This window comes from Oncorhynchus kisutch, linkage group LG22 (genome assembly GCF_002021735.2).
Source record: "Oncorhynchus kisutch isolate 150728-3 linkage group LG22, Okis_V2, whole genome shotgun sequence".
Classification (NCBI taxonomy): Eukaryota; Metazoa; Chordata; class Actinopteri; order Salmoniformes; family Salmonidae; genus Oncorhynchus; species Oncorhynchus kisutch.
The window spans coordinates 8919928-8992016 of record NC_034195.2 but is presented as its reverse complement, the minus strand read 5'-3'; the positions used below and the strand labels follow the sequence as shown (position 1 = coordinate 8992016).

General features: G+C 40.3%; 1 long non-coding RNA gene across 1 annotated transcript; it reads right to left on the bottom strand.

Annotated features, from left to right (window-relative positions):
- Positions 1-49858: 49858 nt before the first annotated feature.
- LOC109866893 (uncharacterized) lies at positions 49859-53827 on the bottom strand. The gene is made up of 6 exons (XR_002251752.2): positions 53213-53827; positions 52545-52660; positions 52348-52387; positions 51097-51193; positions 50573-50641; positions 49859-50089 (listed from the first exon to the last, which is right to left on the bottom strand). It is a non-coding gene; the product is annotated as an uncharacterized LOC109866893 (long non-coding RNA).
- Between the last annotated feature and the right edge of the window lie 18262 nt (positions 53828-72089).

Below are 72089 nucleotides of genomic sequence, written 5' to 3'. Positions count from 1 at the left end.
TTCAACGGTTCAGAAATATGAAGCAGAGACGTAACACATGCGCAGGACATGATTCGGTAGATTAGCTCTACATTATCCAAAACATGACAAATGTGTGTTTACATGTGCTGCACCAATAAGCACATCACAAGAGAGCAACTGTGTTACTATTCCTGGTCTTGGCTCTGCATTTGGTAGAATGTGTGGTCGGGCATGTGTCCTCCACAACCTCCTGTTGAGGAATGAGGGTACTGAAGACTATGAGACTGCTGCTCAGGTCCCTCAGGATGGCAATGATGAAGAGGCTGAGGTCAATGTACCTGCACAGAGAAAGAGGAATGATCTTGCTTTATAGATTTTTTGGGACAGATTTATATATGTTGATTTGTATGCACTTTCAGATTACAGGCCCAAAATATATTGTGGACAATTACTTAGACTTTATTGTATTTATTTTTGGCCAAAATATTTGTAGTTGACAGAAGAATGTACACATTAAAATAAACATTTGTTGTGCAGAATAAATGTCAGGTTTCAATATAGAAAAATAAATAGTCGACAAAAAATGAAATCATTGCTGTAATTTAAATGTTGAAACAACATATTTAAAAATGTCATTTATGTTCATTAAAATGTTGCCTTCTGAACCTCCATAAGTGAGGTTAGTTGTGTCCTCTATTTTTTATAACAACTTCACTAATGCTTCCCTGAATATTTCACTGCTATGCTAGCTTTATACATTTACCACATTGCATTTATTTTCACCTGTAAATTAATAATAACATGAGCCATTTAGCAGACACTTTTATCCAAAGCGACTGACAGCTATGTTTGCATACATTTTTACGAATGGATGGTCCTGGGAATCAAACCCATTATCCTGGCTTTGTAAGTGCCATGCTTTTCCAAGTAAGTTACAGAGGACCAATAAACTGTGTGCACCGGTTCCACACTTGGATTGTTGGCCAACAGATCCTCCAAAGGTCCATAGTACTCCCAAGGGATGACCCCGCTCCCTGTCTTCAATTCGTTTTTTATATTCTTGAATCGAAGACAGCGTCAGACACAATGTATGTTTTTGTACCTGTTTGAAATATGTTTAACTTTTCCAAACTACATTTTAATCAAGCACTGTATTTCCCATCACAGGCATCTGCTGAGTGAAAGTGTCATTTTGAAGCCATTTCTATGGCTACTTTCCTCCACACTTCATTTATTTTTTGGGGGACTGGAGATTGTAACTACTCTGTGGATTATCCCACCAGGGATATTAGGAGGAGTTTGGTCTCATGGGTCCATTTTGTTTCTAAAACACACGTCAACATGTTAGTTACAGAGAATAAATCCACAATAGATTTAACATGGAAACCTCACTTTCATTACTTAACTGTGCAATCTGTCTGCCTTCTCTGGGTTGAAGAGGAGTTATGGTAAGAACCCACAGTGTGGGATGACTGTGTTGGCAGTATAGGGTGTGGGTCTCTCAAAGGCAGCTCCTGGTAACTGTGTCTGTTCTATGAGAGTTGCTAGTTTGAGAAACAAACGCCTCACAAGTCCTCAACTGGCAGCTTCATTAAACAGTATCCGCAAAACACCAGTCTCAACGTCAACAGTGAAAAGGCGACTCTGGGATGCTGGCCTTCTAATTTAAACAGTTAATTGATTTGATAAAATAAGTCATCACATTAATGGTAGTCACATCACGACAAAAGCTAATTACCTTCAAAGACAGAAAAAAGATCCACTCATTCGCTCTGAATTAGGGCTGAGTGATTAACTGAAATGTCAATTCAATTATTTGAATTACATTTCATAGTTGTTTTTTTCTGTGAGCTCAATGCACACATTGCACAGTTTCTCGAGTCATAAATCAGATCAAGCCCAAACTGTGCTATGTAGTATGGAGTTGTAGTTTCCAAAGGTTTAGTGCAGAAAACGTGGTAATTTACTACAATGAACATAATCCATTGCCTGCCTACATGTCCATCCTGCTCATTTATTTTACACCTGCTACATTAGGTCAGACATCATAGGCAGTAGTGATCATAACCAGAAGTTCCTGTGGGCTGATGGGTTAGGAAAAATGTAATATGGTGTGAAATTTACATTGACATAAGTATTCAGACCCTTTACTCAGTACTTTGTTGAAGCACCTTTGGCAGTGATTACAGCCTCGAGTCTTCTTGGGTATGATGCGACAAGCTTGGCACACCTGTATTTAGGGAGTTTCTCCCATTCTTCTCCGCAGATCCTCTCAAGCACTGTCAGGTTGGATGGGGAGCGTTGCTGCACAACTATTTTCAGGTCTCTCCAGAGATGATCGATCGGGTTCATGTCCGGGCACTGGCTGGGCCACTCAAGGACATTCAGAGACTTGTCCCAAAGCCACTCCTGAGTTGTCTTGACAGTGCATTTAGGGTCGTTGTCCTGTTGGAAGGTGAACATTCAACCCAGACAGAGGTCCTGAGTGCTCTGGAGCATGTTTTCATCCAGGTTCTCTCTGTACTTTGCTCTGTTCATCTTTCCCTCGATCCTGACTAGACTCCCAGTCCCTGCCACTGAAAAACATCCCCAAAGCATGATGCTGCAACCATCATGCTTCACTGTAGGGATGGTGCCAGGTTTCCTCCAGACGTGACACTTGGCATTCAGGCCAAAGAGTTCAATCTTGGTTTCATCAGACCAGAGAATCATCTTTCTCAATTTTCTTTCTGAGGTCTTGGCTGATTTTTTAAAATGTTCCATTGATTGTCAAGCAAAGAGGCACTGAGTTTAAAGGTAGGCCTTGAAATACATCCACAGGTACACCTCCAATTGACTCAAACAATGTCAATTAGCCTATCAGAAGCTTCTAAAGCCATGAATTTTCCAAGCTGTTTAATTAACCTCTGTAGGGTATGTGGGACGCTAGCGTTCCACCTGGCCAAAATCCAGTAAGACTGCAGAGCGCCAAATTCAAATACAGAAATACTCATTATAAAAATTCAGAAAATATACAACTATTAAACATATAACTAGGGGGCAGTATTTTCATTTTTGGATAAAAAACTGGATATTTTGTCACGACAAGATGCTCGACTATGCATATAATTGACAGCTTTGGATAGAAAACACTCAGACGTTTCCAAAACTGCCAAGATATTGTCTGTGAGTGCAACAGAACTGATGTTACAGGCGAAACCCAGATAAAAATCCAACCAGTAAGTGCCCCATTTTTTGAAAGCCCTGCATGCCAATGACTCCTTATATGGCTGTGAATGAGCTACGAAATGAGCTTACGCTTTCTACGTATTCCCCAAGGTGTCTACAGTATTGTGACGTCTTTTTACGCATTTATGTTGAAGAATAGCGTAAGGGACCACATTGAGCAAGTGGTCACATGATGGCTCCCGCAGGAAATCTTGCGTAAAGTACTGAAGTAGCCATTTTTGCAATCGCTTCTTATGAGAAACCAATTGGTTTTATCGAATAGATATGTGAAAAACACCTTGAGGATTGATTCTAAACAACATTTGCCATGTTTCTGTTGATATTATGGAGCTAATTTGGAAAAAAAGTTTGGCATTGTAGTGACTGCATTTTTCCGGTCGATTTCTCAGCCAAACGTGAAGAACAAACGGAGCTATTTCGCCTACAAAAATAATATTTTTGGAAAAAAGGAACATTTGCTATCTAACTGGGAGTCTCCTGAGTGAAAACATCCGAAGTTCTTCAAAGGTAAATTATTTAATTTGATTGCTTTTCTTATTTTCGTGAAAATGTTGCCTGCTGGTAGCAGAGCCTAGCATAGCATTATGCCATGATAAACTTACACAAATGCTTGTATAGCGTTAGCTGTAAAGCATATTTTGAAAATCTGAGATGACAGTGTGATTAACAAAAGGCTAAGCTGTGTCTCAATATATTTCATTTGTGATTTTCATGAATAGGAACATTTTCTAGGAAGATTTATGTCCGCTGCGTTATGCTAATTAGTTTGAGGCTATGATTACGCTCCCGCATGCGGGATGGGTAGTATCAAGAAGTTAACCTCTCTGAACTACCGCTACCGGATCCGGTAGCGTAACTACACCCTCAGGCAAGTTTTAAGTTCCTCGGCATACACATCACAGACAAACTGAATTGGTCCACTCACACAGACAGCATCGTGAGGAAGGCGCAGCAGCGCCTCTTCAACCTCAGGAGGCTGAAGAAATTCGGCTTGTCACCAAAAGCACTCACAAACTTCTACAGATGCACAATCGAGAGCATCCTGGCGGGCTGTATCACCGCCTGGTATGGCAACTGCACCGCCCTCAACCGTAAGGCTCTCCAGAGGGTAGTGAGGTCTGCACAACGCATCACCGGGGGCAAACTACCTGCCCTCCAGGACACCTACACCACCCGATGCTACAGGAAGGCCATAAAGATCATCAAGGACATCAACCACCCGAGCCACTGCCTGTTCACCCCGCTGTCATCCAGAAGGCGAGGTCAGTACAGGTGCATCAAAGCTGGGACCGAGAGACTGAAAAACAGCTTCTATCTCAAGGCCATCACACTGTTAAACAGCCACCACTAACATTGAGTGGCTACTGCCAACACACTGTCAATGCCACTGACTCTACTCCAGCCACTTTAATCATGGGAATTGATGGGAAATGATGTAAATATATCACTAGCCACTTTAAACAATGCTACCTTATATAATGTTACTTACCCTACATTATTCATCTCATATGCATACGTAGATACTGTACTCTATATCATCGACTGCATCCTTATGTAATTCATGTATCACTAGCCACTTTAACTATGCCACTTGGTTTACATACTCATCTCATATGTATATACTGTACTCGATATCATCTACTGTATCTTGCCTATGCTGCTCTGTACCATCACTCATTCATATATCTTTATGTACATATTCTTTATCCCCTTACACTGTATAAGACAGTAGTTTTTTTTGGAATTGTTAGTTAGATCACTTGTTCGTTATTACTGCATTGTCGGAACTAGAAGCACAAGCATTTCGCTACACTCGCATTAACATCTGCTAACCATGTGTATGTGACAAATAAATTTGATTTGATTTATTTGATTTGAGGCTCATTACCATAACGCAACGTTAACGATTTCTCAAAATCGCAAATGAAATGAAATAAATATGCCTGCTCTCAAGCTTAGCCTTTTCTTAACAACACTGTCATCTCAGATCTCCTTTTCAAAATATGCTTTTGAACCATAGAAAATCAATCATTTGTGTAAGAGTGATAATGCTGCCGTAGCATTTAGCGTAGCATTTAGCACATAACATTTTCACAAAAACCAGCAAAGTAATCAAATAAAATAATTTACCTTTGAAGAACTTCAGATGTTTCAATGAGGAGACTCTCAGTTACATAGCAGATGTCCAGTTTTTCCTGAAAGATTCTTTGTGTAGGACAAATCGCTCCGTTTTGTTACTACACATTTGGCTACCGAAACGAACCGAAAATTCAGTCACCAAAACGTCGAACTTTTTTCCGAATTAACTCCATAATATCGACCGAAACATGGCAAACGTTGTTTGAATCAATCCTCAAGGTGTTTTTTCACATATCTCTTCATTGATATGCCGTTCGTGGAAGCATGGTTTTTCTCTGAATTCCATGGAAAAATACCAGCACCTGAGTTTTGCGCATCAATTTCCACGCAGGACACCGTGCGGGACACTTGGAAAATGTAGTCTCTTATGGTCAATCTTCCAATGATATGCCTGCAAATACGTCACAATGCTCCAGACCCCTTGGGGAAACGATAGAAAGGGCAGGCTCATTCCTGTCCCATTCACAGCCATATAAGGAGATGATGCAAATCGGTGCCTCAGAAATCCTGTTCATTTCCTGGTTGCAGAAACATCTTGGTTTCGCCTGTAGCATGAGTTCTGGGGCACTCACAGTGAAAATCTTTGCAGTTCTGGAAACGTCAGAGTGTCTTCTTTCCAAAGCTACCAATTCCATGCATAGTCGAGCATCTTTTTGTGTCTATATATTGCGCTTAAAACGGGAACGTCTTTTTATCCAAAAATGAAATAGCGCCCCCGTAGGCTTAAGAGGTTAAAGATGAACTTCTTGTGAATCCAACCACAGTGTCAGATTTAAAAAATGCTTTACGATTATTTGAGAACATCGCCCAGCAGACAAATCATTACAAACAGTAACAAGCCAAGAGAGTTACACAAGTCAGAAATAGATATAAAATTAAACACTTACCTTTGATGATCTTCATATGGTTGCACTCAGAATACATTCATTTATTCAATAAATGTTCCTTTTGCTCGATAATGTCTCTCTTTATATCCAAAAACCTCTGTTTTGTTTGCACGTTTTCTTCAGTAATCCACAGGCTCAAACGCAGCCACAACAGGCAGACAAAAAATTCAAATTGTATCCGTAACGTTCATAGAAACATGTCAAACGATGTTTATATTCAATTCTCAGGTTGTTTTTAGCCTAAATAATCGATAATGTTTCAACCGGACAATGACGTCGTCAATATAAAAGGTAAACAAGAAAGGCACTCTCTCGGTCGTGCTCATGAAAAAGCTCAGTGACACGGCAGGGTCCACTCATTCAGAACATGAGGAAAAATGTCCACAAATACCACAAGAAAACTTTAATAACTTGAGAGAATGTTATTTTAAAACGTATACATTCCGTTCTCAGCATCAACAAAACTCGCTCTACCTTGTTAAGTCTATTCAGGTGTGTTGGCCACTCCCACTAAATGGCCAAACCTGATCTTAATGAGTGTTTGTTTCCTTTAAAAAGGGGCCTGTTTGAAATCCATCCTTGTAGCACAGTGGAGTAATTCGATGGATAGAGAACAGAAGATCATAGTTATGAATCTTACTAATGCTGTGTAACATTTGAAAATAAATGTGTTCGCATTATTAATGCCTCAGCAAATACACTTCCATGTGTCCTTTGAGTAAAAAAAAGTGTCACGACTTCCGCCGAAGTCAGTCCCTCTCCTTGTTCGGGCAGTGTTCGGTGGTCGATGTCACCGACCTTCTAGCCATCATTGATCCATTTTTCATTTTCCATTGGTTTTGTCTTGTCTTCATACACACCTGGTTCCAATCCCATCAATTACATGTGTATTTAACCCTCTATTTCCCCTCATGTCCTTGTCTGCGAGGTGTTTATTGTTAATTCTGGTGTGCGACGGGTTTTTACTTTGGTTTTCGGAGGTTTTGATGTTTATTTAACAGCTCCGTTATTACTGTTGGGAAAATTATGATTAAATGACTCAACAAATCATTTTAAATGGAACTGTAACTAAGTCAAACTTATACTCTGTTTTATTATATCTGATTAACAATATGAGTTCATAAGAAGGGATTGTGTGACACGGACAAGGAGTAATTAAAGTTAATGAACACGATTCCAACTAGGAAGAAACGAATGGGTTGGGGACTGTGTAAACAAATAAGGTCGTTAACCTAACGTTGAACCTTAGCTCTGGGGTTTTTAGATAAGGCAGTGAGTGCATTCCTAGGTTTTCTGTTAATCAGAACTGTCAGTTCAGGGGTGATCGATAATGTTGAGGGGTCAAAAGTTATCTGGGAGTGTGTTAGTAAGTTAGAATGAACTTTTCACCTCACTTTGTCCTGGTCGAGAGGAGGGGATTCTGTTAAAGCAATGAAATGACGTCATGATCTGTATATAAACTGTTGCTCGTGATTAAGTGGGAGCGCGCTCCGAGAATAAATTCTATGACCTATTATTGAAAGACTGGTCTGCGTCTATTTTATGCAAACAAGAAATCTTAGAAATTCTCATAAAATAGATTAAGAGCTTTCAATTGATGAAAGCACACTGGCATAATTAAATTACACGAACAATTACCAAGTTCATTCTCCTGCGCCTGACTTCCCTGCCACTAGCACGCACCACATTACAAAAAGTTACCCAAAATAAGCTAGTGGTTGTCACGCCTTGGTCATAGTATTTTGTGTTTTCGTTATGTATTTGGTCAGGCCGGGGTGTGACATGGGTTTGTGTGTTGTGTTTCGTATTGGGGTTTTATAGGATTTGGGATTGCTATGATTAGGGGTGTGTCTAGTTGAGCTTGGCTGCCTGAGGCGGTTCTCAATCTGGAGTCAGGTGATTCTCGTTGCCTCTGATTGGGAACCGTATTTAGGTAGCCTGAGTTTCGCTTTGTGTTTCGTGGGTGATTGTTCCTGTCTCTGTGTAGTGTTCAACAGATAGGCTGTAATTAGGTTTCACGTTCCGTTTGTTGTTTTTGTATTTATTATAGTTATTTCATGTATCGTCACTTTTCTTCATTAAAGACATGAGTAACCACCATGCTGCATTTCGGTCCGACTTTCTTTCAACAAACGAAGAACGCCGTTACAGTGGTGTTATTAAAAGTCTTATTGGAACATTCAGTGAATGTTAAGGAAGTTATAAAAAAAAAAAACTCCAAATAACCTTTTCGATAATAACCATAGCAAAACTTTCAGAATATTTAGCGAATGTTCTCAGAATGTTATTTAATTACCTTCAAATAACCTATAATTTCCATTCTCAGAAGGTTAATAAAACCTCTCAGGAAGATTTAAGGAACTCAAGTAAAATGTTCTCAGAACCTCTCTGCAACCTAAAAACAAACAGTTCCCAGAACAGTTGGGAATGTTTGCATTTGTTCACAGAATGTTTAAAAAATGTCCCGTTCTACCAGCCCGGAACCAATCTAATTTGTCATCCTGTCATCCAACAAATATAAATGCCTGAAGTTTGCTAAACAGCATTGGCAATTGGATTGGAACTGGTGCTATGGTCAGATTAAATGAAAATAAAGCTCTTAGGCCATGCAGACCAGTGGTGGATTTTGTGTATAAAAAAACAATGCATATGCAGAAAAGAACCTCATACCTACCGTAAAATATGGTGGTGAATCTTTTAAGTTATGCGGGCTAATTTGTTTTCACTGTTCCTGGGGCGCTGTTAAAGTCAATGGCATCATTGTCTTTACACAGTGCCAAAAACCTGGTTGCCTGAAACTTGGCCCTCAACTGGATCTTCCATCAATACAATAACCACAAGCACATATACAAATCCACAAAGAAAAGGTTAATTGACCGTAAAATCAAGTCTCAGAGTCCGGACTTGAACCCCTTTGAAAACATGTTGTTTGAATTGAAGAGGGCATAAGCGCAGACGAAGGATAAAGGACCTGGAAAAATTCTGGACTAAGATAAAATATTTAATATTAATATTCCGTGCTTAATTTAGGGGCACTTTTAGTGTTTCTAATGCAAGCAACTGCACAATTATAGCTTAAATCATTAGGGAAAATACCAACAGTCGAGTATTTATGTAGATTTTTTATTCCATGTGAAAACTCTGTGTTGTTGTTTGTGTCGCACTGCTTTGCTTTTATCTTGTCCAGGTTACAGTTGTAAATAAGAACTTGATCTCAACAGGCCTACCTGGTTAAATAACGGTCAAATAATTTCTTAGCCAGAATAAGTTACAGATGTCTTTTGGATTAGGTAGCCTAGTGGTTAGAGTGTTGGACTAGTAACTAGAAGGTTGCAAGTTCAAATCCCCGAGCTGACAAGGTACAAATCTGTTGTTCTGACCCTGAACAGGCAGTTAACCCACTGTTCCTAGGCCGTCATTGAAAATAAGAATTTGTTCTTAACTGACTTGCCTAGTTAAATAAAGGTCAAATAAAAAAATAAAAATAGGTCTTGTGACTGCATTTATCAATTTAGTCCTCTTATGGCCACAGAGTTTGGAGATAACCAGTCCCAGTTTAAATCGCTCATTAGCAGCATTTCATGTTTCCCCCAACATCTGAGTAGTTCAGCCAGAGAATCTACATTTACAGATGGAGATCAATAACATCATATCAAATCTAAGTCCACAGCTTTCGATAAAACTCAAACGGACTTCAGTAAAGGCATTTCTGTCTTTAATATAAAGTGAATTCAGAAAGTATTCAGACCCCTTGACTTTTTCCAGATTTTGTTACGTTTCAGCCTTATTCTAAAATGGATATAATATTTTTTTCCTTATCAATCTACACACAATACCCCTTAATGACAGTTTTTTTTAAATTTTTGCAAATGTTTAAAAAAAAAATCTGAAATATCATATATATATGATCTTTGCTATGAGACTCAAAATTGATCTCAGGTGCATCCTGTTTCCATTCACCATTGTTTAGATGTTTCTACAACTTGATTGAAGTCCTCCTGTGGTAAATTAAATTGACTGGTCATGATTTGGAAAGAATCACACCTGTCTATGTAAGGTCCCACAATTGACAGTGCATGTCAGAGCAAAAAACAAGCTATGAGGTCGAAGTAATTGTCCGTAGAGCTCCAAGACAGGATTGTGTCAAGGCACAGATCTAGGGAAGGGTACCAAAAAATGTCTGCAGCATTGAAGGTTCCCATGAACACAGTGGCCTCATCATTCTTAAATGGAAGAAGTATGGAACCACTAAGACTCTTCCTAGAGCTGGCCGCCCAGCCAAACTGAATAATCGGGGAGAAGGGCCTTGGTCAGGGGGGGTGACCAATAACCTGAGAGTCACTCTGACAGAGCTCCAGAGTTCCTCTGTGGAGATCGGAAAAACTTGTAGAAGGACAACCATCTCTGCAGCACTCCACCAATCAGACCTTTACGGTAGAGCGGCCAGATGGAAGCCACTTCTAAGTAAAAGATACATGACAGCCCACTTGGAGTTTACCAAAAGGCAAACAAAGGACTCTCAAGACCAAGACTAACAATATTCTCTGGTCTGATGAAACCAAGATTGAACTCTTTGGCCTGAATGCCAAGTGTCATGTCTGGAGGAAACCTGACACCATCCCTACGGTGAAGCATGGTTGTGGAAACAACATGCTGTGGGGATGTTTTTCAGAGGCAAAGACTGGGAGACTAGTCAGGATTGAAGGAAAGATAAACAGAGCCAAGTACAGAGAGAACCTAGATGAAAACCTGCTCCAGAGCGCTCAGGACCTCAGACTGGGGCGAAGGTTCACCTTCCAACAGGACAACGACCCTAAGCACACAGCCAAGACAAGGCAGGAGTGGCTTCGATACAAGTCTCTGAATGTGCTCGTTTAGCCCAGCCAGAGCTCGGACTTGAAGCTGATCGAACATCTCTGGAGAGACTTGAAAATATCTGTGCAGTGATGCTCCCCCATCCAACCTGACAGAGCTTGAGAGGATCTGCAGAGAAGAATGGGAGAAACTCCCCAAATACACTTGTGCAAAACTTGTAGAGTCATAACCAAGAAGAGTTGAGGCTGCAATCGCTGCCAAAGGTGCTTCAACAAAGTACTGAGGAAAGGGTCTGAATACTTGTGTAAATGTACTATTTTTATTTTTAATAAATGTACAAATATTTCTAAACCTGTTTTTGCCTTGTCATTATGGGGTATTGTGTGCAGATTGATGAGGGAAAAAACTATTTAATCAATTTTAGAATAAGGCTGTAGCATAACAAAATGTTTAAAAAGTCAAGGTCTGAATTCTTTCCGAATGCACTATTTTACATATAGTAACAAACTAATGAAAATGCTATTACAGTATGCTTGAAATAATTTTCATTTCAAATTCTAATGTTACTTAAGACCTTCATAAACAACTAAAGGACATAATGTCTATAAAAAGTATTTGTTAGACTGTTAGAATGTTGAATGTTGACGTGAACATGGAGTACCAGTACCGAATCGATGTGCAGGGGTACAGGGTAATTGAGGTAGATGTAAATATAGGTAGGAGTAAAGTGACTAGGAAACAAGATAGATAAAACACTTGCAGCAGCGTACAGAATGTGATGAGTCAAAAGAGTTAGTGTAAAGAGGTTCAACGCAAATAGTATGTGTGGAAATTTGGTTAACTACAGTATATCACAAAAGTGAGTACACCCCTCATTTTTGTAAATATTTTAGTATATCTTTTCATGTGACAACACTGAAGAAATGACACTTTGCTACAATGTAAAGTAGTGAGTGTACAGCTTGTTAAACAGTGTAAATTTGCTGTCCCCTCAAATTACCTAAACACACAGCCATTAATGCCTAAACCGCTGGCAACAAAAGTGAGTACACCCCTAAGTGAAAATGTCAAAATTGGGCCCAATTAGCCATTTTCCCTCCCCGGTGTCATGTGACTCATTCGTGTTACAAGGTCTCAGGTGTGAATGGGGAGCAGGTGTGTTAAATTTGGTATCATCGCTCTCACACTCCCTCATACTGACTGGTCACTGGAAGTTCAACATGGCACCTCATGGCAAAGAACTGTCTGAGGATCTGAAAAAAAGAATTGTTGCACTACATAAAGATGTCCTGGGCTATAAGAAGATTGCCAAGACCCTGAAACTGAGCTGCAGCACGGTGGCCAAGACCATACAGCGGTTTAATAGTCAAATAAAATGTTAAGTTTGTCTGTGAGCAGGCATTCCTGCACAACCTTCACAAATGCAACTGGGATAGGAATGTGCTTATTCCATATATCGAGGAGACATTGTCATATTTTCATTCCTTTTTTCCATGTTTCCTCTTCAAAAAACCAGCCCTTCTCAAAAAGGGGTAGAAACAATCCCTGGTTTACAGAGGAATTATCTGATTTATCCATAAACTAAATAAACAATGGGCCAAAACCAGAAAGGGTATCTCCCAGGCTGAATGGCAGTTATTCAGGTCACTAACAAAAATAGTGCACCTTGTTAATATGTTAATGCAAATCTAGCTTCAAATAAAAATCTACCAAAGCAAACCTCAATAACCTGACGAAATTATGGAAAACCATAAAGTCCATGAGTGCTAACACAAACTCCTCTGGTCTTCCACTGAAATTGACCTCAAATTCAATGGACATGACGGACAATAAAAAACTGGCTGGGCATTTGAACTCCAACCTAACATCTCAAATGAGGCTGTGAATTAAACTGCCAGACTACGGTTCATCTATTTCATTTTACAGAGATTGAGCTTTCAAATCTATTGATATCAAGAAAGCAGCCGGCCCAGATTAATTGAATCCTTTTTCTTTTAAATGGAGCAAATCATTGATGCCCCTCTCACTCATTTATTCAGTCTTATTGGCAAGTAATATGATTCCAAAAGTCTGGAAAGCAGCCCTTTACAAAAGGGTGGAGATCTGTCCCAGTTAGATAAGTACCGTCCCATATCTAAACTGTCTGCACTGGCAAAAGTTTTGGAAAAGTGGTGAACTCACAGTTGAAAAACTTTCTTCATAATAACTCAGTTTTATCTAAATTGCAGTTGGGTTTTTAAAGCCAAGCATAGTACCATTACTGTGGTAACTAAGGTTCTAGGTGATATTCTAGATGCTCAGGACAAGAAACATCACTGTGTTTTAATTGACTTAACGAAGGCCTTCGAAACTGCTGACCATGCCCTGCTGTTGTATAGACTAAAAAAGGTTGGTCCATGTGTTGAAGCATTGGACTGGTTCCAAAACTACCTTTCTGACACAACACAGTGTGTAGCACAGGAGGGTATGAAATCGGAGTTTTGAAGGCTTACAAAAGGAGTTCCCTAGGGCTCAGTTTTTGGTCCAATCCTTTTTACACTGTATATAAATAATATAGGGAAGACTGTTGACTCTTCAAATCTCCATATGTATGCTGATGACATAATTACTTATTCTAGCGCATCTAAAATTGAGATTACTTTTCAGGACTTACAGTTGGTTTTTGATGCTGTTCTAAAGCAACTTTTCAAATTGAAACTTGTGCTTAATGCAAGGAAAACTAAATGTATGGTTTTCTCTACTCTGAAAGTAGACAGATGGAGACACTGCAGATTTTAACTCAACAAGACCAGCAAATGTCACCTCATATAAGTATATTGGGATATTGGTTAGATGAAAAGCTGAATTTTAAACAGCACATTGATAACTTGACCAATAAACTTGAGATGACATTGGGTTTTTATTTTAAGAAGAAATCTTGTTTTTCAATATCAATCAGAAATAACTTTTTTAATCTGTGCTGGATCATGGTGATATTGTCTATATGCTGGCCTCAGCAAGTACTTTAACTCTGGATACAGGTGCTCATGGTGCTTTAACTTGTTATGGCTGCAATCCCGTTAACGGGATAATTGTCATTAACAACTGCTGAATTGCATAGCGCTACATTCAATGAATATTACAAAAATATTTATATACATGAAATCACAAGTGCAATATAGGAAAACACAGCTTAGCCTTTTGTTAATCCACCTGTCGTGTCAGATTTTGAAAATGTGCTTTACAGCGAAAGCAATCCAAGCGTTTGTAAGTTTATCGATCGCTCGACAAAACATGAAGTACACTTAGCATCAGGTAGCTTGGTCACGAAAATCAGAAAAAAAATCAAATTAATCGTTTACCTTTGATGATTTTTGGATGTTTTCACTCACGAGACTCCCAGTTACACAACAAATGTTTATTTTGTTCCATAAAGATTATTTTTATATCCAAAATACCTCCGTTTGTTTGGCGCGTTATGTTCAGAAATCCACAGGAAAGAGAGGTCACAACACAGACAATAGTTTCCATAATGTCCACAGAAACATGTCAAACGTTTTTTACAATCAACCCTCCGGTTGTTTTTAAAATATATAATCGATTATATATCAACCGCAAATGTCTATCAGTAGGAGAGGGAAAAGCAATGGCTGTCCAAACTCTGTTGCGTGAGCAAAACTCATGCGACCACTTGACGCAATGTTATTGTTCTCGCTAATTTTTCAAAATAAAAGCCTGAAACTATGTCTGAAGACTGTTGACACCTTGAAGAAGTGATAGGAAAAGGAATCTGGTTGATATCCATTTAAATGGAGGCTATGGAGCATGGAGTTTTCAAAATAGAAGCCACTTCCTGTTTTGATTTTCCTCAGGGTTTCGCCTGCAATAGCAGTTCTGTTATACTCACAGACAATATTTTGACAGTTTTGGAAACTTTTGTGTTTTCTACTACTAATAATAATATGAATATATTAGCAACTGAGACTGAGGAATTGGCCGTTTACAATGGGCACCTTTTCATCCAAGCTACTCAATACTGCCCCTGCAGCCAAAAGAGGTTTTAAGATACAGTGGCAAGAAAAATATGTCAACCCTTTGGAATTACCTGGAATTTGCATAGATTTGTCATAAAATGTGATCTGATCTTCATCTCAGTCACAACAATAGACAAACACAGTCTGCTTAAGCTAATAATACAACAAATTATACGTTTCCATGTCTTTATTGAACAGACTGTGTAAACATTCACAGTGCGGGGTGGGAAAAATATGTGAACCCTTGGATTTAATAACTGGTTGACCCTCCTTTTTGCAGCAATAACCTCAACCAAACATTTTCTGTAGTTGTGGATCAGACCTGCACAATGGTCAGGAGGAATTTTGGACCATTCCTCTTTACAAAACTGTATCAGTTCAGCAATATTCTTGAGATGTCTGGTGTGAACCGCTCTTTTGAGGTCATGCCACAGCATCTCAATCGGGTTGAGGTCAGGACTCTGACTGAGCCACTCCAGAAGTCATATTTTCTTCTGATGAAGCCATTCTGCTGTTTATTTACTTCTGTGTTTTTTTGTCATTGTCTTGTTGCAACACCCATCTTTTGTTGAGCTTCAATTGGCGGACAGATAGCCTTACATTCTCCTGCAAAATGTCTTGATAAACTTGGGAATAATTTTTTCCGTTGATGATAGCAAGCTGTCCAGGCCCTGAGGCATACTTTACAGTGGAGATGAGGTTTTGATGTTGGTGTTCTGTGACTTTTTTTCTCCACACATAGTGTTGTGTGTTTCATCTGTCCACAGAATATTTTGCCAGTAGCACTGTGGAACATCCAGGTGCTCTTTTGCGTACTTCAGACGTGCAGCAATGTTTTTTTATGGACAGCAATGGCTTCTTCCGGGGTGTCCTCCCTTCCGGGGTTTCCTCTCTTGTTTAGTGTTTTACGTATCGTAGAGTCGTCAACTGAGATGTTACCATGTCCCAGGGATTTATGTAAGTCTTTAGATGACATTCTAGGATTCTTCTTAACCTTATTGAGCATTCTGCACTGTGCTCTTGCAGTCATCTTTGCAGGACGGCCACTCCTAGGGAGAGTAGCAACAGTGCTGAACTTTCTCCATTTATAGATCATTTGTTTTACTGTGGACTGATGAACATCAAGGCTTTTAGAGATACTTTTGTAACCATTTACTGCTTTATGCAAGTCAACAATTCTTAATCTTAGATCTTTTGAGATCTCTTTTCTTCAAGGCATTGTTCACATCAGGCAATGCTTCTTGTGAATAGCAAACTCAAATTGTGTGTTTTTATAAGCAGGTCCAACCAACATCTCCAATCTTGTTTCATTGACTGGACTCAAGGTTAGCTGACTCCTGCCTCCAATTTAGCTTTTGGAGAAGTCATTAGCCTAGGGTTTCACATGCATTTTCCAACCTACACTGTGAATGTTTAAATGATGTATTCAATATAGACAAGAAAAATACAATAATGTGTGTGTTATTAGTTTAAGCACAATGTGTTTGTCTATTGTTGTGACTTAGACGAAGATCAGATCTAATTTTGTGACCAACTTATGCAGAAATCCAGGTAATTCCAAAGGGTTCACATACTTTTTCTTGCCACGGTATATCACAAATGCTAGATCACTCAGAGGGGTTGGGTTAAATGCGCTAGACACATTTCAGTTGAATGCATTCAGTTGTACAATTGACTAGGTATCCTGTATGTCATGATGCAATGGAACTCACTCCACCAGGAGGCTAAAGCACTGGTACACCTTCGTGTACAAAGCATTGATAGGGAAACTCCCTTTGCAGCTCTTTTCCTTACTGAACAGATCTATCACTCAATACAGTCTTTGTTCACAGTCGCTACTGTCCTTGTCTGTTCTAGAACTGAGATGGGGTAATAATATTTTTCCCATAATGCACCTTCATCCTGGAACATGCTTAAAAATATACTAACGTTAGGGGAGTTAGCCTTGCCTGTTTTTAAGACTCTGATCGACAATGTTTTTGATAGCTGCAGTTGTTTTTAATCTTCAAATGTATCTTTAACTTGTAACACTTTGTCGTTTGTGTGTATTTGTATATTTTATATATTTTATGTACACGCTGCTATATCCCTCTTTTGCCTTCTTGCCATGTCGCCCCAGCAAAATAGGTTTTTAACCTCAATAGGTCTTACCTGGTTAACCCATAGTGCCCGTCAACAGCCTTTCTTTAAATTACTATAGCGGCCGCGAACTGCCTTGTTTTTCTAACAATAATATCTGTGTCAGTATTGCAAAATGAACATGCTAACAACTTGTTGTCGTGTTCGTGTGGCTGCTGTCATCAAACAGAAACCAGAAACAGGATATGCTGTCATTTGACTTTTCAACTTGACTCAAAATTACAGCATCGAAGCAGACATGACTTTTCACTGTGAAAGAGGCTTTATCTACTTGTATGTTGTTTGGTAATACAGACTGGCACACGTCCTTGCATTTTGAAAAGCGATGATGTCAAGGTGAGTGAAATAAGTAAACAGCAGATATATGTTTGATGCTGTGAAACTTGGGTAATAGCTCACAGAATAGCAAATCCTGTCATGTTATGATAACTTGGTTGGTACAGGCGAGCACATCAGTGGTGGAGTTTGAATGATTTCTCATGGAAATAGTTGCAGTGTTAAGCTGTATAAAAATCTGGTTGGTTGTTTTGTCTTGTTTCTACCAATGTAAATGGACCTAGCTGGTTAACTAGTTAGTCTGTCAGTGGTATATTTGTGCAGTGCTCAAGAAACGTCAACCTCAGCTGTCACTTTCACTAGCTAGCCATACATACAACCAGCTAACTAGCCACCGAAATGAAGGCTATAATAATGTGTGTTTATCTGTTGGACTTAGGTTATGGTTTGCCATGTTTGCTAGGTGCAGGTATTCATAGGCTATACATTGCCTCGGTTTCCTATTATTTGACAGCTTAGCTGTCGTATTAGGGTAGTAGATGCCCACGCAGTGGAGCTCATATTTTGAGTTGGATATTTGTTAACATAGCCAGCTAACAAGTTGCTTGTTTTGCCCTGTCTCTACCAATGCAATTCATTTTGAAACTGTCACAGCTTTGTTACTAATCAGCTAATATTGGTGAACTCTGTAGTTAGTTTGTCAGGCAGGAAAGCAAGAGTTGATTGGAGGAGAGAGAGAGACAGAGAGAGAGTGTGTGGATGGGAGGCATGTAACTGTATAACACAATTTATTATAGAAACCCCTTATTAGGAAGAGTATCTGTATGGTTGAGAAAAAGAGCAGAAGAGAGAGAGTGTGAGAGAGCGAGATTATGTTCCTGACTACAATTGTATCCTCTAGGTGAGTGAAAAACGAAGAAAGTGATGTGGAGAGTAAGGGCTCAGCAGCAAAAAGCAGGGAGGAATAGGAGTTAGATGATTGGAGGGATAAAGATTTGGAGCGAGGTGGGAGGAGTGGAGTGAGGAAGAGAAGAGTGAAGAGGGAGAGAGGAAGACTAGAGTGAAGGTGAGGACAGTGGAGGGAGAGAGGAATAGGAGAGTGAAGAGGAGGGAGAATAGAGTGGAGGGAGAGCAACATGAGGAGGAAGTAGAGGGAAAGCACACCCGATAGCGGAGCCTCCATTTCCATGTATTGTGTCTGCCCTAAGTCCCACCATTCACACTTGTACCACACATCCCAAGCCTAAAGTGACAGTGGCAGGAGTTTTGGAGTTGATTTTAAAAGTGGTAGGAACTTATATCTGTTCCAGAGTTTGTAGTGGATTACAACAAGAAAATTAGCTGGGTTGACCACCTTGAACAACTGAGGAGCTATTACAATGTCAGATGCACAGACAGAAAAAGGTGGTATGTGAAAAGTATGTGTTTTGAGGGATGCTTAACATTGCCATCATAAATGCTTACTTTGTGTTGGGGATCCTGCAAAGGCCAATTACCAGAAACCGCAGGTGCTGGTCCCTGAAGGCATTCAAAATGCAGCTTGAGGATTCACTTTATGATATTTCTACAATGGCAGGAAGAGGGGAGCCAAGAGTGTGGCACCAAGTTTGAAAGCTCGTGAAGTTTGAAGGGCACAAGAGAGGGTGTGTGGTGTGCATCCAGAGTGGAAACATGGCAAAGAGTGGGAGATGTGTACAAACATCCTTTTGGTGCTCTACGTGTTCTGTGCCACTTTGCTGGATGGGGCTGTGCTTCCAGAAGTTCCATGTTGTAGGCTAAAATGCAAACACTAAAGTTGACATTGTGACATTTTCTATCAATATCTAATTGATGTCAAAGTAGGCTACTATTTCTACATTTTGTGTCAGGCCTGGTCGGTACTAAATCTTATAAGAGAGCTTACCTAAATTTTTAAGGTCTCTGAATAGTTTTTACATTGTTACAGAAGTAAGCGTCGTTGTCAATCATATACATTCTGAATATTGTCCTCTGATCACATTTTTTTTAATATATATGTAAATAACATCAAAGTATAATATATTATACTTGGTACATTTTAAGTGAGTAATTTAGTAAAATTTACTACAATTGAAATACTCTTGGGTTTTTTGTTGTTGTATTAATTGTTTTTTGATATTGAGTGTCTTTACACAATTGAAGAGAAAATGAGTGTTATTCCTATTTAAATGAATGTGGTGTCATATTAAAGAAGAGGTTGTGCTATTGAAAACGAAGTAAACTTGTAATTGTCGTTTGTTCTTTGTTTTTGAGCTATGTCTGTTTTTTTATGTGTGAGAAAATTAGCTTTATCTTGAAAATTCTCAGTCATCTACAGCAGCATTTAATCATTCTATTGAGGTCTAAAAGGTTAAATAAAGGTTAAATAAAAAGGTACATTTCATGTCTGTCATAGGTTCGAATTAGATACAATTCTGAACTTTATATTGCTAACATCCAGTTCTGCATTAGCATGCCCACCCAGTTATTTTTCTATGGTGACTGCTGCGGACCACAGTCTGGAAGACCACACAATTCAAGGTGAACCCAGAGACATTGACCTTCTATACAATAAGGATGACTGAATACCTTTTATGGAAGGAAACTTACATGCAAGTCTACTGCATTCTTTTATCAAAACACTTAAAGGAAAGTGATATACACCAAGTGTACAAAATATTCAGAACACCTTCCTAATATTGAGTTGCTAGGACAAATTTTCACCGCTCTAATGTCCATTACTCTTGTTTCTTGGCTCAATCAAGTCTCTTCTTCTTATTGGTGTCCTTTAGTAGTGGTTTCCTTGCAGCAATTCGACCATGAAGGCCTGAATCACGCAGTGTCTTTTGAACAGTTGATTTTGAGATGTGTCTGTTACTTGAACTCTGTGAAGCATTTATTTGGGCTGCAATATCTGAGGCTGGTAACTCGAATGAACTTATCCCCTGCAGCAGAGGTAACTTGTCACGTTCTGACCTTTATTTTCCTTTGTTTTGTCTTTATTTAGTATGGTCAGGGCGTGAGTTGGGGTGGGCAGTCTATGTTTTGTGTTTCTATGTTTTTCTACTTGTGTTCGGCCTAGTATGGTTCTCAATCAGAGGCAGGTGTCGTTTGTTGTCTCTGATTGATTGATAATCATACTTAGGTAGCCTGGGTTTCACTGTTGGTTTGTGGGTGTTTGTTTCCGTGTCTGTGTTTTCATAGTGTTCAGTGCTTTTGTTATTAAAATCGTCATGGACACTTACCACGCCGCATCTTGGTCCGATCCTTACTCCTCTTCAGACGAAGAGGAGGAAATCTGACGTTACATAACTCTGGGTTTTCCTTTCCTGTGGCGTTTCTCATGAGAGAAAGTTTTATCATAACGCTTGATGGTTTTTGCGACTGCACTTGAAATTTTCCGGATTGACTTATCTTCATGTCTTAAAGTAATGATGGACTGTCGTTTCTCTTTGCTTATTTGAGCTGTTCTTGTGATAATATGGACTATCTTCTGTATACCAACCCTACCTTGTCACAACACAACTGAATGACTCAAACGCATTAAGAAGGAAAGAAATTCCACAAATTAACTTTGAGGAAGGTACACCTGTTAATTGAAATTCATTCCAGGTGACTACTTCATAAAGCTGGTTGACAGAATGCCAAGAGTGTGCAAAGTTGTCAAGGCAAAGGGTGGCTACATTGAATACTCTCAAATATAAGATATATTTTGATTTGTTTAACACTTTTTGGGGGGGTTACTACATGATTCCATATGTGTTATTTCATGGATTTGATGTCTTCACTATTATTCTAAAAGACAAAAGAAGAACAAGATCAATATACAAGTATAGATTTTTAAACCTGCATATTTAGTTAATATTGCCTGCTAACATGAATTTCTTTTAACTATGGAAATTGTGTCACTTCTCTTGCGTTCTGTGCAACAGTCAGGGTATATGCAGCAGTTTGGGCCGCCTGGCTCATTGTGAACTGTGAAGACTATTTCTTCATAACAAAGACAGCCAACTTTGCCAAATGGGGGATGATTTAACTAACCATATATATATTTTTAAACCTTCATATGTAGTTAAAAGAAATTCATGTTAGCAGGCAATATTAAACTAGGGAAATTGTGTATATTCTCTTGCGTTCATTGCACTCAGAGTCAGGGTATATGCAACAGTTTAGGCTGCCTGGCTCGTTGTGAACTAATTTGCCAGAATTTTACGTAATTATGACATAGCATTGAAGGTTGTGCAATGCAAGAGGAATATTTAGACTTATCGATGCCACCTGTTAAACGTTTTATTTTCGAAATGATACTTTCTAAATTTGACCATATTAATGACCTAAGGCTCATATTTCTGTGTGTTATAATTAAGTCTATGATTTGATATTTGATAGAGCAGTCTGACTGAGTGGTGGTAGGCAGCAGCAGGCTCGTAAGCATTCATTCAAACAAAACTTTCATGCGTCTGCCAGCAGCTCTTCGCAATGCTTTAAGCATTGCGTTGTTTTTGACTTCAGGCCTATCAACTCCTGAGATTTGGCTGGTGTAACCGATGTGAAATGGCTAGCTAGTTAGCGGGGTGCACGCTAATAGCGTTTCAAACGTCACTCGCTCTGAGACTTGGAGTAGTTGTTCCCCTTGCTCTGCTCGGCTTTTGTGGAGCGATGGGTAACGATGCTTCGAGGGTGGCTGTTGTCGATGTGTTCCTGGTTCGAGCCCAGGTAGGGGCGAGGAGAGGGACGGAAGCTATACTGTTACACTGGCAATACTAAAGTGCCTATAAGAACGTCCAATAGTCAATGGTATATGAAATACAAATGGTAGAGAGAGAAATAGTCCTATAATTCCTATAATAACCTCAACCTAAAACGTCTTACCTGGGAATACTGAAGACTCATGTTAAAAGGAACCCCCAGCTTCATATATTCTCATGTTCTGAGCAAGGAACTTAAAAGTTAGCTTTTTTACATGGCACATATTTCACTTTTACTTTCTTTGTCATTATTACAAATAAAAATATATATTTTTTAAATCGGCCAATTAATCGGTATCAGCTGTTTTTTGGTCCTCCAATAATCGGTATCGGCGTTGAAAAATCATAATCGGTCGACCTCTAGTCAATAGTGCTCTCTGGATGCTGCAGCACAAACTGCTCAAATCAAATTGTATTTGTCACGTACCTTACCGTGAAATGCTTACTTACAAGCCCTTAACCAACAATGCGGTTCAAGAAGCAGAGTTGATAAAATATTTAATAAAATAAAAACTCTGTGGCATGGACAACTCCAGGCTCAGCACTGGTGAAGAGGAGGTGGTTGCAACGCTTGATACCTGCCAGTGGCTTGTAGTTGGTTGTGAGGAAGCTCTGCCAGTCCTGTGTTGGCACAAAGGTCTCAACAGACTCTGAGCCAAACAGCTGGGGGATGTTGACCCCAGTCACTGTGCTGGATTTGGCAACCTCAGTGATGTCGTCCAGGCATGAAACTGGTGAGCGATGGAACTTCTTTTTAAAAAGCTCAAAACACCAGTCCAGACCAAACGCTGTAGCCAATGATCAGGAAGTTGAGGGAGATTGTGTAATGGAGACCCACCATGCAGCACCAGGCAAGGTACCACATCATGTACTTGTTTGTGTTTTGTCCAGAACAGTCACAATGTAACGGGACATAATTCTCCCCAAGGCCGTACTTCGAAAATAAATGGTGGAGGTAGGAGATCCCAGCATTAGAGCCATTGCTGCTCCAGTGTCCCTTGTCAATGAGGTAGTTCACCTGTTGGGGAATTCCATCCGAGCACATGCCAAACACTCCACACTTCCTGGGAAACAAGAAGTACATCAGACCAGGCTGGAGAGGGTCACTGGGTTAGTGGACCTGTAACATCAGACCATGTATTTGCAAATAATCTGATAATAATGTAAATGATCATCATTGAATCTGTGTGTCATTTACCAATCACAACATAATAATAGTATTGACAACAAATAATATACCTCACTGGGTGTGCATAATCAAAACGGGTGTGCATGGTGATGTCTCTACTAGAGGGTGGGTTGGGGCCAAGTCCAGTGGCCAGCTCTTTTGCTTTGATCTTGCAGTTGGCGACCACCTCCTGGTAGATGCTCCACCCCATTGTTACATTGCAAAGATGTTCTTCCCGTTTTTGTAGCTTTGCATACTTTACACAGTCAGGCAGGTTGGAGTGGCGCTAGCTAGATGGCATTGTTGTTTTTCTGGCAGTGCCAGCAGAGGTCGGTCATTGGTTTCTCAAGGTCAATGTTTGGGAGCAGAAATACATCAATATCAGACGACATGATTACAGTTTGTTTATTGGGCAAAAGCATTGCACAATGGCATAGGTAAAACATCCAAGATGGAATAATATGATAGAAATATAAGTATCAAGATTTTGGAAAACACAGTTTTGTACTTGCGCCACACTGACTTGATATCAAATGTTGGTAGCACCCGGATATCTACCCTCTTAAATCCAGGATCCGACCTGGCAGTGGCATTGGTAGGACATCGGCAAAGTTGTTGACATAGTGGACGATTTGCTGAATGTCCTCGTAGGATACCACCCGTTTAATGGTGAAACAACCACCGCACCTCTTCTTCCTTGGAGCCACACCATATTCCTTGTAGAACTTTATCACTGCAATTGTAAATAACCTTCTTCAAGATTGGTGTCCCATCCGCGGGATGGTTGAGATAACATAGGCTAATTTGATTAGCTTGAGGTTGTAAGAAACCCCCAAAAATCCCAGGACATAGACGTATCTGATATGGGCAGAAAGCTTAAACTTGTTAATCTAACTGTCCAATTTACAGTAGCTATTAGAGTGAAAGAATATCATGCTATTGTTTGAGGAGAGTGCACAATTATGCACTTGAAAATGTATAAATAAACCAATTAGGCACATTTGGGCAGTCTTGATACAACAATCTGAAAAGATATGCAAGATTTCACCAGCTCACTCTAAAACTTTGCACACACAGTGTTGCCATCTAATGGCCAACGTCTAAATTGTGCCTGGGATAGACTAATTCATTATGCCCTTTCTCTTGCATACATTTTTTTTCTTTGTATTATCGTTTACCAGATCTAATGTGTTATAATCTCCTTACATTCCTTTCACATTTCCACAAACTTCAGTGTTTCCTTTTTAATGGTATCAAGAATATGCATATCCTTGCTTCAGGGCCTGAGCTACAGGCAGTCAGATTTGGGTATGTCATTTTATGCAAAAAAAAATAAAAAAGGGACGGATCCTTAAGAGATTTTTTAAATTACGAGCCTCGTTTGTTGAGCCACAGAAAAAGTGAGCAAATTTCCCTCTAGCCATTATAGGCTGAGATAATGAGTGGGCTGGACATGCTGAGAGATGAGTTTGGATTGGTCTGCCATATAGCACGCTTCTGTCTATTTGAGCTGGTCAGTATGTGCAGATTTTAAAAAATATATATTGCGTAGTAAAACTGCAAAACTGTAGTAAAACTGTTGCACTCCACTTTCTGGAGGACCGAATTTTGAAATCAGTGGAATTCGAGTATGATATCTAAGGAGATGGAGAAAACACCTTTCTCCAGATTACTTCTTCAAACGAAGGGCAACCATGGCATCCGTGACAGGAGACACGTCCATCTATAATGTGTACAGGTAAGATAGTCTAGCTAGCTACATTTTCAGATATTACACTTTCTAATTTTGACAAAGTGGTTACATTTCAAGTTAAAGTGTACTGTTAGCTAGCTAATGTTAGCTGGCTGACTTACTAGATAAAGTTACGTATATGATCTTATTAGTCTTATATCAGAGCCGTTTGCTTGGCTAGTTATAGCCTAATGTTAGCTAGCTAACATTGAACCTGGTTGGTTAGCTACCTGCAGATTCATGCAGGGTAGTAACATCATGAGTTTAGATTGTTTCATTATTTAGCTAGCTAAAGACATGTCTTTTAACAAAAGACTACACTATTACAAGTAACCTTTTCAGGTGCATCGTAAATTCAGTCTGGCCATCTACTCCTTTTTCAGAGCACTCTCGTCTGCGTGTGCCTGAGCGCAGAATAATCAATGTATTTAGGAACGCCAGGGTCTCGAGCTTAATGATGAGTTTGGAGGGTACTAGGGTGTTAAATGCTAAGCTGTAGTCAATGAACAGCATTCTTACGTAGGTATTCCTCTTGTCCTGATGGGATAGGGCAGTGTGCAATGTGATGGTGATTGCATCATCAGTGGACCTATTGGGGCGGTAAGCAAGTTGGAGTGGGTCTAGGGTATTAGGTAGGGTGGAGGTGATAAGGTCCTTGACTAGGCCCTCAAAGCACTTCATGATGACAGAAGTGAGTCGATAGTCATTTCTTTCAGTTACCTTAGCTTTCTTGGGAACAGGAACAAAGGTGCCCATCTTGAAGCATATGGGGACAACAGACTGGGATAGGGATTGGTTGAATATGTCCGTAAATACACCAGCCAGCTGGTCTGCACATGCTCTGAGGACACGTCTAGGGATGCCGTCTAGGCCGGCAGCCCTGCGATGGTTAACACGTTTCAATGTTTTACTCACATTGGCCACGGAGAAGGAGAGCACCCAGGCTTTTGTAGTGGGCCGTGGCACTGTAATGTCCTCAAAGCGAGCAAAGAAGTTGTTTAATTTGTCTGGGAGCAAGACATCGGTGTCCGCATCGGTGTTCTTTTTGTAATGTGTGATTGACTGTTGACCCTGCCACATTCGTCTATGTGGCACATTTCTCTGTCTACTTAATTCTGCTAATTTGGTAGAGTTGTTAAGGTTCTCTGACTACTTTCAGATAGAATTCTGATTTAAACCTCCTAACAAATCCTGTACACTTGTTTCTTAGAGCTCTGACGGAGTTCCAGTCAACAGGTGCATTTGTACATCTAGCAAAATGAATTAATCTGAAAACCAGGGATTGTCCCTTCCACTGAGTCTACCTTTCTTCACAGGGGCATGCTTTTCACCGATCGACACAAATTTCATATAAAAATAGTCCCAGGCAGATCCAACATCGGAAATGAGATTTACTCTGTCAAGATTATGGAACAGATTATGCTTGTTCATCAAAGTGCATAAAATGTAACAGGTTTAGCTTTAACCAGTTATGTATGTCTCACACAAGCGATTGAACAATGATCACGGACATCATTACAGAATGCCCCAGTAGATGGGTATTTGTGAGGGGTATTCATCAGAATGAGGTCCAATAGCATTGATTTGTTAGGGGCTCTGAGATTTAGTCTTGTTAGCGCATCAATTAATTGCACGAGATTCAGGGTCACACAGTTCTTTAACACTAGAACCGCTGGGCCCCAAAGGACCCCCATTTAAAGGTAATGACAGTCATTCTGACTGCAACATTCTAACAGTGTAATTAACAGTGGTGGAAAAAGTTGTCATTGTCATACTTGAGTAAAAGTAAAGATACCCTATTAGAAAATGACTCAAGTAAAAGTGAAAGTCACCCAGTAAAATACTACTATGAAAAGTCTAAAAGTATTTGGTTTTAAATATACTTAAGTATCAAAGTAAATGGAATTGCTAAAATGTACCTAAGTATCAAAAGTAAAAACCATTTCAAATGAATATATTAAGCAAACCAGACGGCACCATTTTCTTTTTCTTTTTTTATTAACGGATAGCCAGGGGCACACTCCAACACTCAGACACAATTTACACACATAGCATTTGTTTTTAGTGATTCCGCCAGATTTGAGGCAGTGTAGTTGACCAGAGATGTTCTCTTTGTGTGTGAATTGAACCATTTTCCGATCAAAATGTAACGAGTACTTTGGGTGTCAGGGAAAATGTGTGGGGTAAAAAGTATATTATTTTCTTTAGTGAATGTAGTGAAGTAAAATGAAAAGTTGGCAAACACATAGTACAGATAGAAAACATAAATAGTCAAATCAAGTACAGTTACCCCCAAATAACTACTTAAGAAGTACTTTAAAATATTTTTATCTTAAGCAGAACAACAGATTTCAGCTGTGCTAACATAATTGCAAAAGGGTTTTCTTATGATTAAGTAGTCTTAAAATGATAAACATGGATTAGCTAACACAACGTGCCATTGGAACACAGGAGTGATGGTTGCTGATAATGGGCCTCTGTACGCCTATGTAGATATTCCATAAAAAATCAGCTGTTTCCAGCTACAATAGTTATTTACAATATTAACAATGTCGTCACTGTATTTCTGATCAATTTGATGTTATTTTAATGGACAAAAAATGTGCTTTTCTTTCAAAAACAAGGACATTTCTAAGTGACGCCAAACCTTTAAATGGTTGTGTACATATTACCTAAATTATCTCAACTAACCGTTGCCCCCGCACATTGACTCTGTACCGGTACCCCCTGTATATAGCCTCGCTTTTTAACTTATCTATTTTTACCTAACAATTTGTTTCCTTTCTTAAAACTTCTTAAACCATTGTTGGTTAAGGGCTTGTAAGTACGCATTTTACTGTAAAGGTATGTTGTATTCAGTTGTATTCAGCGCATGTGGGTGATAAGAGGGTGATTTAACGAGACGGCAAACCCTGCCAGTCTCATCACTGAGATGAGTCAACACAATTAAAATGAATGTCCTTCCGAGGCTGAATTATTTATTTCAGGTGCCGCAAATTGCAGTTCCTAATATTTCCTTTAAAGAACTTCAGAGCAGGGCCTCCTTATTGGCGCAGCAGTCTAAGGCACTGTGAGGCAGCGTACAATTGACCCAGTGTCATTCGGGTTAGGGGAGTGTTTGGCAGGCCGGGATGTCCTTGTCCCATTACGCTCTAGTGACTCCTTGTGGCGGGCAGGGCGCATGCATGCTGACTTCGGTCGCCAGTTGAACAGTGTTTCCTCCGACACATTGGTTCGGCTAGCTTCCGAGTTAAGCGACCAGTGTGTCAAAGAACAGTGTGGCTCTGCAGGGTTGTGTTTCCGGAAGAGGCATGGCTCTCAACCTTCGCCTCTCCCAAGTCCGTATGGGAGTTGCACCAATGGGACAAGACTATAACTACCAATTGGGGAGAAAAAGGGGTCAAATGTTACAAATAAATAAGAACTTCAGAGCTTACGTTCTATTTTCATGTGGAATGGAAAGGTTTCCAGAATCTGTGTTAATGTACTGTATCTACCATATAAGGCAAGTGGCCTTAGGCTTCCTAAAAGGAAAATATTCCATTGGGCAGCTCAGCTCTGCAACTGGTGTGTTGCCCCTGGACTTGAATTATGTGTTGGCCTGTGGGTTGAAGAATTTGAAATGGGTGGCTGATAATCCTATGAAAATTAACAGCACAGATTTATGAAATGCAATAAGCTTATGTTCCCTTGTACACACTGTTAGGATGACCAAGGATGACCTTGTACACACTGTTAGGATGACCAAGGAGGCAATGAGAAACATTGAGATTGGGTGCAAACAAATAGGGGCTTTATTCTCCAAAATAAACCTAGTGTTTTAAAATCGATAAATAGAAATGTAATTGAAATGAAAAATGGACTGTCGTAAAAGCCTCAACTTAAAAAAGAACTGAGGTCAAAGGTGCAGGAACAGAATTTACATCAATTGTAACTCGACTGACAAGAAGGGGTTACACAGAGAATATATGGAGAGTGGCCAGTTCCATTCTCTTCCTGAAGGGAGTTTTGCAAAGCATTCATTTGAACCCATTAGACCCCAATATAGTTGTAGTATACTGCTGTTGTTACTGAGTTACAAACAGACATAGCTAAAAATCAAACAAATTACAAATACAATTTAACTTCGTTTTAAAGTGCACAACCTCTTTAATATCACATCACATTCTTTTCAATAGAAATAACACTCATTTTGTCCTCCATTGTGTAGACACTCAATATCAAAAAAACAATTAACACAACAAAAGAGTATTTAATTTGTAGTAAATACGACTAACTTACTCACTCAAAATGTACTAAGTATAATATTTATAAAATATATAAAGAAAAATGTGACCAGTGGACAATATTCAGAAAGTATAGTATATAGGTCTATGTACAGTTGGAAGATAAAGTATGTGAACCCTTTAGAATGTCCTGGATTTCTGCATAAATTGGTCTGAAAATGTTATCTGGTCTTCATCTAAGTCACAACAATAGACAAACACAGGCTGCTTAAACTAATAACACACAAACAATTATACTTTTTCATGTCTTTATTTAAACACACCCTGTAAACATTCACAGTGCAAGTTGGAAAAAATATGTGAAATATACTAATATGTGTTAGTAACAGGCTGACCCTCTTTTGGCAGCAATAAACTCAACCAAACGTTTTCTGTAGTTGCAGATGAGACCTGCACAACGGTCAGGAGGAATTTGGACCATTCCTCTTTAGAAAACTGTTTCAGTTCCACAACATTCGTCGAATGTCTAGTGTGAACCGCTCTCTTGAGGTCATGCCACAGCATCTCAATCAGGTTGACGTCAAGACTGACTGGGCCACTCCAGAAGGCACATTTTCTTCTGTTCAAGCCATTCTGTTGTTGATTTACGTCTGTCTTTACGGTTGTTGTCCTGTTGCATCACCTAACTTCTCTTGAGCTTCATTTGTCTTGATAAACTTGGGAATTCATTTTTCCATCAATGATAGCAAGCTGTCCAGGCCCCGAGGCAGAAAAGCAGCCCCAAACCATGATGCTCCCTCCACCGTAGTTTACAATTGGGATGAGGTTTTGATGTTGGTGTGTTGTGCCTTTTTGTCTCCACAGTGTTGTGTGTTCCTTCCAAACAACTCGACATCTGTCCACAGAATATTTTGCCAATAGCGCTGCGGAAATCTTTAGTTTTTTTGTACAGCAGTGGTTTCTTTCATGGTGTCCCCCCATGAACACCATTCTTGTTTAGTGTTTTACGTATCGTATGAGACAGAGATGTTAGCATTTTCCTGAGTCTTTAGCTGACATTCTAGGATTCTTCTGAACCTCATTGAACATTCTGCGCTGTGCTCTTGCAATCACCTTTGTAGGACGGCCACTCCTACGGAGAGTAGCAACAGTGCTAAAATGTCTCTATTTATAGACAATCTTACGTTTAGAGATATTTTTGTAAACCTTTCCTGCTTTATGCAAGGCAACCATTCTTAATCTTAGGTCTTCTGAGACCTATGTTGTTCAAGGCAATGCTTCTTGTGAATAGCAGCATTTTGTAGCAATATTTTACGGGGCAGGGCAGCTCTAATCAAAATCTCCAATCTCGTCTCATTGATTCGACTCAAGGTTAGTTGACTCCTGACTCCAATTAGCTTTTGGAGAAGTCGGTAGCCTAGGGTTTCACATACTTCTTCCAACCTACACTGTGAATGTTTAAATTATGTATTCAATATAGACAAGAAAAATACAATAATTTGTGTGTTATTAGTTTAAGCACACTGAGTTTGTCTATTGTTGTGACTTAGATGAATATCAGATTACATTTTTCTTGCCACTTAGGTTTTGAAGTGTCTGTCCTGTTTTTATATTTTAAGACAATCATAACGGTTGTCATATCCTTCATGTGTTTCTAACAATTACAGACATTGGCATATTTGTTCTGAAGTTATCGGCATTCACAGAAAGACAGATAAACATATTGACTTTGTGTTTAGTCTTCTGTGTATAAACTGATGCAGACGGGCAAAAAAAGCATCTAACGACGCACTTAGCTGTTCTACAAGGGGTCTGAGGCAGTCGTTAAATAACAACCGTTGTCAAGTGCAACTTTAGTAACGATAGTTTTTGGAAACAGCTCAGAAATGTAATGATGCGCTTATGAAGGTTCTAACGATACATTTAGCCTCACGATGCTCTTGGGAAACCGAGCTCTGTCACAACTTCTGCCGAAGTCGTTGCCTCTCCTTGTTCGGGTGGTGCTCGGCGTTCGACGTCACCGGTCTTCTAGCCATCATTGATCCATTTTTAATTTTCCATTGGTTTTGTCTTCCCTTCCCACACACCTGTTTTCAATCCCATTAATTTACCTGTTGTGTATTTAACCCTCTGTTTCCCCTCATGTCTTTGTCAGAGATTGTTGTTTATTGTTGTGTTGGTGCGCGACAGGTCCTCGTACCCATGTTTGTTCATGTCTGTACTTTTAGTGTGATGGAGCATGTTCTGTTGACATTTATTAAAAGACTCCATTTACACTCCATTTTGACTCTCCTGCGCCTGACTTCCCTGCCACCTATACACACACACGACGCTGACAAGCTCAGGTTTTTAAATACAAACATTATTTTAGCAGTACACAACATAAATGTTGATATTAAAATGTAAAATGCCATTTTAATATCATCTCGGAAACAGAGTTCCCCTGCGTTGACCAGAGAGGTGGCATTCCCCAACATCCCTCCCGAACAATACTTTATTACCGGAATTCCAGCGGGACCTTCTTTACCAGAACACATCTGGCTTCCATGCTGCAGACATGGTGCCGGTAACTGCAGAGACACAGGTAAGCAGAAGACATTATACAGCACATTTACTGTTTGTTGTTAATGATAATCATTAAATACATTTTTGTTAAATTATTGAATGAAATTAAACACATAACTGTATGGAGAAGTCATGGGCATTGCATTGTCTTGTGACAAGCTTCTTTGAGACCATGGCCTTTCACTGTCATTTGAGTTGGTGGTCAGTCATTCCTCAAACTAATTTCAAAGCCCCAAAGAGATTAAAAAACTGCAAAGTCATCTGTCAGTCTCTGCAATCTGTGCTTGTGAGTAAAACTTGGTAATTGTAGTCTAAAAAACAACAACAGCGTGGCAACATCTGACTCCTGTCTGACATGGAGGGGAGATAAACATTTCATGACACATTTCCATACTATCATCTCGCTCTGACAGGAAATGGAAGAGCAAGGAGTGAGAGTTCTGTCAAATGTAGCACCCCCCCATATAACATTTAGCCTGACTGTGGCAACATCAGTGAAATATTAAAAGCCGAGACGTGTCAATAGTATGAACGCTCCCCAGACGTTTCATCACCCCGCTGAATAGAAATCTAAATCTTTGATGATCAAAGTGGCAAACAAAACATCCAAATGATGCACTGCAACTTGAAACAGAAAAGAGTAGGTTGTGATGAGGTGTGGTGAATGAAACCACTTCCCTCATGTTCCTGAGCTTCGTGGCATGATCCAACAGAGTGTGACTATGAAACATGATGATGAGATGTTGTCATGACATGTCAAGCAAAGTACAACGGCCAGCCGTGACATAATCGACCACTGTGTGGAAGAGGCCAAGGATAATCATGTTCGCTTTTGTTTCTTATATCAGATACAAAAACTTTATTGCGGAAATGGAAAAATACAATCTTGATATTTTATCATCGTTTCTCTGTGTTATTGAACTGACAAAGTTCCACAATCTTTTATTTCTGTCAAGTTTGTGGATTATCCAAGTCTGTTACAACTGTGTGTTGATAATTGAAGCCAAAATAATTTTGTACCTGGAATTAGGTTCGAGGTTGTGTTTTTCTTAGAACTTCAAGTTGACAGTTTAGTGAAGAGTTTTCAAACCCAGAGTTCCAGCTGGCTAATACTTTCAGAAATGCCTCGTGACTCAGACTCGAGAGAACAGACCAGGGTTTGGGAAGTCAATGGAAGAAGTGAAAAATGTGTCTTTATCGAGCCAATGTCATAAAGTAGCTGAACATGTCATTTCTACAACATTGTGAAAGTTACAAACTGTCAAAAAGGACTTAAATGTGCACTGTGCAGAAATCGCTCTGCCATTTCCTGGTCGAAAAAATTTGAACAGTTCTCCTAATATAAGTATATTGTAGAGAATCATTGTTCCATCTAAACCGTATACAAACCGAAAATAAAAGACGCCATCTTTGTGTCAATTTGTGACTCACTGCTTACCACAGGAAACATGACAACCCATGGAGCAATGGCAGTGGAGTAACTAGCAGCATGGATGGGACATTTCAGGGCAGAGCACTTGAGCACCTCAATGCTCAAAACTGAAGACACGTATCAGTAGCACACTTATTTCTGAAATATGACAATCTTTTACATTTTCTTTGACTTCAGACCAACATCAACATGGATTGACACTGAGTATGTTTCCATGCACACTAATAATTTGATATTCAACTGATTATGGCAATAGGACGAATATGGCATTAGTCATGTAAACACACTGATTATATTAATTAGCGTAAGGTCATAATCGAAGTAAGCATATACTGATTAAAACACCTACATTAAAATATTAGGACATGTACCTTAGTCGGAGTTCCAGCGTTGTATTAGATCTGTGAATGTGCTAGCACCAGCAGTGCGAGCAGCCATCTTTTGTGCAAGTGAAGTGATTTAGGAGAAACTGAAAGTATGAATCTTATAAATATTTTATATGTCCGGACTTTATATGTCCGGATATGGTCCCTATGACAGAATGTTTATTTTGATTAGTGAATTTCTGCATTTATCACAGTCCCATCAGGTAGCCTGATTTCAGATGTGTCCATGTAAACAGGATTATTACTGAAATAGTCATTCTTGCAAAGCATGTACAAGTGTTTGGTCAAACTATTACATTCATCTATTCCGTGCATGTACACTTACCCACTGACACATCTAGCACATTCAAGAGGTAGGGGTAAATACTGGTAGTATACTGGTAGGCTTAATGTCAAGATGTCAATGTCATGTAAAAATATCTATGAAAATGGCAATAGATGGTAGACCATAGGTTCTGTAGCAAGTGGAGTCAGTATTATAAGTTGACCCATGCATCTCATTGAACACACATTACACTCCCCCTGAAACTCAGTTCCCCTCAACCAATTGAAATGTATACAATGAGACAAATGACTAACACAAAGGAAAAGTGACAGTCATACCAGAGATGGAAAATAAAGCAAGACATCCCACTCAGTGTTTTTTTCTGGTCCATATACAAACAATTAACTGAGCAAACCAGACCTAGCTGTTAAATGGCCTGAGTGAAATATATTTATTAAATTATTTTTTCGCAAGTGATTGTGAACTAGTGTTAGCACAATGACTGGAATCGGCTAGCTGATCCAATAGACTTCCGGTCATTGTGTCAATGCTAGTTAGCAATGGCTCGTGAAACGTACTGCAACTTCCTTCAAACTGCACACAGAGACTTAACAATGTTAATCATGAGTTCAGCTGACACTGGGTAAGTAGATGATTGCCAAAATCCCTATAAGTGGATGTCTTGGTCTGAGAAGGTGGCACTCGCATTCATTATAATGTCACATTAAATATATTTATGAATCATCTGTGTATGGAGCCTTGTCACATGTGCCATAGAGCTACAGTCATATTAGACTGTAATATTAGTTGTTTGTATATACACTGCGTACATGATGAAAAATTTGCATTACCAATCATGGAAGAGCACAAAAAGTCCAATTCATACATTTTCAATAGGATGTTTTCTAGTATCATATCATAAAGTATTTGTTTGTTGGTAATTATAAATCTTTCAACATCTGTCAAAGATGCAGCTGTGTTGTTTCACCAGCAGTAAATGAAATCAACCATTTTCTACATAATTACTTTTATTTTATTTTATTATGATGCTTGGTAGGGTTAGGTCAACAATCTAAATCTGTTCTTCATTATAACATTAAGTAATAATATATTTCAATTTAGGCGTCTCTGTTCATCTACTATTCATTATTTATAAGTTATTTATAAGTAAAAAATCTGGACACTATTACTAAAATGTCATGATTAGTTGCTCTGGTAAGGCACACTCAGGCTATAACAAATAAATAAATAGCTATCCCAGCGGGTTACCATTTTAATAATATTGCCTGACCTTTTCATAAAACCAAAATAATTTAAGAAAGATTAGAAGAATGGTTTGGCTGAATGCATGGCTGTTTTATTATCATGCAAATGATGATAACCCCTGGAAAGAGAACACCGTTGAGAGATTAGAACAATTATCATGATTGTGAGAGGGCTCAAATGAGATTGGCAAGAGCGTAGCATTGAAGAGGTGACACACAAAAAAAGGACGGTGGAAAAAAAGCCCCAAAAGTGAGAGCTGTTGAGCCATCTCCATCAGGTAAGTGCTTAAACTCTCGACAATCTGATTGCAAATGAGGTCTGTGCGCTCCATCTGCTCGGCTGTGACAGCCGGTCTCCTCAGACTGAGTCTGCTCCATGTACACCCCGCACCCTCTCCCCCTCTCACCGTTGTAGACTCATCTTTGAGCAACAGCTCCCCCTTAGGGCGTCTGAGGAGAGAGGCCGTAACGCCTACAGTATGACTCATACAGTCCTGGGCCCGTATTCATACAGCAACTCAGAGTAGGAGTGCTGATCTAGGATCAGGCCTTCCACCTCCATATAATCTTATTCATAAGGATCTAAAAGGCAAAACTACTCTGAGATGCTTTACGGATACAGGCCCAGGTCACCCAAAGGCTGATGCTGCAGTGACGTCCTACTGTCATTACATGTACAGTATGCTCTGCTAGATAATAGTATGCTATGCTACTGCCACTACATGTACAGTATGCTATGCTAGATAACTTAACATTTGACTTAACTAAAGATTTTAAGGCAGCAGGATGAGTAATCAATTTGTGTAGTTAACGAGGTGCAATTAGATACAACAATTACATAGACAGTGGCTTATATGAGGTGTAGGTTATATGAAGTAAAAATAATGAAGTGATACAGTGGTTATCGATTGCCTTTTCTACCTGATGCATGTTTTCTATTACTGTGTAATTGCTAGTGGTGTATGTTTAGTCTACTATTAGAATAGACTGTGACAGTAGACTCCCTCTAGAGCTCTGATTAATGGGTTACCCTAATGAAGTGAACGAAATTAGGGAGAAATCATTGAAAGTTCCTTTGGCTACTCTTCAGTAAGGATATCATTCGGCATGTATCATACTGTATGTGACATACACTATTCTAAAAACTCAAGTTGCACTTGATCTGTTTTGGATAAAGTTGATTACAGGTTTTTTAAGCCAATTTTACAATTTAAACTGGGTTCAGTTGTTTTGAGCGTCAAACTCATAATGTATGAATGCTTTTAAAGCTTTAAAATGACAAGATGCGTAGTGTTAATGATGTAGTGTTAATGATTCAGCTATTATCGTACCTGTTGCTCATCACAAATGTATGAAATCAATTAATAATAAATTAAAAACCAAGATGAGATAAGATACATTTTATTCTCCATGGGGAATACTGTGTCTTGGACACAACCTCACATTGTGTTCTAAATCTGGTCAAATCGAGATGTATTGCAGAATGTGTGCAATAAATTAGGCAATTCAGGTTTCTAATATATCTTCTCCATCAAATGTGACTTGTTTCAGGAAATTAGGCGTATGTCGTGCATCACTACTTCACAGGAGAGCCATTTGACCGCAAACTTCATTTTTTTAACAAAATGCATTTTTTGGAGAAGTGCCTTCTGGAACATGTGAACTTTCATGTGCCTTAATAACAAACGTGTATGCCATCTATAAATACAAATAAAATGGTTAAATTACGAGCCTAGTTGGTTTGCCACAGAAAAAGACAGCAAAAAAAGTGTAATTAAAATGTTGCCAGCAGGTCTACACTCGGTTTGTTGTTTACATTAAAACATTTGCATTAAATCCATTTTAATCCGAATAAAAGTTTTGTTACTAAGGATTCCACAATGCGGTTAGCCTTTACGGCTGGGACTGCAAGTTTGTGTTCCTTTTTTTGTGTGGATTCCATGAGTGCTAGCTGGCTGTGATGACACCTGTTGTCATCATGGGAAAGACTCATTGTTATCTTTTTGTAAAACAACTGGTTGCAGTATAGAGCCAATCTGGATACCAAGGATATCCGGATGGAAATCGACGAGTACCAACAGCTTTACGCTATGGAGGAACAACATACTCCTTTGTGGAAAGATCCAACCACCTCACAAAATAACTTCAACCCGACAAAAAAAAGAAAAACAGATTAATCTACATACACGTACGATTTACTTACCAATGAGGTAGAGGCTAGTGCTCTGGCTGGAATACATGCAACAATGGAAAAGTTGTGTGAGGAGGTAGCAAGGTTGAGGGGAAGTTTGGAGTTAATTCAGAGTGAAATTCCCAAGCTCCAAAGAGAAAACAAGACACTCACAGCCAAGGTAAAAATACACGATTCCAACATGGATTGTCTACTCAGGGAAAACAGGGTGATAAAGGAGACGCTACTAGACATACAAAGTCGTAGCATGCGTGAAAATCTTTTTTTTCTGGTATTCCTGAGGACGCATCTGATAAACCAGAGGGCGCGATCAGAGAATTCATGTAATCCGCATTGAAACATCCTATAGAGACTGTAAACAAGGTGGCTTTCCACCGGGTACACAGACTTGGAGCTCGGAGCGACAAGACCAAGGGTCCCCAAAATTTGAACACTACCAACAAAAGGAGCTGATCAAAAGCAGAGGAAAGGGACCTTAAAGGGACCAAATTCAGTCTCAATTACCAATTTCCAAAGGAGATAAATTAACGTCGTAAGAGACCGCTGCACACTCAAACATGCAGATTGGCAGAGTTATTGTTTATTTGGACATCACACATTAGTCTTACTCTTATACAGACATCATACACACTCTCATTATATCATATCCAATATCATACACATCAACCTACTCAGATTTGTTACACACATAATTTGTCCCAATGTTGTAACATCTGTGACATTGGCTCACAGGCAAACAGGCAAGGGAATAAAAAAAATATTGCTAGAACCTATTTCTTGAATTCTAAATATCAGACATTTGAAAGCTCTAGTTTTGACCTTCATTATACCTCTGATGGCAGTAACTTTACAAGCACTAATTATGGTCAATTTAGCCTGGGAATAGTATCTAGTTATGGTAAGGAATTAAATAAGTATAGCTAGTTCTAATTGTAATGGTTTGGCAGATTTTTTTAAAAGAAGATCATTCCTTACATGGCTAAAAGAAAAGATATATAACATATACTGTTTACAGGAAACGCACTCTACATCCTTAGATGAAGTTGCGTGGAAAAGGGAATGGGGTGGTGAAATAATTTTCTGTCATGGACAAAGGAACTCAAAGGGTGTGATGATATTAATTAACACAAATTTTGATCTGAATGTGCAAATAATCAGGAATGATTCGCAAGGAAGGTGGATCCTTTTGAATATGAAAGTGGACGCAAAAGAGATTTGGCTCATTAATCTATATGGTCCAAATCAGGATGATCCACACTTCTTCGAAAACATTTATACCAATTTATTGAACTTACAGGCAACAAATGATCTTATCATTATGGTAGGAGACTATAACACAGTGTTAAGTACCTCAGTGACCGTAAAGGTAATCACTCTAGAAACTATCATCACCGTGCCCTTTAGGAAATCACAAATGTTATGGACACATTAGAAATAGTGGATATTTGGAGACTAAAAACCCCTGACCTAGTGAGATATACATGGAGGAGAGTTAATCAAGCGAGTCGTCTTGACTACTTGTCTCTTTCTCTCATGCATCAAAAGGTTAAAAAAGTTTTAATAGGAGACAGAATGCGATTGGATCATCATCTAATTGGCATTCACATAACTCTTATAGATTTTCCACGTGGATGGGGATATTGGAAATTTAATCAAAGTTTACTGGCGGACAACTTATTATTATTACCTAAGACAAAATAGTGTATAACTACATTTTCCAGTATAATATACGTTCAGCAAATTCCCTTATTGTTTGGGATACCTTTAAATGTACTTTCAGGGGTCATTCAATTCAATATTCATCAATAATGAAAAAGCAGTTTCTGGCTAAAGAAACAAGACTAACAAGGGAAATCCATGAACTAATAGTACAGGTAGATATAAACTATACTACAGAATAAGTTAGAGAAAGAACTTGAGGAACATATTCAAGAACAATTCAATGTAATATATTACAAAAATATAGCAAACTGGATGGAATATGGAGATAAATGCACAAATTTCTTCCTGAATCTCCAATACAGGAATGCTAACAAAAATAATTTTCAGAAACCCGTTACTGAAGACAGTCATCTATGATTCTCCGAATTAAATTTTAAAAGAGGAAGCTAATTATTTTAGGCAGATGTTCTCTTTTCCGTCTCATCCTCTCCCACTGAATGAAGATTACGGTAAGGAATTTTTTCCAAATAATATGACAAATGGAAAATTAACAAATGTACAGTGCGAAGGCCAAATGTACAGTGCGAAGGCCAAATTACAGAGGAATAACTTTTTGAAGCTATTAGATTCTTTCAGTCTGAAAAAACCCCATGGCTTGATGACATACCGGTAGAGGTATATCAAGTATTTTTTGATATACTAAAAGCTCCATTGTTAGATTGTTTTAACTACTCCTATAGAAATGGTAGTCTGTCAGGTACTCTGATTTCTCTATTATTAAAACAAGACCCAAATGGCAAATATAAAGACCCAGTCTATTTAAAAAACTGGAGGCCCCTTACACTTCAATGTTGTGATGCAAACATACTAGCAAAATGCATAGCACTCAGAATTAAAAGGGTTTTACCAGGTATTGCTCATCCTGATCAGACAGGTTTTTAACAGACGATACATTGGAGATAATATACAACTTATTGTCGTATATACGACAACTACTAGAAATAATAATTATGAAACATGTAAAGAAGCCAGGAATGGTATTTAAAGCGGATTTTGAAAAGATATTTGATAAAGTAAGACTGGATTTTATTTCTAAATGCCTGGATTTTTAACATTTTGGTAATTTTTTTATAAAATGGGTAAAAATAATGTATAGCAACCCCAGGTGTAAAATAGTAAATAACGGCTACTTCTCAGAGAGTTTTGAGTTGTCAAGAGTAGTTAAGCAAGGGTGTTCTCTGTCACCATATCTATTCGTTATGGCCATCGAAATGCTAGCTATTAAAATCAGAACCAATAACAACAGAGGATTAGAAATCCAAGTCTTTATGTATGCCGATGACTCAAGTTTTATGTTAAGTCTGCAAGCTAGATCCCTGCAATGTCTCATTAAAGATCTAAACTTTTCGTACACTCTGGACTAAAACCTAATTATGATAAGTGTACAATATTACGTATTGGATCCTTAAAAAATACCACTTTTACATTGCCCTGCAGCTTACCTATACAATGGGCTGATGGTGAAGTAAACATACTCGGTATTCATATCACAAAATATATAAATAAGCTCTCCACAATGAATTTCAATAGAAAACGTGTAAAAATAGACAAGATCCTGCAACCATGGAGAGGTAAATACCTGTCTATTTATGGAATTAGCTCCATGGTCAAATGTCATTCTCCAACAGTTTACTGATATTTTACTTCATCTGGGACGTTAAACCAGACAAGATAAAACAAGCCTATCAATATAATGAATTGGGTGGATTGAGATTATTAAATATAAAAGCACTAAACCTCTCTCTAAAAGCTTCACTCAATCAAAAGTTTTATTTGAACCCTAAATAGTTCTCAAGTTGATTAATAAGAAAAGCAGCTCATCCATTGTTTAAAAATGTCCTTTTTGTTTTTGTGCAGATTGCAATGTCTCATTTTCGATTAATTGAAAATGATACTTTTTTCAAAGTATCTGTCTTCTTCAAACGAGCATTGCAGAGCTGGCTACAATTTCATCCCCCTGAAAAGATAGAACAAATTATGGCTGAACTCAAATGTGCTGGTTGATAAAATACCTGTATTTATGGGAAAGATATTGAAAAGGGTATTTTGTTCTTAACTCTACCATTACAATTTACAATGTAATTTATGTCCTTCATTGAGTTATCAGAATTGTACAGGAAGGTCTGCTCAATCTAAGAGTACAACCAATTGATTAAAGCATTGCCCCAAAAATGGAGGAGGCGGGTGGCAGTGGGAGGAGTGTAAAGATCTGGGTGTAGCTGGTGCAGAGGAGTCAGGCACAGGACAGCAGAGATGAGTCACACACGTAACTTTACTCAAAATGTCCAAATACATGTAGAAATACCAAGCCCACAAACTTGGACCGAACATACATAAAACAATTACGCACAAAAACCATGGGGAAAACTTAGGGTTAAATAATGAACATGTAATTGGGGAATTGAAACCAGGTGTGTAAAACAAAGACAAAACAAATGGAAAATTAAAAGTGGATCGGCGATGGCTGGAAGGCCGGTGACATCAACCGCCGAACGCCGCCCGAACAAGGAGAGGGACCGACTTCGACAGAAGTCGTGACAAGGAGGTAGGAAAATGGTCTTTCTGCCCAATATAAAGGATCAAAACTGTCGGAGGAATAAAAATAGCATAAATAGGAAAGTATACCAGCTTCGTTTGAGGACCACGATGCTGACAACTGTGCCATACAGATTGCAAAATAGTTGGGAAGAGATTTTTGATGTACCGATTCCATGGTACAGCGTGTATGAGTTGAGATAAAACAACGCAAGATTCATTGTTCTTGCCACCAACAAAATGTTGAATATTTGGGGCATAAAATCATCGAAGCTCAGCAGATTTTGTGGTGAGGATACAGAACCAATAGACCATTTATTTTGGTATTTCCCTCTTGTAGCCTGTTTCTGGTCTCAGGTTCAGGAATGGCTGAAAATGCATAGCATTGATCTAAAGTTGACCCTAGACATAGTACTGTTAGGAGATCTGGGCCACTCAATTAGTAATACTCTTAGTAAACGTATCTATCTTCCAAAAGCAATTTGTTGATTCTATTCGATTAGATAACCTCACGTTAACCTCACTAGGGTATGTGGGATGGCAGCGTCCCACCTCGTCAACAGCCAGTGAAACTGCAGGGCGCCAAATTCAAATTCCTAAAACATACAAGTATTTTACACTATTTTAACGATACACTTGTTGTAAATCCAGCCACAGTGTCCGATTTCAAAAAGGCTTTACAACGAAAGCACACCAAAGGATTATGTTAGGTCAGAGCCAAGTCACAGAAAAACACAGCCATTTTTCCAGCCAAAGAGAGAAGTCACAAAAAGCACAAATAGAGATAAAATTAATCACTAACCTTTGATGATCTTCATCAGATGACACTCATAGGACATCATGTTACACAATACATGTATGTTTTGTTCGGTATTTATATCCAAAAATCTGAGTTTACATTGGCACGTTATGTTCAATAGTTCCAAAACATCCGGTGATTTTGCAGAGAGCCACATTAGTTTACAGAAATACTCATAATAAACATTGCTAAAAGATACAAGTGTTATGCATGGAATTTTAGATCCACTTCTCCTTAATGCAACCGCTGTGTAAGATTTCAAAAAAGCTTTACCGAAAAAGCACACCATGCAATAATCTGAGTACAGCGCTCAGACAACAAAACAAGCCATACAGATATCCACCATGTTCTGGAGTCAACAGAAGTCAGAAATAGCATTATAAATATTAACTTACCTTTGATGATCTTCATCAGAATGCACTCCCAGGAATCCCAGTTCCACAATAAATGTTTGTTTAGTTCGATAACGTCCATTTATGTCCAAATACCTTCTTTCTGATTGCGCGTTTAGCTCAGTAATCAAAAATCATGAGGCGCGATCACTAGGTGCAGACGAAAAGTCAATGTTCCGTCACAGTCCGTAGAAACATGTCAAACGATATATAGAATCAATCTTTAGGATGTTTTTAACATAACTCTTCAATAATGTTCCAACCGGAGAATTCCTTTGTCTTCAGAAATGCAATGGAACGCAAGCTAACTATCACGTGAACGCGCATGGTCAGCTCGTGGCTCTCTGGCAGACTTCTGACTCATTCCCCTCTTATTTGCCCCCACTTCACAGTAGGAGCATCAAACAAGGTTCTAAAGACTGTTGACATCTAGTGGAAGTCTTAGGAAGTGCAATATGACCCGATAGACACTGTATATTTGATAGGCAAAGAGTTGAAAAACTACAAACCTCAGATTTCCCACTTCCTGTTTGGATTTTTTCTCAGGCTTTTGCCTGCCATCTGAGTTCTGTTATACTCACAGACATCATTCAAACAGTTTTAGAAACTTCAGAGTGTTTTCTATCCAAATCTACTAATTATATGCATATTCTGAGTAGAAGTTTCATTTGGGCACGCTTTTCATCCAAAACTCCCAATGCTGCCCCCTACCCTAGTGAAGTTAAACATCATAGCATAATTGAAAGGTATGTGTTGCGTAGAAACACGAAGTGGGTGGCCAGCAGAGATAGATGGGATAGGAAGCTGAGGGTTGGGATGTGGAATTGGAGTTGTTGTGTGAGAGAGAGAATGATGGTCAAAAAAGTCCAAATAAAACATAAAAAAAGTACATTTGAATGACACTAAGTGGCAGTGTTTTTACAACTAATGGCGCTTTGCCTGAGGCTGATGCCGTGCAGGTGTTTGTACACATGCATATACACACACTCTCATTCACATAAACACATACAAGAACACACACATACATACATGTAATAGTGCCAGATGTAACAGTATAACTTTAGTCCGTCCCCTCGCCCCTACCCGGCCTCGAACCAGGGACCCTCTGCACACATCAACAACTGACACCCACGAAGCATCGTTACCCATCGCTCCACAAAAGCCGCGGACCTTGCAGAGCAAGGGGAACCACTACTTTAATGTCTCAGAGCAAGTGACGTCACCGATTGAAACGCTATTAGCGCGCACCACCGCTAACTAGCTAGCCATTTCACATCGGTTACACAGACATGCACACAAACATACAGTTGGCATTGCTGTTATGATTTCAGTTGTCCTTGATGTCCTTTGTTTTAAATGGATTATTTAGTTTTATTTTGTTTGCATTGTTGTTTGCTGTTTTCTTCTGTCTTTTCCTTTTTCTCTTTAGTTCATTCTCTTGGTTGTTGGTGCATTGGGGGGTTCTTGGCGGTGGGGAATGGAATTAATTGTTTGGGGGTTTTTTCTTCTGGGGGAGGACTGTGGGAGTGGTCTCGAATGGTTGAGGGACAGCTATTGGGGAATTTTGGGGGATCTTGGAGGTTTCGGGTTTCACAAGATTGTGATCATAAAACAGGAAACTGACATTTTATATCTATATATATTACTATCATGCACAAGCACCCTTACACATAAGGATTGCTCTGTTGCAGAAAGACTGATACATGTTTGATAGTGTCTTGAGAACAAGAAGAGCTCTCCAGTGGGTGTACCAAATCATTGAAAGGCCATTTTCTCAAAAGTGAGGTTAAAAGTTTATCAACATTCAAAGCAGAAATACTTTCACATTGTTGCTCAAGTGTAGTGTATGAAATGCCATTTTCTAGCTCTGAGTTTCAACTTTAATTATGAGGACCTTACTGTAATAGATTTTCAATAAATAAGGACTGTCTGGGAGGGGTAAATTGAAAACAAGCTGTTGTTGTCACAGAGGTTTGGAACTGTTTGTTATTGGTCTATTAACCGATTTACCGCATGATTATGTCAGCATAGCCTGGCTCTTCTCTAGGTTTCTTCCTAGGTTCCAGCCATTCTAGGTTTTTCCTAGCCACCGTGCTTCTACATCTGCATTGCTTGCTGTTTGGGGTTTTAGGCTGGGTTTCTGCATAGCACTTTGTGACATCGGCTGATGTAAAAAGGGCTTTATAAATAAATGTGATTGATTGATTGAACATGGAAAGCTGAAACTCCCGCCCATATGCCAACCTGCTGATTGGAAGGTCCTGTGTAGATTGTATTTTCAACCAGCAACTATGAGGAAATTACACCTATCCAATTGTAACAATTTTACAGTGTTACTTGAATCAGCTGTTGTGCAATATGATATAAAGCACACAAAAAAAATCATTTTGACTACCCTGGGCCTTTAAACCAAGAAGAGACTGCAAGGAGTGACTGCAAGGAAACCAATATCTAAACATGTAAATTGCTGAATTTCAATTATCAAATAGCAATGAATATCACATAATGCATAAAAATAACTGAATATGTCAAGCTTTATGACACATGATCTCAACTATACTCATAACACTGAAGCAGCTCTGCTTCTGCAATGGCTGTGATTCTGCGGCCGACTGTTTGGTGCCCTCAAATGTCTTCTCCTCTCGACTTCAAACATCACTGGCTGCCTGCAGCAGACAGTGCTTAGTATTCAGCCAGCAACATGACGCTGATATTATTCTCGGGCCGTTCTTATATGATTCCACTCTTTCCCCTTTGATGATAGATTGAAATGTTGGACTTCTTGACCCCTCATTTCAATATCCATTCATAAGCGGCCTGTGTCCCTTGGGGGGGAACAATGTATTTATACACTCAGCCCTTGAGCTGGGCAATAGGAGCCACAAATGGTTTATTTCTGTCAATGCGGCCCACGCTGCGGAGTACAGTACCTGGGAGAGACACACAGCCTCACGGTTACCTCTCGTATGAATAATGGGCCACTAATGCGAGCCCCCTTTGCTCGCTGCTGTCACTATTAGAGGCGTCATGTGGCGAAAGGGTACTCCACATGGCATGGAGGTGAAAAAGGTGAACGCATGAGAGTGGAGAGTGAATCAGGAGGGCACGGGAGAAAATGAGGATGAGGGGATGTGCAGAGTGGGTAGGAAGATAGTTGCTTCTTTGCTTTTTTCTCATGTAGTTAAGACCACTACTATCTATTCATTAATGTTCCTAAAGCCCAAACCACTAAGGTGCTGTGTAGGGAGGTGAACCTAGATATCCTATGGCTAGCTTGTTTGATTTCCCACGCTACACTCAAGTCATTGACTCACCATTGCCTCTGACTACCTAGAGCCTGTACAGTTTTTGTTTACCTGTTAGAATGCCAAATAACCAGAGAGCACTATGTGATGTGTTGACATCACTCCAGAAGGAGAATGAACAAAGACAACTACACAGTAGCTCATGGCTGCCTTTCATTGCAAAGCTCTCTTGCAAGAAACTGGTGGGCAGGTGCCTCCCATGAGTTTCCAAAAGCCTGCCCACTCCGTCGGTACCACTGTTCCACCCTTAGATATTTGATGAGTCTTTGCCGAAAGCATTCCTCCAAGTGTTTTTTGTACCTAGGGGAGCCAGGGAGTTTGTGGGACTCTGGAGTACCGCTCTTCCGCATTGTATGAATGCAAAAAAGATAATGATATCATGAATAGAAAGAGGTTTCAGACCCCCCTCCCTAAAATAAAAGAGAGAAAAAAGGAAAGTAACAAGGGAATGCATTTTCATCTAGCGCTGAGGAGAAAAATAACGATCTGTCTTCGCCTCCTTGCTAAATGTCTTTCAAGTCTTTTTTCTAAGATCTCAAAGCTGGGAGAAGGGATTAGGAGAGTAATTATTGACTGGTTTGCTTTGAGAGAGAAGACGAGGGAGAAGAACAACAGTGCCTATTTGTCTTCGGGTTGGTTTTAAGTGCAGAAGTCCAGCTATTACTTTTTGACTGACCTTGGGGAGACCACTCTCTCTCTCTCCCTCTCTGCTCCTGTGTTTGTTTCTGCCTCTTTCTTTCTCTCTCCATGTTCTCACTCCCTCTCTCTTTCTCTGCATTTGTGTCTGTCTTATGTATGTCTTTCTCTCTTTACATCTTCCTATCTCTCTGCATCTCTCTTTTTCTCTGCCTCTGTATCGGTTTCTCTCTTCCACTAACCTTCCCACACTCTTTATTTATTTGCCACTTTCTTTCATATTTCTCTCTCACTCTGACTCTTTCTGCAGCCTGAGGAGGTAGGACACGGCTTAAAACTGCAAGGCATTACTGCAGTATCTTCCCTGGGCAATGAAGAGCCTTATTAATGCAATACCAACCCAGGCTTCCTAATCCAAGGGGGTCTCTGTGGGGAGAATATCCTCTAAAACAAACCCCTGATGGGGCCTGTGGAGAAATCCTGCGATCAGTCAACCCTGAGCCTCTGAGCCCTTGGAGTGCTTGGGACTCTGCAAGAGTTTTACAACTGGCCTCTGCTCTATGGAGGAGGCCTGACGGTCTGGAAGCACCATCACTCAAACACAGGAACCTGAGTCACTAACTCACCGTCGGTGAATTCTCACAGTGTAGTGTGAATTCACATGCACCCACTCATACAGATGCATTTACCATGTGTGTATGTGTACATATGTACTGTATAAGTGCTCCCGAGCATCGCAGTGCTAGAGGCGTCACTAAGACCCTGGGGCTGTATCACAACCGGCTGTGATCGGGAGTCCAATAGGGCGGCGCACAATTGGCCCAGCGTCGTCCGGGTTAGGGGAGGGATTGGCCGGGGATATTTGTGTGAACAGATCTTATTTCAGGTTATGCGGAAGATACAGTATAGACTATCTGAAAGAAAACTATTCATCCTCCCCCTGACAGGTATCAGACCAAAAAAAAACATAAAAAAAAAAACAATTCCCATGCCTCATAGTGATCTGCTGTCTTATAGCTGTTAATGATGACACTAGGCAAGTCGAACACAATCAGTAGTCTAGCTGCCTTACCCACTGGGCCGGCTTAACATTAGGTTAATGAGAGCAAACAACAACACACAACTATGTGACATGTTTCTATTTCAAGGGTGATGGGGCTCGACCTTCCCCAATTTCAGACAAAAAACAATGACAAAGCCAAAAGACATGACTAATAACACAATTCACACGTTTTTAATTTACATCTGCTTTCCTTTTGTCTTCAGAAAAATGATTAAATCTACTCTGCTCATACTAAGGCATATTAGTCAGACTTAAAGCCGTACAAGCCATGACTTCCAGCAAACTCCAATTTAGTTTTGCCTGATGTATTCTTCACAAGCAATACAAACAGGTCCTTCATATTACTAATACAAACAAGAGGTTGAATGTGGTGAGAGACATTTAGTTTAAAAATATATATATACAGTGCCTTGCGAAAGTATTCAGCCCCCTTGAAATTTGCGACCTTTTGCCACATTTCAGGCTTCAAACATAAAGATATAAAACTGTATTTTTTTGTGAAGAATCAACAACAAGTGGGACACAATCATGAAGTGGAACGACTTTTATTGGATATTTCAAACTTTAACAAATCAAAAACTGAAAAATTGGGCGTGCAAAATTATTCAGCCCCTTTACTTTCAGTGCAGCAAACTCTCTCCAGAAGTTCAGTGAGGATCTCTGAATGATCCAATGTTGACCTAAATGACTAATGATGATAAATACAATCCACCTGTGTGTAATCAAGTCTCCGTATAAATGCACCTGCACTGTGATAGTCTCAGAGGTCCGTTAAAAGCGCAGAGAGCATCATGAAGAACAAGGAACACACCAGGCAGGTCCGAGATACTGTTGTGAAGAAGTTTAAAGCCGGATTTGGATACAAAAAGATTTCCCAAGCTTTAAACATCCCAAGGAGCACTGTGCAAGCGATAATATTGAAATGGAAGGAGTATCAGACCACTGCAAATCTACCAAGACCTGGCCGTCCCTCTAAACTTTCAGCTCATACAAGGAGAAGACTGATCAGAGATGCAGCCAAGAGGCCCATGATCACTCTGGATGAACTGCAGAGATCTACAGCTGAGGTGGGAGACTCTGTCCATAGGACAACAATCAGTCATATATTGCACAAATCTGGCCTTTATGGAAGAGTGGCAAGAAGAAAGCCATTTCTTAAAGATATCCATAAAAAGTTACGTTTAAAGTTTGCCACAAGCCACCTGGGAGACACACCAAACATGTGGAAGAAGGTGCTCTGGTCAGATGAAACCAAAATTGAACTTTTTGGCAACAATGCAAAACGTTATGTTTGGCGTAAAAGCAACACAGCTCATCACCCTGAACACACCATCAAACATGGTGGTGGCAGCATCATGGTTTGGGCCTGCTTTTCTTCAGCAGGGACAGGGAAGATGGTTAAAATTGATGGGAAGATGGATGGAGCCAAATACAGGACCATTCTGGAAGAAAACCTGATGGAGTCTGCAAAAGACCTGAGACTGGGACGGAGATTTGTCTTCCAACAAGACAATGATCCAAAACATAAAGCAAAATCTACAATGGAATGGTTCAAAAATAAACATATCCAGGTGTTAGAATGGCCAAGTCAAAGTCCAGACCTGAATCCAATCGAGAATCTGTGGAAAGAACTGAAAACTGCTGTTCACAAATGCTCTCCATCCAACCTCACTGAGCTCGAGCTGTTTTGCAAGGAGGAATGGGAAAAAATGTCAGTCTCTCGATGTGCAAAACTGATAGAGACATACCCCAAGAGTGGCGCTACAAATTATTAACTTAAGGGGGCTGAATAATTTTGCACGCCCAATTTTTCAGTTTTTGATTTGTTAAAAAAGTTTGAAATATCCAATAAATGTCATTCCACTTCATGATTGTGTCCCACTTGTTGTTGATTCTTCACAAAAAAATACAGTTTTATATCTTTATGTTTGAAGCCTGAAATGTGGCAAAAGGTCGCAAAGTTCAAGGGGGCCGAATACTTTCGCAAGGCACTGTATATACACAACTGAAATTGCAAAGGAGGCAAAAGTATGATAAAAGTAATGGCAAAGTTAGGATGAATGATGTGAAAGAACGAGTGCTGAGAAGAAGAAGGAGACTGAGCTGCCAGGGGTTGGGCACAGGATCAGGCTGCTCCTCAGAATGGACTGTGCACCCCAGTCTGAGAAGAACAGAGGACCGGAGGCTGCCAGGGCTTGTGCTCGCTAGTGTAAACAACGATACGAACAGTGAGTGGGATTCTAACACAATCACCTTTAAACACAACAAATACCAGTATATTGTAGGGATGGGTTCTGGGCATCATTGGAAATTATGGAAAAGAAGATTCCCTTTTGGGGAAAAGTCCATTTCAGCAATACATTTACCCTACCATGGGCCACTGATGGAACTAAATGGGCTATTATCATGCAACTGTGAAAGCCTATGTCAGCTCTATTGAAGAACTTAACTTGTCTGCCACACCTGATTTAAAAAGAGTGGGGCAAATGCCAGCTCACCACACATTTGCCAGCAGCCCTGGCTTGTGAACTATTGTGTTAACTACAGCAGCTTTGCCATGTCAACAACCAGTCTCCAAAAAGAAGTCTTCAGACAAAAATGATGTCTCCAGTTGTTTACATTTTACCATTGTGAAACGCACCCATTCATATCCAAACGTAGTGAGATGCACCCTATGTGTGGCTTACCTTGACTTCCTCGAGGTCATGGTGATGAGGGGATCCACAAAGTGCTTGGGCAGATCCAGGGAGACAAAGCTAGAAATAGTTATGGAAACGGATTGCATGAATACACAGTGATAAAAACCCATGGCAATGAGTCACATTATTGACCAAGCTGATTGACTGTTTACTAAAATGTAATACATTCCTTAATTTTAACTTGTTCAATTCCACCAGAAGTACACCTGAGGTATGTATATTCAGTGAAATCTCAGGTGAAATGTATAGAATATTTCAGGTACAAATGTAATGAATATAGTTATTACAATTTGCTATTCTACCTGGCAGATAATTATGTATTTTCTAGACAATACATTTATATCTAAATGTTCTGTAACATTATATCCCTTCTCAAGCTATTTATTAGTTGAATCAGGTGTGATAGGACAGAAATATGCAACGTCTTGGGACCCTGGAAGAACGGATGGGGAAACACGGGGCTAAGGAATAGGGTGGAGGGATGGGATGATGGGCTAAGGCTGTTGTCTCACCTGGGGCTGTTGTGAAGGACTGGGCCAGGTGTATAATATCCCTGCACGCCAACACGTTCTCAGGATGCTGTTGTATGAACTGTCTGCTGTCATGACACTGTAGGAGAAACATGATTGATCGAAAATTCAAGTTTTCATCACAATGTGAAACGAAGACCACAGTATTAAACTGAGTAGTGTAGTGTCCAGACTGGGTCCATTTTAAGGATGAGGGTTGAAGGCAACTGGTAATGGCTACCCTGGTCTCTCAATAGAAAGGTCCTTTCTTTTTATTTCTTTTTATTTTACCCCTTTTTCTCCCCAATTTCGTGGTATCCAATTGTTTAGTAGCTTCTATCTTGTCTCATCGCTACAACTCCCGTACGGGCTCGGGAGAGACGAAGGTTGAAAGTCATGCGTCCTCCTGGCAGATAATTATGTATTTTCTAGACAATACATTTATATCTAAATGACTCAACCAAGCCGCACTGCTTCTTAACACAGCGCCATCCAACCCGGAAGCCAGCCGCACCAATGTGTCGGAGGAAACACCGTGCAACCTTGGTTAGCGTGCACTGCGCCCGGCCCACCACAGGAGTCGCTGGTGCGCGATGAGTCAAGGATTTCCCTGCCGGCCAAACCCTCCCTAACCCGGACGACGCTAGGCCAATTGTGCGTCGCCCCACGGACCTCCCGGTCGCGGCCGGTTACGACAGAGTCTCTGGTGGCACAGCTGGCGCTGCACTACAGCGCCCTTAACCACTGCGCCACCCGGGAGGCCGAAAGGTCCTTTCTATTGCATATATTTGATACTTTTATCCCATCCAGTGTTTTTTAGGTAGCCTAGTGTGTTAGAGCATTGGGGGCCAGTAATTGAAAGATTGCTGGTTTGAATACCGGTGCCGACAAGGTGAAAAATATGTTGATGTGCCTTTGAGCAAGGCACTTAACACTAATTTGCTCCAGGCGTGCCATACTACTACAAGACATTACACTGTCTTGTACACTTTTTCATACCTGGTCCAGGTGCCCTGGCACTACACAGCTGATTCAAAGGCCCTGTGATAGACTCGTGTTCTTGTCCAGTTGGTGTGCCTCACACTACATGAGACAGGCTCCTGCCATATGAGCTGTTCTGGCATGCACAAGCCAAGGCTACTTACATCATGATTTTAATCAGGCTTTAGCACGGCAAAAAACGGTCCCCAGGAACAGGATTAAGAAACTCTGATCTAAACATTCTTTACAAATTGTATAGATCAGTGTTTTTACCTTCTGGGTATCTCTGCCTTCAACAGTGCTCTTAGGTTAGCTACAGGGTAAAACAAAATAGGAGAGTGTAAGAGACATGATACATGTATAATGGCAATATGACGAACAATAAGTTTGGCGGTGCTGACAAAGATTGGGGAAAAGAGATTCCCTTTTCTACCCTGTAGACAAGCAACAGGGACTTGAATTTGACGCACACTGATTGGAGCCAGTGGAGAGTGTGAAGGAGTTTTACACAGTCTGGTAGGGGGACACAATGGAGTAGGCAGTCCATTCCAGGGAGGAAGAGCAGCAGAGTTCAGTGTATTTTTATCTGGAGGGAGAGGACAGAGACCCCATTTGGGTAACTTAGTGTAACTCAGTGTGATTGCTAACATTGTATTTTTGAAATAACCATTCGTTAGACAACTAACTAGCAAGCTAGGTGAACGAGTTGTTTATACTTTGTCTAAAACATTCATTAATTTTGCTATACAAGCAAGGTAAAACTGCACACCTCTGAGAACAAGCCATCTCAACCAACTGATAGCTTATTATGCTAGCTAGCTAATTCAAGGGTGAGGGAGGGTGAGACGAGCTATCCGCACGAGAGCAGCCATTTACACAGGAGTGTTCACAACTGGCTAACATGCTCGTGGCTAATGCAGCAATCGCTATGCTAACACATAAACAGCTAACTCTCACCATTCCACCCAGTTGCTTTCGTGTGATATCTTTTGTGAACATCACTGATGTACATGGACCATATACTGGCGTAACACAGTTTCTATGGAACCCCGCAATGTAGGAGTTAATTTCCGATACAACAGCATACTAATCACATACATAAATGTTTTTTTAGTTACAACTGTCCTGTATAGCCTACCTGAACCTGCATGGCATGAGCCGTCCTCATGATCTCTCCCAGCTTGGATAGAAAGTTGTGCGTAAAGCCATTCTTAATGCCAAATAATGCAGTCAGTCCACCCTCAAAACACTAGCTTACCAGGGATTGTTTCATTATTTAGTGTAGCCTACTATCTATAGCTATATACCGTACCCCCCGAAAAATGCTAACCTCCCCTGTTATTGTAATGGTGAGAGGTTAGCATGTCTTGGGGTTTGATATTTATGCCGCTGTAACTTTCTCACTCATCATTATTCACGATTTATTCAGGATTATTCATAATCATGTTATCATCCACATTAATGTAGAAGTGTGTACAAACATATTCTACTCTTATTTACAATAAAAGTGACTCCAGAATGACACAATACATTATTAACTATTAATTTATATTTGGCACAAAATTATCTGAAACACAAAACAAACGCAAATGCATCCAACAAATGAATAAAGTCATAAACTTGATGTAGTCATTGCGTGCTATGAATAACCATTTCCTCTTTGCTAAAATTCAAAAACTTCGCCTAATTTCAGTTTGTTACAAAGCAAGCAGTCATCTTGTAGAGAATCATTGTACCATCTGCCTCTGAAATATATTTCCCATAACCAAAAATATTGGTTTGAAGCTGGTGTATAAAAACGAAAGTAAAAGACGCAAAAACGAAACTTCAGAACGGGAAGCATAGAAATAGCATGCAGATCTATCGCTTCTTAGAGTTGCTTACAATCGGAATGAAAGATTTATAACTCACATTTCCATGTGAATTTCGTTCAGTCGCCCAACAAGTTAATTTATAGGTTTAACTTTTGACTACTTTAATACAAGTTAATTTGTCTCAATAGTTTTGGTCCCCTAAAATGGGGGGAATATGTACACAAAGTGCTGTAATTTCTAAAAGATTCACCCGATATGGATGAAAATACCATCAGATTAAAGCTTTACATTTTATCTATAATAAACTAGGCAAGTCAGTTAAGAACAAATTCTTATTTACAATGACTGCCTACACCGGCCAAACCTGGACAATACTGGGCCAATTGTGCGCCGCTCCCTATGGGACTCCATATCATGGCCGGTTGTAATACAGCCTGAATTCGAACCAGGGTGTCTGTCGTGATGCCTCTAGCACTGAGATGCAGTGCCTTAGACCTCTGCGCCACTCGGGAGCCCTATGAGAATGAGAGGCTCAATTAAAGATGTTGCAGCACTAAACTGCTGTATTTGAAGCACCACACAATTCTGCCCAGTTTCCCTGATGTTGCTACAGCAATCAAGTTGTTTTTACCCATCCCTGTAACTGTTGCTTCAAAGGAGAGATTGTTTTCTAAACTAGAACTAGCTAAAAAAAACATTTGGCTCTCGACAGTCTAATATGAGCTTTTGAACACCTGAGTAAGCTCCACTCATTGCATGGTCAGTGCTATCGGGAATCCTTGAGAAGTCCCTACCCTAAACCTTAACCATAACCCTTACCCTAACCATTTTAAATTTCAACTTCAATAGGGGAGTGACGTCCCAAGGAACCAGGATTGCACGGACCCTCATTGCACTGGCGCAGCAGTAGGCTTGACCACGGCATTTGTTCACTGATATCCACCTACTTTCAATCAGTTACATTTTTCTTTTTCAAGGCCTTGGGCACCTTTTCAGTAACATTCCTGAAAGTGACCAAAAAAATATGTTTTTGAATGTATTGAAATGTATTACATTTACGAAAATAGACTGATGAAAGGCACATGGGCCCTCAGAGCTCGTGGGCCTCTCCGCCCTTGCGGGTGTCCCAAATAAGTCAAAGCCAATACAATTCAGGCAATGGCAGTCATACAATAGATTTTAAGAACAGATTCACTCTGCAATGACTCACTGGGTGGCTATGCTGGAATGATAAGTGTTTGGCCTTTGACCTGAGCTCGCAATTGCAAGGAAGTTCTCATACTATCCTCTGAGATGTCCTCTTTCCTATATCTTTCCCAAGGCTCATATTTTTCCGACCACTTCTATATTACTAACTAATCTGTGAATGAAAAGCAGGGACGGAAATGACTGTTTATAATTTAAGTTTTTTTTTTTTGTATGTTGAGTCATTCTTGGCCTTAAATGACATGTAAAAGTCCTGTTTCGTAAACCAGCTTGAAATAAGTCTCCCAAGGACAACTTTTCAGATTAGATATTTAGAAGAGATGGTCAGCATTGAGCTATGCTATTCATTTTCATCACTATTCTTGAATGAAATATGATATTTATTGGTGCATTGATATGAAAATCATTCAATACATTCTTATGTACTGCGTAAGAGGATAAAGGAAAGTGTGAGATTGGCACTCTGTAAGGGTTTTTTGAACCTCCCCCACCAGAGGGCAGTAATTGACAGAACTAGGATGCTTTACTCTATTCCATCACACCACCCTAGCTCCTCTCTATGAATTTAGCAATGTGCCCATGCCTCTAGCTTGTCAAAAGTTGCTTGTCTGCTTCACTTAGTCTATACTGATCTGAAACAACTGGACAAGTGAAAGCACCCTTCTCCACCATATCACATTCACCCATCATGTGATTTCAGATCAGTGCTGAGGGGGGGGGGTATTCAGACACCCCTGGGACAGATATAGACAACTTTCTGTGTTTGCAAACATTGCCACCTGCGCAAATTTGGTGGAAGAACATACATGGGGGAGTTTTCAAGACCGCCAGCAAAAAAAGCTTCCATTTACATGTTTCTTATGAATGCATTTCACACGACTTTGGGATTCTAATTGGATTTTAAGACTCGTATGATTGTCCTGTTTAATATAATGTTTGTGTAATCATCAAAAATCAACTGTATTATACTTAATAAACACTTCAACTTCAACCAGTAAAATGGTTCTCTGGCTAGCTTTTGTTACAGCCAATTACAGCCATGTCCATGAGTGTTAGCATTCCAAAAGTGTCAATGAGTGAGCTTCCAAAATAGGAATTTTTGCAAAGATCACAACCAAATATGATCTTAGCGACTGTTCAAGCAATAATCAAAACAACATTTACAGTGTATGAAAACCCCCAAAGTTTTTTGTTTTAAATTTAGGCTATGTTGAATGTGCACAGATGGCGATGGCCAGCCTTTCTGTGTCCAAAATGTGCTCACATCTGTGCCTGAATTCAGTGTGTTGTGCACTGAAAATGGATATATATAAAGTGCCTTGCAAAAGTATTCACCAATTATCTTCAGAAGTCACATAATTTGTTAAATAAAGTCCTCCTGTGTGCAATCCAATTGTCACATGATCTGTCACATGATCTCAGTATATATACACTTGTTCTGAAAGGCCCCAGAGTCTGCAACACCACTAAGCAAGGAGCACCACCAAACACGCAGCACCATGAAGACCGAGGAGCTCTCCAAACAGGTCAGGGACAAAGTTGTGGCAAAATACAGATCAGGGTTGGGTTATACAAAAATATTAGAAACTTTGAATAACCCACGGAGCACACTTTTTTAAAATATGGCCCCGCAACAAACCTACCAAGAGAGGGCCGCCCACCAAAACTCACGGACCAGGCAGGGAGGGCATTAATCATAGAGGAAACTAAGAGACCAAAGATAACCCTGAAGGAGCTACAAAGTTCCACAGCAGAGAGTGGAGTATCTGTCCATAGGACCACTTTAAGCCATACATTCCACAGAGCTGGACTTCACGGAGGAGTAGCCAGAAAAAAACATTTCTTAAAGAAAAAAATAGGCAAACACGTTTGGTGTTTGCCAAAATGCATGTGGTTAACTCACCAAACATATGTAAGAAGATACTCTGGTCAGATGAGACTAAAATTGAGCTTTTTGGCCATCAAGGAAAACTTTATGTCTGGCGCAAACCCAACACCCCTCATCACCCCGATAATATCATCCCCACAGTGAAGCATGGTGGTGGCAGCATCATGCTGTGGGGGTGTTTTTCATCGGCAGGGACTGGGAAACTGGTCAGAATTGAAGGAATGATGGATGGTGCAAAATACTGAGAAATTCTTGAGGGAAACCTGTTTGTCTTCCAAAGATTTGAGACTGGGACGGAGATTCACCTTCCAGCAGGACAATGACCCTAAGCATATTGCTAAAGCAACACTCGGGTGGTTTAAGGGGAAACATTTAAACGTCTTGGAAGGGCCTATTCAAAGCCCAGACCTCAATCCAATTGAGAATCTGTGGTGTGACTTAAAGATTGCTGTACACCAGCGGAATCCATCCAACTTGAAGGAGCTGGAGCAGTTTTGCCTTGAAAAATGGGCAAAAATCCCAGTGGCTAGATGTGCCAAGCTTATAGAGACATACCCCAAGAGACTTGCAGCTGTAATTCCTGCAAAAGGTGGCTCTACAAAGTATTGACTTTGGAGGGTGAATAGTTATTTGTTTCACAATAATAATATTTTGCATCTTCAAAGTGGTGGCATGTTGTATAAATCAAATGATACAAACCTCCAAAAATCCATTTTAATTCGAGGTGGTAAGGCAACAAAATAGGAAAAATGCCAAGGGGGTGAATAATTTCGCAAGCCGCTGTATACAAAACCCAATATAACAAAAGTATCATTCTCCTATTCTGTATCTCCTTTCCATAGTATATTTCTAATGACTATATTTCTATCTGCAAATATTTAAAAGATGACTCTTGCATTGCAAATCATAACCATCACAGCGCATGTGATTTTGATTTTTAAATTACCAAAATGTAATAGGAGCATGCTAGAATGCTTTAAAATAAGCTTTTCACTTCTCATGTTGACCAATTTGAAAGGATTATCATCCATGTGTAACTGGAGCTAATTTTATTTGGTCAATCAGAGTACTCACTTATTCATATTTCTTAGTGGTGGTCTGATATGAAAAAGTGCTATGTAGGGAAGATTTAAGTGTGTCACTTTGTGACTACAGCTCCCTCATTCACATAGAGTTGAAAACATCTATAGCCACTTCAGTGGGTAAGTGAGTAGTGGAGTCATTTGTAGCCAGTTGAAGAGAATTACAGGTGTCCCCCATCTTCCCATTATCCCCTGTGTATTTATACCTGTGTTCTCTGTTTCTGTTGCCAGTTCATCTTGTCTAGTCAGGTCTTACCAGCTTGCTTTCCCGTCTTCCTATTTCTCTAGTCTGTTTTCCTAGTGTTTCTCCGGTTCTGACTATTCTGCCTATTCTGCCTGCCCTGCCTGCCCTGACTCTGACCTGATAACGAACCCATGCCTGTCCTCGACCTGCCCTTTGCCTGCCCCGTGTTTTCAATAAATCATCTGAGAACTGTACTATCCGTCTTCATCTGGGTCATATCCTGTGTCATGATAGTCCAGTTTGTTGTTTAGCCTGCAAGCATTTAGGTCATTACCTGTGTAAAGGACAGTTGATTCTCGACAAGAGGGAATTCTGTCCTATAAACCATGCTTGACACACAATTTCCATCAATGACACTGTTTTTCAGGAACGATCAACTTGAAACCAGCTCAATTCTTTGTTGTTTGTGTTTAGATAGATTTGTGTTTACTCTGCCCAAACAAGGGATACATCTAGGTTATTATTAATGAATAAGGTAAATGTTACATATTTACTAGGCCAGTCTCACCGATACATTTGAGTGTCAATACTTTTTCCCACTTGCTGCAAGTAAGAAAAAGATACATCACTCAGAATAAATGTTAAAAAATGTATATTTTTGCTGATGTACACAGATGATTGATATCCTATAAACTGGAATAAGGTTCTGTGAAATGTATTGATACAGGTTGCATATCAGATTCACAGCGTCTCTTGCTGTAGGACCCCTGGAAGGTTTATTTAGCTACACATGATGAATTCATATGAACTCTTATTGGCAGGAGTAAATGGATGTTTACATTTCGGAGGAAAGATTCCAACGTCTGAATCACCCACAGGCAGCGTGAAATATCTTTGTAAATGCTCAATCACTGTTTGGCTTTATGTAAAAATATAAACACAACATGCAACAATTTCAATGATTTTACTGAGTTGCAGTTCAAATAAGGAAATTAGTCAATTTAATTAAATTCATTAGACCCTAATCTATGTTTTTCACATGACTGGGCAGGGGTGCAGCCATGGGTGGGCCTGGGTGGGGTGCCTATGCCCACCCACTTGGGAGCCAGGCCAATCGGAATTTGTTTTTTCCCACAAAAGGGCTTTATTACAGACATAAAAACTCCTCAGCTTCATCAGCTGTCCGGGTGGCTGGTCTCAGACGGTCCCACAGGTAAGAAGCCGGATGTGGAGTTCCTGGGTTGGCGTGGTTACATGTGGTCTGTGCTTGTGAGCCCAGTTGGACGTACTGACAAATTCTCTAAAACAACTTTCGAGGCGGCTTATAGTAGAGAAATTAACATTACATTCTCTGGTGGACATTCCTGCAGTTAGCATGCCCATTGCACACTCCTTCAAAACTTGAGACATCTGTGGCATCGTCTTGTGTGACAAAACTGCAGATTTTAGAGTGGCCTTTTATTGTCCCCAGCACAAGGTGCAACTGTGTTATGATCATGTTGTTTAATCAGCTTATTGATATGCCACATCTGTAAAGTGGATGGATTATCTTGGCAAATGAGAAATGCTCACTAACAGGGATGTAAACACATTTGTTCACACAATTTGAGAGAAATGCTTTAAGTGTGTATGAAACATTTCTGGGATGTTATATTTCAGCTCATGAAACATGGGACCAACACTACATGGTGCATTTATATTTATGTTCAGTATACATGGAAACAAGTGGGTTGGCTTGAGGGATATCAAAGCAAGCTAGATCTACTCAGGGTTTACTAAAGCTACCCAGCTTCAGTTTACTTCACAATCCAGCTCAGGCTTCATCTCGTTACTTCCAGCGCCGACAGAGATGGCCGCCTCGCTTCGCGTTCCTAGGGAACTATGCAGATTTTTGTTTTTTTACATGTTATTTCTTACATTGGTACCCCAGGTAGGTTTCATTACATACAGTCGGGAAGAACTACTGAATATAAGAGCAATGTCAACTCACCATCAGTACGACCAGGAATATGACTTTCCCGAAGCGGATCCTGTGTTCTGCCTTTCACCCAGGACAACGGAATGGATCCCAGCCTGCGACCCAAAACAAAGACATCGTAAAAGAGGGAAACGAAGCGATCTTCTGGTCTCCGGGCGGGCACATCGCACACCACTCCCTAGCATACTTCTCACCAATATCCAGTCTCTTGACATCAAGGTTGATGAAATCTGAGCAAGGGTAGCATTCCAGAGGGACATCAGCGACTGTAACGTTCTTTGCTTCACGGAAACATGGCTCACTCGAGAGACGCTAATGGAATCGGTGCAGCCAGCTGGTTTCTTCACGCATCACGCCGACAGAAACAAACATCTTTTTGGTAAGAAGAGGGGCGGGGGTGTATGCCTTATGGATAACGAAACGTGGTGTAATCACAACAACATACAGGACCTCAAGTCCTTCTGTTCACCTGATTTAGAATTCCTCACAATCAAATGTCGACCGCATTATCTACCAAGGGAATTCTCTTCGATTATAATCACAGCCGTATATATTCCCCCCAAGCAGACACATCGATGGCTCTGAACAAACTTTATTTGACTCTTGGCAAACTGGAAACCACATATCCTGAGGCTGCATTCATTGTAGCTCGGGATTTTAACAAGGCTAATCTGAAAACAAGACTCCCTAAATTGTATCAGCATATCGAATGCGCAACCAGGGCTGGTAAAACCTTGGATCATTGCTATTCTAACTTCCGCGACACATATAAGGCCCTCCATGCACTCCTTTCGGAAAAGCTGACCACGACTCCATTTTGTTGCTCCTTGCCTACAGACAGAAGCTAAAACAAGAAGCTCCCGCGCTCAGGTCTGTTCAACGCTGGTCCGACCAATCTGATTCCACGCTCCAAGACTGCTTCCATCACGTTGACTGGGATATGTTCCACACTGCGTCCAACAACAACATTGACGAATACGCTGATTCGGTGAGCGAGTTCATTAGAACGTGCATTGAAGATGTCGTTCCCATAGCAACGATTAAAACATTCCCAAACCAGAAACCGTGGATTGATGGCAGCATTCGCGTGAAACTGAAAGCGTGAACCACTGCTTTTCACCAGGGCAAGTTGACCGGTAACATGACCGAATACAAACAGTGTAGCTATTTCCTCCGCAAGGCAATCAAACAAGCTAAGCGTCAGTATAGAGACAAAGTAGAGTCGCAATTCAACAGCTCAGACACAAGAGGTTTGTGGCAGGGTCTACAGTCAATCACGGGTTACAAAAACAAAACCAGCCCCGTCACTGACCAGGATGTCTTGCTCCCAGGCAGACTAAATAACTTTTTTGCCCGCTTTGAGGACAATACAGTGCCACTGACACGGCCCGCAACCAAAACATGCAGACTCTCCTTCACTGCAGCTGACGTGAGGAAAACATTTAAACGTGTTAACCCTCGCAAGGCTGCAGGCCCAGACGGCATCCCCAGCCGCGCCCTCAAAGCATGCACAGACCAAATCAAATCAAATCAAATTTATTTATATAGCCCTTCGTACATCAGCTGATATCTCAAAGTGCTGTACAGAAACCCAGCCTAAAACCCCAAACAGCAAGCAATGCAGGTGTAGAAGCACGGTGGCTAGGAAAAACTCCCTAGAAAGGCCAATACCTAGGAAGAAACCTAGAGAGGAACCAGGCTATGTGGGGTGGCCAGTCCTCTTCTGGCTGTGCCGGGTGGAGATTATAACAGAACATGGCCAAGATGTTCAAATGTTCATAAATGACCAGCATGGTCGAATAATAATAAGGCAGAACAGTTGAAACTAGAGCAGCAGCACAGTCAGGTGGAAGTTGAAACTGGAGCAGCAGCATGGCCAGGTGGACTGGGGACAGCAAGGAGTCATCATGTCAGGTAGTCCTGGGGCATGGTCCTAGGGCTCAGGTCCTCCGAGAGAGAGAAAGAAAGAGAGAAGGAGAGAATTAGAGAACGCACACTTAGATTCACACAGGACACCGAATAGGACAGAAGAAGTACTCCAGATATAACAAACTGACCCCAGCCCCCCGACACATAAACTACTGCAGCATAAATACTGGAGGCTGAGACAGGAGGGGTCAGGAGACAGACCAGCTGGCTAGTGTGTTTACGGACATATTCAATCAATCCTTATCCCAGTCTGCTGTCCCCACATGCTTCAAGAGGGCCACCATTGTTCCTGTTCCCAAGAAAGCTAAGGTAACTGAGCTAAACGACTACCGCCCCGTAGCACTCACTTCCGTCATCATGAAGTGCTTTGAGAGCTTAGTCAAGGACCATATCACCTCCACCCTACCTGACACCCTAGACCCACTCCAATTTGCTTACTGCCCAAATAGGTCCACAGACGATGCAATCTCAACAACACTGCACACTGCCCTAACCCACCTGGACAAGAGGAATACCTATGTGAGAATGCTGTTCAGCGACCACAGCGACCACAGCTCCATAGTACCATAGTACCCTCCAAACTCGTCATCAAGCTCGAGACCCTGGGTCTCGACCCCGCCCTGTGCAACTGGGTACTGGACTTCCTGACGGGCCGCCCCCAGGTGGTGAGGGTAGGTAACAACATCTCCACCCCGCTGATCCTCAACACTGGGGCTCCAGAAGGGTGCGTTCTGAGCCCTCTCCTGTTCTCCCTGTTCACCCACGACTGCAAGGCCATGCACGCCTCCAACTCAATCATCAAGTTTGCGGACGACACTACAGTGGTAGGCTTGATTACCAACAACGACGAGACGGCCTATAGGGAGGAGGTGAGGGCCCTCGGAGTGTGGTGTCAGGAAAATAACCTCACACTCAACGTCAACAAAACTAAGGAGATGATTGTGGACTTCAAGAAACAGCAGAGGAAGCACCCCCCTGTCCACATCGATGGGACAGTAGTGGAGAGGGTAGTAAGTTTTAAGTTCCTCGGCGTACACATCACAGACAAACTGAATTGGTCCACCCACACAGACAGCACCGTGAAGAAGGCGCAGCAGCGCCTCTTCAACCTCAGGAGGCTGAAGAAATTCGGCTTGTCACCAAAAGCACTCACAAACTTCTACAGATGCACAATGGAGAGCATCCTGTCGGGCTGTATCACCGCCTGGTATGGCAACTGCTCCGCCCACAACCGTAAGGCTCTCCAGAGGGTAGTGAGGTCTGCACAACGCATCACCGGGGGCAAACTACCTGCCCTCCAGGACACCTACACCACCCGGTGTCACAGGAAGGCCATAAAGATCATCAAGGACAACAACCACCTGAGCCGTTGCCTGTTCACCCCGCTATCATCCAGAAGGCGAGGTCAGTACAGGTGCATCAAAGCAGGGACCGAGAGACTGAAAACCAGCTTCTATCTCAAGGCCATCAGACTGTTAAACAGCCACCACTAACATTGAGTGGCTGCTGCCAACACACTGACTCTCCAGCCACTTTAATAATGGGAATTGATGGAAATTGATGTAAAATATACCACTAGCTACTTTAAACAATGCTAAATAATATAATGTTTACATACCCTATATTATTAATCTCATATGTATGTGTATATACTGTACTCTATATCATCTACTGCATCTTTATGTAATACATGTATCACTAGCCACTTTAAACTTTGCCACTTTGTTTACATACCCTACAATACTCATCTCATATTTATATACTGTACTCGATACCATCTACTGCATCTTGCCTATGCCGTTCTGTACCATCACTCATTCATATCTTTATGTACATATTCTTTATCCCTTTACACTTGTGTGTATAAGGTAGTAGTTCTGGAATTGTTAGGTTAGATTACTCGTTGGTTATTACTGCATTGTCGGAACTAGAAGCACAAGCATTTCGCTACACTCGCATTAACATCTGCTAACCATGTGTATGTGACAAATAAATTTGATTTGATTTGATCTGTACTACGACGGTAGATATTTCTTGTGCGCCTGCCTCTAATTTATGCCGAAATCACTTACAGTAAAGTTAATGCAGTCTTTGGTGTGCTTATCAGTGCACAAGCACCTTTTTTCCCACTCCTATCAGTATTTTTTTTAAGTCATACAAAATTGTTACATTGCATGAAGTTGAAAATGTTTTCTGTCATTACTAAATGTGTTTCGTGATATATTTGAACATTACTTTTTTTTCCCCAAAAGAAAATATTTAAATCAGTCAAATGAAGGGGATGATGACACGATCTTTGCAAGAGCAAGGGAATCTGATTTCACTGGTCCTCTCGTTGCTCAGTCATTTCATTCAGGGTAAATGGAGATAGCCATGAGTTAGCCTGCCCCTGAGCAGGTTAGTTGTGAAGGATTTGCTGCCATAGACATTTATCTGGCTAAAACGTGAGCCGCTTTTGTATGACTGGTTATCCTGAGTTGAACTCAGAGATGACCAAAGTTACCTCGTTAATTACCTCCTTGAACCTGCTTCGTAGGATACCCCTTTGGTCTGTTCTTGTCACGCAGTGCTTGTGCTACTTTAGAGAGTAGAAACAGCTGGGGATATTATAGTGTTTCCCCCTAGCTCTATCTACAGCCTCCTCCCTGGGCCTTGAGTTAATTGAAACAACAAACAAAAAAATCATTGGTATAAATATGTATATGTCGATTCCTTTCGCAGATAGCTAAAAGAAGTCCAAACATCTCTTTCAACTCCCGTACTCCAATTAAGTTGTTCCTTTGATATTGGCAAAATTAGAAAACCAGATTAATATGTTATGATGGGCTTTCATGTTTTAAGCTATGTCTTGTTGCGTTGTGCACATGTACCAAAATTGAAAAGGAACAGTTGTAACATTTAACATGTTAACTTTTTCTGCATGGTAGAGAAGATTGTTACATTTATCAAACAGTGAACTCTAAGTTTACTTTCAGTGAAGTGAAATTACTTTTGACATCTTCAGATGTTCCTGTGTTTGTTCTCTTTATCTTACAACTTTGCAAAGTCTCATTATTACAATGAAATTTCAACCAACGCTTAGTTGCTAATCCCTTATTTTCCCTTTTCCATTTATAATACCTGAGGATTCTGATCTATCCACACAGACAATACACCCGGCAGCATGGCATTAGAGATGGAGATTCACAGGCACAAAGCTGTCAGAAGAAAGATAAATACACTGTATGTGATGAGGATTAGCATTTAGTTAGGGATTCCTGTTACCTTTCAGAAGTGAGGGATAATACAGATTACGGCTCAGAAAATGTTGGAAGTTTTTAAGTAAATACCAGGACTGTGAGTGCTTCGATGTTTCAGTATCAAGTGGTATCGCTTTTCAAGCTGTTAAGCGATTTGACTGACTGACAGATTCGGGGCATGGATACTTGATAACATAACGCTTCAAAACACTGTCGTGGCCCGGTCATGAGAGTGACATCAGTAACCATGTCAAAATATATTCTAACAGCTGACATAACTTCTCATAACCTGTCATAATATGGCCCTAAGACTGTCATGAAACATATATTTACACCTGTTTTTACATATAGTACCTAAGACTGTCATGAAACATATATTTACACCTGTTTTGACATATAGTACCAGTGAAAAGTTTGGACACACCTCATACAAGGGTTTTTCTTTATTTTTACTATTTTAAACATTGTATTATAAAAGTGAAAACTATGAAATAGCAGAAACTGAATCTTGAGGTAACCAAAAAATTGTGAAACAAATCAAAATATACTTTATATTTGAGATTCTGCAAAGTATCCACCCTTTGCCTTGATGACAGCTTTGCACACTTTGCACGCTCTTGGCATTTTCTATTTCAATTAGAATTTGGTAGCATTGCCTTTAAATTGTTTAACTTGGGTCAAACATTTTGGGTAGCCTTCCACAAGCTTCCCAAAATAAGTTGGGTGAATTTTGGCCCATTCCTCCTGACAGAGCGGGTGTAACTGAGTCAGGTTTGTAGGCCTCCTTGCTTGCGCACGCTTTTTCAGTTCTGCCCACAAATTTTCTTTAGGATTGAGGTCAGAGCTTTGTGATGGCCACTCCAATACCTTGACTTTGTTGTCCTTATTAAGCCATTTTGCCACAACTTTGGAAGAATGCTTGGGGTCATTGTCCATTTGGAAGACACATTGGTGACCAAGCCTTAACTTCCTGACTGATTTCTTGAGATGATGCTTCAATATACCCCCGAAATGTTCTTTCCTCATGATGACATCTATTTTGTGAAGTGCACCAGTCCCTTTTGCAGAAAAGATACTGCCACCCTGTACTTCACGGTTGGGATGGTGTTCTTCAGCTTGCAAGCGTCCCCCTTTTTCCTCCAAATCTAATGATGGCCAATCAGTTCTATTTTTGTTTAATCAGAACTGGGGACATTTCTCCCAAAAGTACAATCTTTGCCCCCATGTGCTGTTAAAAACAGCGGTTTTGGAGCAGTGGCTTCTTCCTTGCTGAGCGGATTTTCAGGTTATGTTGATGTAGGAGTCGTTTTAATGTGGATATACAGTGGGGCAAAAAAGTATTTAGTCAGCCACCAATTGTGCAAGTTCCCCCACTTAAAAAGATGAGAGAGGCCTGTAATTTTCATCATAGGTACACTTCAATTATGACAGACAAAATTAGTAAAAAAATCCAGAAAATCACACTGTAGGATTTTAAGAATTTATTTGCAAATTCTGGTGGAAAATAAGTATTTGGTCAATAACAAAAGTTTATCTCAATACTTTGTTATATACACTTTGTTGGCAATGACAGAGGTCAAACGTTTTCTGTAAGTCCTCACAAGGTTTTCACACACTGTTGCTGTTATTATGGCATTATGGCCCATTCCTCCATGCAGATCTCCTCTAGAGCAGTGATGTTTTGGGGCTGTTGCTGGGCAACACAGACTTTTAACTCCCTCCAAAGATTTTCTATGGGGTTGAGATCTGGAGACTGGCTAGGCCACTCCTTCGTTGCTCTGGCGGTGTGTTTGGGATCATAGTCATTCTGAAAGACCCAGCCACGTTTCATCTTCAATGCCCTTGCTGATGGAAGGAGGTTTTCTCTCAAAATCTCACTATACATAGCCCCATTCATTCTTTCCTTTACACGGATCAGTCGTCCTGGGGCCTTTGCAGAAAAACAGCCCCAAAGCATGATGTTTCCACCCCCATTCTTCACAGTAGGTATGGTGTTCTTTGGATGCAACACAGCATTCTTTGTCCTCCAAATACGACGAGTTGAGTTTTTATCAAAAAGTTGTATTTTGGTTTCATCTGACCATATGACATTCTCCCAATCTTCTTCTGGATCATCCAAATGCTCTCTAGCAAACTTCAGACGGGCCTGGACATGTACTGGCTTAAGCAGGGGGACACGTCTGGCACTGCAGGATTTGAGTCCCTGGCGGCGTAGTGTGTTACTGATGGTAGGCTTTGTTACTTTGGTCCCAGTTCTCTGCAGGTCATTCACTAGGTCCCCCCGTGTGGTTCTGGGATTTTTGCTCACCATTCTTGTGATCATTTTGACCCCACGGGGTGAGATCTTGCGTGGAGCCCCAGATCGAGGGAGATTATCAGTGGTCTTGTCACACCCTGACCATAGTTTGCTTTGTATGTTTCTATGTTTTTGTTTGGTCAGGGTGTGATCTGAGTGGGCATTCTATGTTGTCTGTCTAGTTTGTCTGTTTCTGTGTTTGGCCTGATTTGGTTCTCAATCAGAGGCAGGTGTTAGTCATTGTCTCTGATTGGGAACCATATTTAGCTATCCTGTTTGGTGTTGGGTTTTGTGGGTGACTGTCTCCTGTGTCAGTGTTTGTACCACACAGGACTGGTTTCGGGTTTTCACATTTATTGTTTTGTAGTTTGTTCATGTATAGTTTTTCTTATTAAAAAAACATGAACTTCAACCACGCTGCGTATTGGTCCGCCTCTCCTTCGACACAAGAAAACCGTTACAGGTCTTGTATGTCTTCCATTTCCTAATAATTGCTCCCATAGTTGATTTCTTCAAACCAAGCTGCTTACCTATTGCAGATTCTGTCTTCCCAGCCTGGTGTAGGTCTACAAATGTGTTTCTGGTGTCCTGGTGTTCTTGGCCATAGTGGAGTTTGGAGTGTGACTGTTTGAGGTTGTGGACAGGTGTCTTTTATACTGATAACAAGTTCAAACAGGCACCATTAATACAGGTAACGAGTGAAGGACAGAGGAGCCTCTTAAAGAAGAAGTTACAGGTCTGTGAGAGCCAGAAATCTTGCTTGTTTGTAGGCGACCAAATACTTATTTTCCACCATAATTTGCAAACAAATTCATAAAAAATCCTACAATGTGATTTTCTGGATTTTTGTTCTTATTTTGTCTGTCATAGTTGAAGTGTACCTATGATGAAAATTACAGGCATCTCATCTTTTTAAGTGGGATAACTTGCACAATTGGTGGCCGACTAAATACTTTTTTGCCCCACTGTAGATAATGTTGTACCTGTTTCCTCCAGCTCTTCACAAGGTCCTTTGCTGTTGTTTTTGCACTTTTCGCACCAAAGTACTTTCATATCTAGGAGATAGAGCGCATCTCATTCCTGAGTGGTATGATGGCTGCGTGGTCCCGTCGTTAACGTTCTAGGTGAATGGATAAGGCCGAGTCAGGCGTAGGACACAGGTATGAGTAAAAATCTTAGCTTTACTCAATATAAACAATGTTCCAACAATGATAAACATAAATATCCAGAGCATATAAAAGAAACCACTTGACAATGACAATCACGCACAAAACAAAAGGGGAAGCCAGAGGGTTAAATAAGGAACAATGATTATGGAATGGAAACCAGGTGTGTACAATGAAGACAAAACTAAACTAAAATGAAACATGGATCAGTGGGGACTAGAATTTCTTTTCTGAGGTCTTGGCTGATTTCTTTTGATTTTCCAATGATGTCAAGCGAAGAGGCACTGAGTTTGATGATAGGCCTTGAAATACATCCACAGGTACACCTCCAATTGATTCAAATGATGTAAATTTGCCTATCAGAAGCTTCTAAAGCCTTGAAATAATTTTCTGGAATTTTGCAAGCTGTTTAAAGGCACAGTCAACTTAGTGTATGTAAACTTCTGACCCACTGGAATTGTGATAACTGAAATAATCTGTCTGTAAACAATTGTTGGAAAAATGACTTGTGTCATGCACAAAGTAGATGTCCTAACCGACTTGACAAAACTACAGTTTGTTAACAAGAAATTTGTGGAGTGGTTGAAAAATGAGTTTTAATGGCTCCAGCCTAAGTGTATGTAAACTTCCGACTTCAACTGTAAATACTACATAAACATACGGATACACGTAGGCTATGATGTAATTCAAATGTTTTGGCTTGTGTGGTACATTTTGGGGGTTTTGACACTCTTATGTAGGTGTCATAACCAGCAATAAAATAACGCAATATATGCCACAATAGGTCTAAATATATATGTCATGACAGTTTTATATGACCATGTTATAACAGGTTATGACAATTTATGTCAGCTGTAATAACATATTATTACATGAATATGACCGAGTCGTAACGTGTTATGACACTGGGTGTCAACTGTGTTACAGAAGGGGTCATTCATAACATGTATTGCTCAAGGCCCCAATGGCAGTAGGGATGGCACCAGCCCTGGGTGTAGTATCGTTCAAATACATAAGATAGCTGTGCTGGATTGAACTTGCCTATTGCAGTGGAAGAAATGGAATAGTCCTGAAAGTACAAACCACACCTGCCCATCGGGCACTCCAGGCAGGCTCAAGCAGAAACTCAAAGTGTTTTAAGATTTCAATTGCTATTTGAATCCAGGTCTGGGTGGCACCTGAGCAATTGTTTTCCATTGTAATGTGGTAGTCAACAATCTAAGCTGAGACCTGAAGACTTGTATTAGCTACACAAACTAATATTTCTTATTGGGGCTCCCGGGTGACTCAGAGGTCTATGGCACTGCATCTCAGTGCAAGAGGCATCACTACAGTCCCTGGTTTGATTCTAGGCTGTATCACATCTGACTGTGATTGGGAGTCCCATAGGGCTGTGCACAATAGATCACTAATCACTTTAATAATAACCACTTTAAAAATGTTTACATATCACTCAACCCATATGTATATACTGTATGTTTATATCCTCTATTGCATCTTGGCTATGCTGCTCGGTCATCGCTCATCCATATATTTCTATGTATTGTTATTCCATTCCTTTACTTAGATTTGTGTGTATTAGGTAGTTGTTGTGGAATTGTTAGATGACTTGTTCGATAATACTGCACTGTCGGATCTAGAAGCACAAGCATTTCGCTACACTCGCAATAACATCCGCTAACCATGTTTATGTGACCAATAACGATTTGATTTGATTTTAATTGGTCCAGCGTCGTCCGCATTTGGCCGGGGTAGGCCGTCATTGTAAATAAGCATTTGTTCTTAACTGACCTGTCTAGTTAAATAAAGGTTAAATGAAAAATGAAAAAAATATTCATCAGGCTAACAAAATCTTCTGGTGCGCAGGAGACCAGGGCTTGACCCCACCCCATCAGTAACACCAGCAAATATCTGGTTCACTAACACCAGATTTTTCTACTAAAATAACTTTTTGTAATATCATGAAAATTGACTTTTATTTTGAAGAACCCTGATGAATGATGTTGAATGAATGTGTTATGTATCCATGTCAATGTAACATTCATAAATCAAATCAAACTTTATTTGTCACATGCGCCGAATACAGGTGTAGACCTCGCCGTGAAATGCTTACTTACAAGCCCTTAACCAACAGTGCATTTCAAGAAAGAGTTAAGAAAATATTAACCAAATAAATGAAATAAAAAAATAAAAAAAGTAGCACATTAAAATAACAATAATGAGGCTATATACAGGGGGTACCGGTACCGAGTCTATGTGCGGGGCTACAGGTTAGTCAAGGTAATTTATACATGTAGATAGGGGCGAAGTGACTATGCATAGATAATAAACAGTAAGTAGCAGCAGTGTACAAAACAAATGGAGGGGGGTGTCAATGTAAATAGTCCAGTGGCCAATTGATTAATTGTTCAGCAGGCTTATGGCTTGGGGGTCGAAGCTATAGCAGACAAAACCGGTCAGGATGCTCTCGATGGTGCAGCTGTAGAACTTTTGGATGATCTGGGGACCCATGCCAAAACTTTTCAGTCTCCTTTGGGGGAAAAGGTGCTGTTGTGCCCTCTTCACGAATGTCTTGGTGTGTTTGAACCATTATAGTTCGTTGGTGATGTGGACACCAAGGACCTCAACTCTCGACCCACTCCACTACAGCCCCGATGATGCTAATGGGGGCCTGTTTGGTCTGCCTTTTCCTGTAGTCCACGATCAGCTCCTTTGTCTTGAGGGAGAGGTTGTTGTCCTGGCACCACACTGCCAGGTCTCTGACCTCCTCCCTATAGGCTGTCTCATCATTGTCGGTGATCAGGCCTACCACTGTCGTCAGCAAACTTAATGATGCGGTTGGAGTCATTTTTGGCCAGGCAGTCGTGGGTGAACAGGGAGTACAGGATGGGACTAAGTACACACCCCTGAGGGAACCCAGTGTTGAGGATCAGTGTGTGTTGTTGCCTACGCTTACCACCTGGGGGTGGCCCGTCAGGAAGTCCATGATACAGTTGCAGAGGGATGTGTTAAGACCTAGAGTCTTTAGCTTAGTGATGAGCTTCGTGGGCACTATGGTGTTGAATTCTGAGCTGTAGTCAATGAACAGCATTTTCACATAGGTGTTCCTTTTGTCCAGGTGGGAAAGGGCAGTGTGGAGTGCAAGTGAGATTGCGTCGTCTGTGGATCTGTTGGGGCGGTATGCGAATTGGAGTGGGTCTAGGGTGTCCGGCAGGATGCTGTTGATGTGAACC